Raw genomic sequence first — 72,089 nt, 5'->3', positions numbered from 1 at the left:
TTTCTTGTTCATCATATGTTTCTTTGTTGCGGTTGCACCCGAGTCGTTGATGGCAATGGATTCATTGGCATGTTTTTGGCAGTGATGAAAATAAAGATTAAGGACGCGTGGACCAAACACACACACACAAAACACAAAAATGTCCCATATAGCGTTCAACATATTGTTGGGGGCAAGTGTTGTTAGCGAGCACTGATTAGGGCCAGCATGGCATACGAAGGGGTGGGTTGCCAGCACCACGCGTGGTCGCCTTTGTCTCCCGAGTGGAGTCGGCCTAGAGGAGGCCCATAACCGGTCCAGATATTCCTCACCAATGTTGGCTGTGAGCAGGAATCGATCTAACTCGGGTGTCGCCGGGTTCACAGAGCGGTGCGCTAGCCACTGAGCACCTGCTCCCCACAAACATTCTGACCCACACACGCAGCAAAAACAGCCGCCAGTCGTCACGACGTGATGGTGACATCGCGACTGCGCTTGTGCCACGCGACATTCACTCTGAGGATAGCACGGAAAGTGTGCAAGGCTCTTACTGGCGGGAGGATATGGGACAGATGCACATCTTGCAGCTTGACTCTCTCAGATGGCCGATAGATTTGCCACTGGTTCTTCCCAGTTTGCACACCCGCCGCGTTTCAATTCGCCTGGCTTTCTACCCGTTGCTGTGAGCGTCGCTTCTTCGCTCTCCATTGTTTCTGGATGGCAACTGCCACCAACTGCCCAGTAGCGTCCTTCATCATAAGCCTCCTCCACCAAAGGCTGATCTCGACCACCGCTGGTACCAGTCGTCGACAACGCCAATCAGCTCCATCTCTTCCTGGACCACATTAGCCCATCCCTTCTCTAGCCTGTGCCGCGCGCATTTGGCCCCCATAAGTTGCTCGGGCATGTGGTGGCTAGGCATGTGGACTCCGTGGTGCAGCCAACGCAGCCTTGCCGACTGGAGTAGCTCCAGAGATCGTACTGTGCCCAGACCTTTTAAAGATCTGCGAGTTCTTCACACAATCCATCTCGTTGGCAGGCCAACCTGTTAAAGCTGGCTCGCATGGTAGAGGTGTGGTGGCCAGTTCCACACCCGGACGCCTCTGTCTCCCCAAGCGCAGATGTGTTTCACGCCACACCAGATACCTGATTTACGGCTGAGTGGACATAGGGGAGGCCCGTGATCGGTTCAGACACTCGTCACTCATGTTGGCCATCAGCGGGAAATCAAACTGGGGTCACCGGGTTCGCGGCGCACGAACCACCACCGGCTGCTCTATTAACGTGATGCGGGAACACACACGGAAGTAGACAGTCGAACTCACGCCAACCCATCACAAACAACAAAAAAAACATCCACGCACACTCACCCGACCCACCACCCACATGGCAGGGTCACGCGAGCACACACCCACACGCGCCGAGCCAATCGCGAGCGCGCACACCCCCTAACACCCCCCCCCCCCTCCTGTGACCTCAGTGTCCGGGCCCTCATGGTCGGTCGCGGTCGGCGAGATTGCACGAGACGAGATTTGCGTCTCCTTGAAGATTTTTAATTCCAAGCCTCAATGATGGTCGGTTGCCCCGGAAAGGCCAAATGCTGATAAGGCTCCTGTCAAGAGCAACCGATACCTGCACCATTGAGATCCACAGGTCGATGGCAGAGATTAGCGGCGGTGACGCACGTCTGCGACGAAGCACGTTAGGGCGTGGGGTTGGTGGATCGTGCATTTATCGTGAGAGAAGGTTGAATTATTGTGGACAATAGTTGAGCATTCCTCTATTTAAGACAGGGACGGGATGCCTTCTCCCACAATTCTGGCTATCGCCTGATGAAGCTGGTTGTTGTAATCACCAGAGAAACGTCGTACTAGAATTGTAATTTTTGCGGGTTTACTTTTAAACACACCGGTCTGCTGAAGTAGTAACTAATTGGGTGTGTTGGGTGGTGGAAGGTTTAACGACACATTTATATTTATGCGATCTAACCCCAAAAAACCCTTTATTACGGACAATATTGGTCGCGAAAGCCCGACTACTACGTCTGAAACTATTGTAGACATTTAGCAACGTGGGCGACTAAAACATGACGTGGGCAGACAATGCACAGTGCCGGATGAAGCTAGTGCGGGGCCTGTAGCATATGTTATAAAGGGGCCCTAAAAAAATAAAAACCCTGTAAATATTAAAACACTCATTTGTAACTTGCACAGTAAAGTAATTGTACTTTTTTCATTTGCTATACAGAAAGATAATACGAGAAATCGCCGACCTTAAACACCCAGTCGTTCATAAAAGTTGAAGGCAGTATAGTATTATAGTAATAGAGCAAGTGCAGAATCACTGAACCGGAATTGCTAGCTTGAAAGCATTTAGCAGGGAGCCATTGAAAGTGCGGTGCCCGTAGCATATGCTACTTTTGCTACTAGGATCACCCGGCACTGATAACGCATCTTGTGAATTACTGCTTAAACGCGCGAGAGATATCCAACGGCGGAGCGGCCCTCATCGCTGGTGGTGGAAATTCCCAGGTGGTCCACAGTTGGGGTTAAAAGGCCACAATCACACGACTGTGGCTGTGTCTTTAAATGTCCATTCGTGAAGGAGGTGCAGTGCCGGATTATCCGAGTAGCAAAAGTCGAATATGCTACGGACCTGTTGATGTTCTGATGCTGTTGATGGGCACACGAGAGGGTGCCTTCGAGGAGGAATGTCAAAGCCAGGAGGAGGGCGATGTTTGAGTCCCCAGTGAGGAGGTGTTTATTCTGAGCGTGCGTGTTGTTCCACTCTGTTTGCCGGCGAGTTTACGGATCTGGGTGGGGGGGGGGGATCTGGAATGGTGGTTACAGCAGCGGGATCCCAGAAGGGCGGATCGGGATTTGAGTCGGCGACGAGGGACATTGTTGAGGTCTTCGTTGATGGGTCGGTTTTCGATGTCACGAAAACGTGCAAACCCCCTCGCAGTTTGTACGTCTCTGTGGATAGTTGGTGGTCGAACACTGCCTGCAATTCTGTCCCCAGTCTCGTCCGTTGTCCATTGTCCCGTGGTAGCACGGCTACCACGGGACAATGGACGGCTACCACGGGACGCGGCTCTGTCGTCCAGCACTGTGGAGGCCGCGAGGGATGGTGAATCACATGCACATGATGTGAAACTCCCTTCCCGCGGGCGTCGAGGTGCTCACCGGGAGAAGGGTGTCTATAATTTTGACAAGATGTGGAATGATCTCCACCTGTTCCATCTGCAAGGGGAATCGAGTGTTGCTCCCTCGGAGCACCGGGAGGACACCGGTGCTCCGGTTTGCTCCTGTTTGTCTCGACGCTCATCATTCATTGGGTGAAAACGTTTTGCAATTAAAAGCCCAATGTAGCGGCAGGAGGAAACCTCCAGAAAAAGAGTCACGTGATTCGGTGTGGATCTCCTGGATAAATAAGTGCATGGACGTATAAGTAAATAAGCATACAAGGTAAATCATTACATGGATATATATAAGTGCATGGATAAGTACGTGCCCCCGTCCAATGTGGTGTGATTTGTCTTCGTTCTCTGATCCACGTCTCTCGGTGAAATTCACGAGCACGTGTCTTTCTACGCCTCTCGCGCTCATTTTCAGCTCTCAATTCCGTTTGGTTGGTCGGCAGACGTCCTTGACAGATGTTTCGCGAGACGACACGCCTTCGCGAGCAATGTGTTTACACAGCGCCGACCGGCGCGAGCGACTAAACCGAGGCATTTTGAGAATCCAGTTGCATTGCTCGAGACTCAGAATTTATTTTCCCAAGGACAAGGAAAGGTCACGATGGCCGATTGTGTCGATTGCATCACACCTCGCCCAATGAACACCCGGCATTCTTATCACAACCGTGTGATTTATAATTACCGTTACTTAAAATTACTGTTGCTATTACTATTATCATGACGCTTGTTTTTATTCTTTCAGGAAAGTCTCTCCGAGCCTCACGAATCTCGATCAGGAGGGTCCGCCCCACTTGCTGCAGTCGGGGGGGGAGGGGGCGGGGGGTCGATGATTGTGGACATTCCAATTTGAGTAATTTATATTTGTTCTCATTTTGAACGGCGATGCCAACACGCGGTGGCCTACTCTTGCTAAATTACGTCACTGGGTGGATATGTGACGTCACAGGGTAGATACGTGACGTCGCACCCCCCCCCCCCCCAGCTCTGACAGCGGGTGACCTGAAGTCTCAGGTCTGCGGTACCCAACGTAGTAAGCTCGCGCCACACTGCGGCTCTCCGACGTCTGTGGAACGTTGGTGTCGTTTAAGAGTCATTGAAATCACCGACACCAAGGACTCCGCCAGCAGGGCAATCGTCGCCCAGTACTGCAAACAATCAGCAAGACCCTCTTGAAAGAAAGTCTTACGACTTGGTGTGGCTTTATTATTTTACCAGGGCAAGGCCCGCTGAGCTGTGTAGCTCTTGTTCAGAAGCGACCTGGCCACAGATAATAGCTCAACGAAGTGGCTCATCACGTGGAAATGTATAGCAGCCAAATACTCTAATTCGCCTGGCGTTGCTAACTTTATGTATGGTCAGTGTTAATCAATAGCCTCACGGACAAATGCGCAACCTGTGGAGACATCGAATCGTATCGGGTGAAACTCCTCCCGTGGTGCCTCATCCCGGCTGCGCTGCTGCCAGCGACTCGGGAAGTGCAGATCGCCGCGTGGCGGCGACAAGCGGCGTGTGTCGGCGGCATGCTGACAACGACACACTTGGGATCAAAGGCGCGGCGCTGATGGCCCAGGTTGGGGCAGGCCCGGCCTGAGCCAGTTTTGGACGTTCAGCGCTCAACTCTTGCACCCATCCTCCTCACTCCTTCCACTTAGCTCAAAGGCAACGCCTCCACACACACCCCCACGACACCCACACCCACACATACACCTGGCAACCCCTTATCAGTGCTGCCTACCTTATTACAGACCTTATTAGTCACCCCGTGCCCTTAAACATCTCAACGTTCATCCTACAAAGTCCCGTCACAAGGGAGAAACGCAAACAAATGGACAATAAATAATTTTGCCCGGATTGAAACGGCTGTACGCCGCATGGACTTGCACACGCGATTTCCCTGTACAAGAATACGGGGGCTAAACCGTGTGGGTTGACAGGCATGCACACACCTCCACATTACAACACACATAAAGACCCCCCCCCCTCTCCCCCTTATAGCCTTCACAGACTGTTGGGGCAAGTGCCGTTAGCGAGTAGCGCCTATGAAAGGTGGCACGGCGCACGAGGGGGGTGGATAGCCAGCGCCACGCCCGGCCGCCTTTGTCTTCCCATTTCTGATGTTTACGCACTGCACCAGGCACTAATTTAAAGCCGAGTTGAACTACGAGAGGCCCAGGACCATTTAATCTACTGATGTTGGTCGTGAGTGGGAATCGAACTCGGGTCGCCGGGTTTGTAGCGCAGTGCGCTAACTACTGCGCCATCGCTCCCCAAAGACAAAGATCCCCCGTATATCCTTTACCAGACTGTTAGGGCAAGTGCGCTCTCTCTCTCTGCTCTCTCCGCTCGTTGTTGTGAGCGTCGCTTCTCTGCCTGCTGTTGTTGCTGGAGGGCGACTGCCTCCAGCAGCGTCCTTCACGAGCCTCATCCACAGAGGCCGAACTCACCACCACTGGTGCCGATAATCAAGAATTCCACTCAGCTCCACATCCTTCTGATCGGCCCATCTCCTCACCAGCCCATGCAGCGCCCGTTTAGCCTCCTCTATATGACCCAACATGAGCTGTTTGGGCATGCGGGCTACATGCCCCAGCCAACACAGCCTTGCCTGGTCGGAGGAGCTCACTAATGGCGCTTTGTCCAGAACATCCAAGGATCTGTGAGCTCCTGGAGCAATAGGCTAGGTAGGTAATTAGTCAATGCCGCATTTACTGATTCGGAGTGAGACCTCTGCTGCCGAACTGGAGTTGGCCATCAGCACACTGCCCAGGGACGGGGAGTTGAGGGGGTGGCATACAATGCCCAGGCAGGTGCTTTGTATTTGTGTCGTTGATAGTAAGGTTCTTTCTCTTATACCACAAAGACAAAGATCCCCCGTATAGACTGTTGGGGCAAGTGCTGTTAGCGAGCACCTATAAAGGCCTGCACGGCACACGAGAGGGTGGATGGCCAACACCATGCCCGGTCGCCTTTGTATCCCAGTGGCAACGTTTACACACGACACCATGTACTCATTTGAGGCTGAATCGACCTAGGGGAGGCCCATGACCGGTTAAAATAAATGTCACCGGTGTTGGCCGTGATTGGGAATGAAACTTGTGTCGCCGAGTTCGTTGTGCAGCACGTTAACCACTCCACTACTGCTCTCCACACTTATTACAAAAGCATTGGGTTACAATCATAAATGACCAGAACAGGCGCCAATAGTGATCCATTGTTGTTTTGTGTTTGCTGAGTAGGGGGCCGTCCATAAATGACGTCACGCGATTTTGGACGATTTTTGACCCCCCCCCCCCCCCATCGTCACACGGCGTCACAAAAAGTCAGACCCCCCTCCCTCAAATATGACGTCACAAAGCTCTGCCCCCCCCCCCCCCCAAAAAAAAAATAAAACATGCTTCAAATCGCTTTAGTGCGTATTTAATGTGGCGCTGCACTCTGATGTTGTAGGAGAAAACATCTATTAAAAAAGTATATTTAATAAAGTAGAACGTGTTGTCTATATTTATTTAAAGTTGCGCATTTTGATGTGACGTCACATTTTTCAAACTCCCCCCCCCTCGTCACACGTCACAAATCACACATGTCTGACCCCCCCCCCCCAGGTGCGTGACGTCATTTATGGACGGCCCCTAATCCCATTACCAAACTACTCGGCATGTACCAGTTGATATATTTTTACCATTCATTTCATGTTACGCAAGGTTAAAGATGAAGGCGAAGGGGAAAGTGATCAAATCAGGAGCCAACGCAAAAATATCCTGACACGCTCCAGCCACTGCAGTGTGGCTCCCCGGCCCAGTGACACACACAGCCCCCTTGGCTATCCACTGCTGGATGAGGGCCTCGACATATGATGCGGGTGATTTGACCATACTTCACCACGCTGGTCAGCGTAAGTTGGTGACGGCGTGGAGCAGAGAAGCTGCAACATGGTACACTACAACAGTGGAGTTTCACTCTGCTCACAACATCGCCCCAATGCAGCTACTGACACCTGTTTTATGCAACAAAACGTCGCACAATGCAATGTGCCAGCAACAATTCATAATTTTACTTTCAATATAAATGAGTTAATTTCGTGGAGATACCTTTGGATTATATTTATTGAAGGGTTTGTCTGGTACTCAGTAACGAATAGTATGCAACTATTCAAACGCCTATTTACGAACCGAGCATGGGATGTTATTCTCATCAGGCCCCGCGGTGCAAAGTGCAGTCCCCTCTGTCTCTCTGAACTCCCTATTCGTGTGCTCTGAAGAAGGGCCGTTGCCCAAAACGTCACCTGTCATATATTTTATGAGTTTAACACGTAGACTTTCGCGACTAATATTATCCATAATAGAGTTGTTTTGGGTTAGATCGCGTAAATATAAATGTGCTGTTAAAACCGCCACCACTCGACACGGCCAATTAGTAAGGTTTGTCACGTAAACAAAACGTGCCATTTCGTGACTAGTGTCGTGGCATAGAGTAGTGGCATAACGCTGGCTGCTGCATACGGCAGCCCTGACGTCAGCAGGCCACGTGATACACCAGAGGGAGGCCTCGGGGAAAGTCACAGAAGGGGCACACCAAGAGCCCGCTGGTAGGTTCCAGAAAGGAGGCGTGGCCGGGGGCGGAGCCAGGCCACGCTGACTGTGGGGGACCTCGGGGCTGTTGTTGGAGTGGGATCCCCGTCGTGGTGTTCAAGTCTTCGTCACCGTCCTTCTCGTCGTCTTCACCGTCCTTCTCGTCGTCTTCACCGTCCTTCTCGTCGTCTTCACCGTCCTTCTCGTCGTCTTCACCGTCCTTCTCATCATCTTCACCGTCCTTCTCGTCGTCTTCACCGTCCTTGTCGTCGTCTTCACCGTCCTTCTCGTCGTCTTCACCGTCCTTCTCGTCGTCTTCACCGTCCTTCTCGTCGTCTTCACCATCCTTATCGTCGTCGTCTCCGTCTTCACCATCTCGGGGCATCACCAATCAGGCAGCCTACCAACTGTCCTGGCTGAGTAGCGTCACTGACAATAGACGGATTAATTATGAAGAGTGTTAACCCCGATGGTGCTTGTTAATAAAGAAGTGCCTCCAAGTTTTATCGTCTCCGAGTTAGTCACTACACTAGTACAGCACACCGGTTGTCTGTTGGAGAGTAAACCCACTACAACATTTACAATTCAAGTACGACGTTTTGCCGGTAATTGCAACTAGCATCATCAGCCGGACAGCCAGAGTTGTGGAGAAATCCTCCTCCTGCTTTGGTCTTAAATATTATGTATATAAATTGTATCTATGTGTAGTGACATAGCGCTGACTGTTGGACAGCAGCTGCAACTGCAGGTGGGCACTTAGCGCACACGCCGCTGAGTATATACGCGGGTGTGCCGGCAGGGCGGAGGAACTGGGGCAAGGGTCATGATAGACCTCGTGTGGAAGCCCCTGGAACCCTCTGGTGGGTTCGAGAAGGGAGGCGCGGCTATGGCGGAGCCAAGCCGCACCGAGGGGAATATAAGCAGTTGAGAGCAAGAGCTCCAGGCTGCCGGTGCTGGGATTGGACTCGTCTCGTCATCGCTGTCGTTGTCGCCGCCCTCGTCGCTGCCGGCTTCGCCCAATCATTGCGCGGCCGGACAGTACTTGGCTGCCCCGGTCGACGCCATTGGTGCAACGTGGACAGGGTCGTGTCTGGGACGGGTCGTGCGGCAGCGGGGTCGTGTGTGAGAGAGAGAGGGGGGCTGAGTGGTGGCATAAGCTCGGAAACAATAATAAAAATGGAGCCTCCTGCGACCACCTTGTATCCGAATGACTGTGTGTGCAACGCATGCCACCCGCACGCACAGACGACACTACATATGTAATGATGACTTTACACACTTCTCTTGAGATGGCACTTTATTGAAGACACGTTCACTTGACATCAGGCGGAGACCCCACTGCAACAGCCCTGGGTCTCTCGTGCATCTTTCTTATATACCAAACGAGGCCACGCCCCCTCGATAATTCTCGCTGACTCTGGACGCTTACTCCACCGGCAAACTCTACCGCCCTCTTCCGTCACCTGACCACTCTCCCTTCTCGAATATTCCCGTAGCCACCAGTCCCTTCGTACTCACAACTGACTCCCCTTTCATTACCTCCTGTGGCTACTAGTCCATTCACACCGCATGCAGGCCCTATTGTCATTCCATATATATGACGAATGTGTTGATTGCTTTTTGTTTGATGCTTGGCTTGTTTGACGCAGTGCGCCGTGCTCACATTTAAGAGATTCTTAGATTTCCCAAGAAACGACCCCAGGCTTGAGTCGACGTCATGATGGTGAGGAGGGGAGGCGCAGTACGGGAGGGGGGGTGATTCGTGTGGAATCCTCGCGGGAGTCGCATGGCGGGCAGCAGGAAGCGGCATTCCTACGCCCGGCAGTGGGTCACGGGCGGTGGCTCCCCTTGGCTCGGAGCCAGCGGCCGGCAGCCGTGTGGCCCCGTGCAGACCCCAGCGCACGTGCTAAGCCCACGCAGGTGAGGCCAGGTAAACATTCCGGTGAACTGACGCAAGTCACACGGCCAACCGTGAGTTGGCGCTTGCTCAACGACGCCAGGGGGCAGGGGGGGTGTCCGATTTCCCTCTCCCATCAACAGCCAGAGAAGCCGGCGGAACAGGTCCGCACCTCCGATGAGCACGGTTGACTACGTACGGTGCAAATGAAGTTCAAACATACGTACATACAAAGCGAGGCAAGAGGAAGTTGCTCGTAGTTTCCATTTAAACCAGAAAGCATGCACCGTGTAGAAAGGAGACTGCTTCATGTAAGTCAGTGTTCTTCACTAATTTTTCAATGGAGCCGTTGGGGAATCCCCCCTCCCCTCCCCCCAGTGAGTATCTCGAATCTGGCTCCAATTCCAAATGGCTCACATGGCGAAGCCTACACAGACTGAGAGGGAGTGGGTTTCGGCAGTTGCTGCAACTCTCTCGTGAAATCATGGTGGCTTTTGCACAACCGAACAATGTGTGCTTGTCGGAAGAAGCAAACCATGGATCTCATCTCATAAGATGCCCTGCAGCACCCACAATGGCACTCCTCAAGGTGTTTGGCAATGCCAACACCAGAAGCGGTGGCCTGCGCAGAACATTGGGGAAAAAACTAAATAGGTTGGTCAGGAGACACGTCAGGGGCCGCATTGAAGGCCTCCAGGGGCAAGTGATGCAAGTGGAAGGAAAGAGATCAAGAGGAAGGCAGAAAAAGAGGTGGGGCGATGTGGTGCGATCGGACATGGTGGCCCTAGGAGCAGAAAAAAAGATGGCGCAGGACCGGGCAGTGTGGAGAAGGTTGGCAAGAACAGGGGACCCCGCACGAGTGAGACAAACGCGTTGAAGAAGAAGGGGCCGCAAGTGGCCTGCAGGGCCTTGCAGCTGTTGTATGTGTCGGGTTATGAAATTTTGATGAAAATAATAAAAATTAATAATTTTCCGAAAAATGCGCAAATCGCATTAATTATGTTAATGTGTGTATTAATATGCATAAATTATGATGGTATGAGTAATTGTATGCATAAATTATGATAATGTGTGTAATTATATGCATAAATTATGATAATCGCGGAGATAAGCATAGTAATTTATGCGGATGCTTGCGATTATGTTACTGTGAGCAGTTATGATAATTAGGCTTAGCTTCGTTTATCCATTGTTATATCAATCAGGATAATACGATTATCATCGATTAAACGTTTACCGATTATCTTAGTGTGTGTTATGATATTTTAGGTCTCCATTTTCATATCTCATCGCAGGATACAGTTATCAAGAATAAGATAGTTTTGCATGGACTTGGAAAGAAGCACTCGAACAGTTGGTGTTAAGCAATTTTATTTTAACAAGCATGTGACATTCTATCATGCAGGTCAAACATGCGTCAATAATTCATGAATAACCAAACTCTTATGCATTTGCGATACTATGCATTCGATTAATATGAATAACTAAAATCCTTATGCAATTACGAGGTTATGCAATTACCTAATATGAATGACTAAACATTTGTTTTTTATTCATTGGCGAAATTATGCAGTTAACGAAAATGAATGACTAAAACATTTCTTATTCATGTAACTCGACGGCAGCAACTGCTTTGCACGATCAGTTGATATTGAACGCACCACCTCGAAATGGCAACCCTTTCTGAAACGCAATGACAATTTTTCTTATTCGTGTGCGTGCTGTGTGTGCGTTGTCCCCTCGTAATATTAATTGTGTCGTTAGCTTGTTTGGTGTAGGAGGATACAACCAGCGGCCAGAAGTTCTCTGGGTTGGGCGTGGCCGCCGCGAGCGCCTGCTGCTCCCTCGCTCAGCGTGTCGCTCGGCTTGTGCGCTCTCTCTCTCTCTACCGCTGGATGACGAGTTGGCACGATGCTGTCCTTGAAGATGCTCGGTCGCTCTTGTCGCTCGGTGGCGCTGGGTGTCGCTCGTTGGCGCACAGTGGCGCACGGTGGCGCACGGTGGCGCACGGTGGCGCACGGTGGCGCACGGTGGCGCACGGTGGCGCACGGTGGCGCAGCTCTGCTGGCGCTGGGTGGTGCTCGGTGGCGCTCGCTTGGCGATCTCCGCCTTTCCTGCGGGTTGTTCGCTGGTCGTCACTCTGACGAGGAGCGATGCTTCGTTCGTGGCAGGGTGGACGTTGGCGTCTTTGTTGGCTTCACTCGCAGCTCGGCGACTCAGGGTAGCGATTCTTCTCAGTTGGTGCAGACCTCGGCTTGTAGCGGCACGTCGCTAACCCGCGAACCTCGTCATTCTGGATGACGAAAAACTTCTTGACGATCTGTGGTGGAGTCGAAGCCCTGGCGACGAGATGGGGCTCAGAGCCCTGGCGATCTGTGGTGGGGCCCGTGGCCCGGATGATCTGTTTTGGATGGATTTTCCTTCGGTTTATATTGAGACAATCCACTCAGTTTCCCGAATTGTTCAAAGTCTGTCATAAAACCTTCCTGTGGGTGGGACCATCTGCATCCGTGTGTGTGTGTGTCGTGTGCGTGTCCGTCCGTGTGTTTCGCGTGCGTGTTTGTCCGTGTGTTTATTAGCTTTGAAGACACAGCTGTGTGTCGTTCTGGAAGGGGGGGGGTGGGGGCCTCGTGACGGCGCCACCGAAGTTATCCATTAGCCAGACCGATGATTCGCGTCGAGTTATATATATATAAAATAAATATTCGAATCCATGTTTTTGTTACTGAATAATATTTGTCGCGAAAACCTACGCGTTAAGCGAGCTTAATTATTCCCTCCCTTGCTCGGGATCATATCTTTTGTCTCACACAGCTTAAGTTGTTTTGGTTTGGAAGTTGAAATGCGACTTATTTCCATTATGCCCCAGTTATGCCGAAACCGTGTTCCCGATGTTTCATCGTGACCCGATCTCTCATGGAAATGTTATTTCCTTGCGTGTGCAATTTTTGCTGTCCGTGTTGTGGGAAGACAAAGACGGTTGTTTCCACGGTGGAAGCACCCGGCGCATGCGCTTATTTATTTATTTCCGAGAGCGTGTTAATTTCCTTTGAGCCATTGCCCCCTTTATGGGTGTCATTTCCTCGCTTTTGTGCCTGCGTGTGGAGATCCTCTCGGAAAGACAAAGACGGTCGTGTTGCTCGCTTCCCATGGGTGTTGTGTTTGGTTAATTTTGAGAGCCTTATCCGCCCTTGATTCCTCTTCTTCTTTAATTCCGTACTTATTATTTGACTTCGTGATTATTTAATTTGGTATCCCGTCTAGGAATTTTGTTTTGGGGTGACTCAAGTCATAATTATTCTTTGGTGCTTCGGCCCGGCCGCGTAGAAATTATTTAAGGTAAGTAATGTTCGTATTTAATTAACAATTGATGAATCGCGACTCTGGTGTAGACTGTAGTCTGTTTTCCAATTGGAGTAAGGATGGATACTGTTTGCTTACTCTTCATGGCTAAGTTGGTAATTGTTTATCTAACATGGTTCAAAACCCGTCTGTGTTTTTTTTATCGTCAATGTTGTTTCCTTTGTTAAGAATATAATTATATATTCCTCCGTGGTGCCCGGCCCTGCAAGGCTTTTTTTCGAGAGGGTGTCATTCCAACCCCCCGCCTGCCATTCCCCCTCCCTTGTTCCTCCTGTGTGAAATTCGGGGAGTTTTATGACCTTGATTGCCCCCTTTAGTCTTTTGAAAGGCGAGGAATGTGCATCTGTGGAGGTGTGGGGGCGTGTTCGTTCCACGTTGCCCCGTGTCTATTAAAAACGATATTATATCTGTTGGCAGAATAATTCTTAAAAATAATAATATTAAAAAAATTAAAAAGGGGGTACATACACAACACAGCGAAGGACACTGGTGTAGTAAAATGGTCATAAATGGTAATTGGTTCTCAAAAGGTTCGTAAGTTTGTTAAACCACCTGTGGGTTAGACGAGGTTGGAGAGACATGGCTCGCTAAAGCTGAGCTGTGCGACGATGGGAGGAGGAGGAGCGGGGGGAGGAGGCATCTCCCCAGAATAATGAGCGCGCTGGCGGCGGCTGCACACGGAGTTTCTGAGAGCAGCGACCGTTATAGCGGCAGCAGCGGCAGCAGAGAGACGAGGAGGTGGAAGATCAATGATGCGACAGCGGCAGTACTCATGTCTCTCGATAATTACTGCTGTTGTTGTTATTGTCCCAGGTAAAGCCCACTGAGCTGTGTAGCTCTTTTTCAGGAGCGAGCTGGCCACGAATGATAGCTCAACGAAGTGGCTTACCACGTGGGAATTTATAGCAGCCAAATACCCTAAACGCGCGTAATAGTTCTGCATTTGTTAGCATAAGAGATTCAATAGTCGGACAAAACTCAAATAGCTGTAATCCCATCTCATCTTTGTTTATCGAACATTGCAACTTCCCGGTAAACATGCCAACGATGGGCCAATGTTGACAAGTGGTTGGAAACGTTGGGCTGACGTTGGGTCAACGATTACTGGATTGTTGCTAAAGCGTGTTCGGCAGGGCAGCGCCCACGTGATTGCAACAGATTTAATCAAGAGGACACTTTGTCACCCGTGTGACTATTACCTTGATTGTAAACATCGCAGCGTGTGATTTTCGTCAAGTTAGACGTTTGACGTCATCACTCTAAACCTTATCTCTCTGAACCAACAACTCTGCGTATCTATAAGACAGATACGGAACTTCCTATCAGACTATTACAGAATAACTTTTTGTTGTGTAGGAGAGTGCTCCTCAGGCCCAACGCTTTTGATGTGAAAGTGCAACCCGATGAAATACGATGTAAGTGTTTTAACACAATAGTTGCTAAGCTAAAGCTAAACTTTTATTTTGCCAGATAAGGCCCACTGAGTCACATAGTTATTTTTCAGGAGCGACCTGGCCACAAATAATCGTGCGGCAATTTAAAGCAGCCAAATCATCTAAATGCACGTGGAGGGAAAGCGATACAGCTCATGTTGGCTCAACCTTTTCCAGCTGTACGGGATGTTATTCTGAGTGCTCCGGTTTACTCCAACATGTAAACACGCATTCATTGGCCGATGCCACCCTAATAAACCGCTTGAGCGTGTGGGGTCAAATTGCCACCGTCTCACCACCGCCTGGTTGCCTGCTGCCTTTCCCGCTCGTCTGTGGTTCCACCTCGCGCCTATGAGTCCTTCTCTCTCTCTCGTTGACAGTGGGCGAACACCGCGCACGTTACAAGTTGAAATTATGAATACAAAATACGTATGCACATTTGCTGTGATTCGCATATCACGTTTGAGAAGAAGTGACGTGGTTTCTTCACAGGCAGTGAATAAAGTCACCTCGTCGAGAGTGAGCAAATAATTTGAAATCATTGTTACCACATTGCTATTCATAAGAACAAAACTACTTTGAAGTGACTGGTCAAGTCGCATCAGCTAAATTTGGTCACGTGTGCCGAGATGCGAGGCTGCCACAGAAGGTTCGATGACATTCCAGCAACGTCGCGCGCGTGTTTGTCCGTTTCAAGCGGCTTGTAACCGGATTGAAGGAAGAACCCCCCCCACCCCCCCCCCAAAAAAACGCAAACAGATCGTATCTTCTAAAAACATCGTACGGGGAGGGCCCTTGCCTGTAAGATCGGCAGTCCGCCTGCGATGATTCAAGCGGGCCCGACTCTGCTGATGAGGCAGTGAATCTCGAAACCGGCCCCGAGTTTGCTTGAAACAATGCTGCCGAAATGTTGCACTACCCACAAGGACGGCCATGCGGCTGCGATGAGTTACGTTAGGAACACTCTTGTGTGTGTGTTTGTGTTAATGTGGAGAGACAGATACGCGAAGGAGACTCGTGTACGCTTCTTTATTTTGATGTCTTGTAAATAGGTGTTATGATCTGTGTTAACACACACACGCGGATATTGAGAGGTGGGGGTTGTTATTAAGTAATGGGGAGAATCCTTGCTCGACCAGCACGCAGTCACGTGACGTGTGACAATATCATTTAGCAGCGGGGTAATGAGGAACACGCGGGGTTCCACTCGCGTAAGGCCACCTGGGATTTTAAGGCCACCTGTGACTGGTTAAGAGAACGTGAGATCTAGGAGTTTAAAGGGGTCCCTCTGACCAGGGTGGCGGCTTGTGGAGGGGTTGGTGTTGCGGGCCGCGCTCCGTGCTGCGGTTTTAGTTGCTTTCTGTGTGTCGCTTTTATTTTAAATAAAGCAATTTTTTATGAAGATGAACTCCGAATCTGCTGTTGTCGCTCTGGCGAGCTCAGCCGACCGACCTCGTAACGCAGACATATCCACACGAGCTCACAGCTGCGTGAATGAGAACAACCATAACCTCAAAGTGACTTTCAGGGACCCCTCCATGTGGACACGATGATGATGATGAAGACGACGACTCGTATGCAAATTTTATTTGGTGACGCTGCATTGGCAGTGGAGCTCAAACGCACTTGGCAAAAAAACGCAACACGATTGTGAATGATACTGTGTGGCCTTGAAAGGACAACAAATATATAACAGTTAACGTTTCAGGCAATGGCCGTCCTCAATAGCCTATGAATTATAAAATTATACATTTGTATCCAATGAGGAATGAAAATTGCTCGAAATGTCGCCTATTATGATTACTTTACTTTTTTATTACACTTGTTTATCCCACTGACATAGATCTTGGGCCCTATTTAAATAACTTATGACTTCAGGACAGCCCCTCCACCCCCCCCGTGAAGAAGGTTCTGGGTCCGGCTGCCCCTCCCCCCTCTGCATTCCCAGGTGCAACTAATTCTGGTCCTCTTTATCGTCAGGAGTTGTGTTACCCGGCATCGTCAGTTTAGACACCCAAACTCTGGAACCATGTTCACACACTGCTGCTGGTAAACAGAGGCTCACAGGCCGACAGACCAACAACATATGTCTTATAGGTTACGTGGAGATGTTAAATTGAATGCTCAGCTGCAGCAATGGGTAAGGGGTTTTTTTATAATTTTGGCGGTCTGGTGTATAATTATGGTGAGGGTTGGTAGATCACACAAATTATGCGAAACTCCCTAACCATGTGGGTGTCGAGCAGGTGCCTATGCCCTGCCTTTCTAGGAGAAGGCAGTACAACAATTGTGACTCAACTTGCATCGGTGCAGGACAGAGTGTTGCTCCACGCGACCCCGTAGACTTCCTCTGGTCACTCCAATTTCCAATGTCGCATAACTCGGTCCTCATTACAGCTATCCTTGGGAGCTATAAGTGCTCTGATACTCGCATTTTGGCGTTTTCTGGCCTGACACTGGTGACCCAAGGCCATAAAGAAGGCCGTCTCTGGTGTAGGCCAATCAAATACAATGCATTTCTAATTAGCAACGACACGTTTACATGTTTTGCCACGAGTACATGTGGTCAATGCAGACTTGAGGCCTTGCAAAAGGTATCTATTTGGTGTTTGAACATCTTAACACCTGTTTTATTGCCAGAAAGGGGAACCCCTATTCTAATTTTCCTCATGATAACTGTGAAGAGTTTAGACTCAGTTTTCTAATTCTACTGTTTTGTTTTAATACAATTAACTTCATCCTTGAATTGAACTCTGCCATCCGTGGCTTTCCCACCTTGTCAATAAGGAGGCTTCACTGGTCTAAATGTGTTTCTAAGTTGGATAATAACATCTTTACAACCCCGGGTGACTTCGTTGTAACACGAGATGTGATTTTAAATTCCGTGACAGTCCAGATGTGACAAATCTTTTTTTCACGTGCGTCACTCAGTCACGTGTGGAATATCATTGCATCATGTTTCAGTTTAGAGTCACTGTTTGGCAACTGTGAATGGATTTGCCTTGATAAATAAACATTGCAGGAACAAATGTTGCGTTTACAATTACATTGCATGTTTTAACCGTGTGATATTTAATGGCCGTGTATTTTTATGTAAACATTTTCAATTTTTTTATTGAAATATGTATTTGCTTAACTCAATCAGAATCAGAATTTGAATATGTGTATATACTGGAAGAATCCGATGAGCTATAAAGCGCTTTTCTCAGATGTCCAGTAGTTCGCAGAAACCTAGTCTCTCTTATAGTCATAAAGGTCCCCCTATTCAAAAGTATGGGTCTATAGGCACAAAGTCTGAGTCTCTGTGTAAGTCAATATGTCTCTATGAAAAACTATGGATCTCTATGTAAGGCTACATAAGTATATCTGTACGGTGCAGTAAAACCTCACGAAGCCAGACCCGAGTATAATCCGGAATTATTGGTAAGCGGGAAAGACGACCCTAAAAAAAAACATTTAAACGCACACCAATAAAAAACACTCAAACTGAAACACTACGTTTCAAACAACACGTAAATTATGCTTGACAAATCACACGGTCTTTGTGCATTATGCAAACAGACAGCTGCTGAAGAACTACACTGTGGTCCCCGCGTCTTAGGTCACCATCACAACTGTGAGCAAACGTGACTAACAGCATTAGTGATGCAATTATAGACAAATTGCGGACTAGTTTTGTTCTCAATAGGACTCATCAGCACAGTATGTTCCCTGCTTGCACGTAGAGTCTTGTAAAAAAAAACTCCATTATGGAAGATGCACCTGGTCTCAATTGGTTCTTGCCTAGTGATATCTATCTGTAGCATCGGGGGAGCAGTGGCGCGGCGATTACCAACCACACTGTGAACCTATTGACCTACATTTGATTCCCAGCCACAGCTAATACCAATGGCATGAATCCGCGCTGACCAATGAGGTGAAGTATGATTAATATTTACAAAAAATGGCTTATAATGGTGAGGACTTCAACCAGCCGTAGATTAACAAAGGGCTGTCAATTATTAGGTCGCGTCTAAAAATTGGTTGCACAGAATTCATGTACAAAGGTCAACGACTGAGGAATGTGGTGTTTTAATTATAGCGAACAGATCTTTGTTCATCCGAATTGACAGCCTGGTTTAATTTGGGATCCCAACCCAGGACTTCAGCAGATTCGGCTCGATGGCCTTTCACGAAGACAGTACAACAGAGGCCTCTCGTCATTGAATTCAGGTGCTTGTGAAATATGATAGAAATGTCATGGAATCATATGATTAGATCAGAACCTTTATCCTGGAGAAATCCGATGAGCTATGAGGCTCTGTTTCACATTTGTCCGGTATGGTGTATGTATGTTGAACTTGCTTCGCACTATACGTCGCCAACTTTGCTAACCAGGGGTGCGGGGAAAGGAAGTTCAGAGTAGGACGATACTTGGAAGTTTAGAGTAGAACGTGGCAGGAAAGCCACGTACAGAAGTCTGAACATTTGTCATCGTGAACTCTCATTTGTCCAGTCCATCGGCACGCTGATCACAAATATCAAGCTCATTGGAACGACGCTGTTTGAAGACTATTGCAAAAACTGGCTCAGACGAAAGGGCAGAATGTGGAGGTTTCGGTATGTGTGTGTAGGACAGCTGACATCAGTGCCAAATTAAATCTTAACCTGTTCTGGCTCCTTCCACATCCCTCCACCAACACACTGACCAGGGTGGTGAAATCTGACCAAACAAGCACGTGAATGGCATGGCGATGGGAGGGGCCTTCATTCAACCGTGGATATTGACAGTGGGGCGGACAATACCAACCACGAGCCGCGTCTCGCCGCTTCTACGAGGCTCTGCTGCCACCTCGTGGCTAAACGCGTGGTTTGGTCAATGGGACGAACAATGCAGTCGGCTTAACATAATTGAAATAACTCCGCAAACTCCGGATATGCGTGTCCATACATAATGCATGCATTATAATGATTTACAGTTGTCAGTCCACTACGAGATGGAGGCCTCCCCATTCCGTGTCGATCGTGGAGGGTTTTTTTTGTTGGGTCATGCCTCACTCTGCTGGTCATTGCAGCTTGATTGAGGGACCAAAGGAATGGTTCAGATCTCACTCGCCACGTCTTGATATTGCAGCGATCAATGTTGGTTACAAATAACATTTTTCATTCAAAAAACACGACATGTTGGTGGGAAACTGCCTTGAAAAATAATACAGGTTTTTTTGGGGGTTAGATCGAGTAAATATACACGTGTCGTAAAACCCGCAACCACCCAGCACAGCCAATTAGTAAGGTTTGTTACGTAAACATAACATGGCAATCCGTTACTAGTAGAGCACACCGGTGTGTTGGAGAGTAAATCCATAACAATCTCAGTACGACGTTTCGCCATTAATTACAACTAGCGTCATCAGGCGAGATAGCCAGGTCGCGAAAGCCTACGTGTTAAACTGCCGTAAAGACGTTTATCGCCATTGGATGTCAATATATTTGCGATTAACATGGTTGGATGTGTACGGTGCGAAAGAAGTTCAACATACATACATAGAAAGTCATATACGGGATCACGGCAGCTCTCGTCTCCATCCACAGGCACAGAACTTTGACCAACTTCGAATGCCCAATGCGGCACAGAAGGAAAGTCTCAGCGCATGTTGCTATTTCAGGGCACGCGTCTTCAACTCGTTACACGATGGCAATCATTGCCCACACCCAGGCCGTCAGGCGTTCCTCCCTCGGAGGGCCAAACAGGCGGAAAGTGCTGGGAGGGCTCCAGCTCTGGCCTGTACGGGTGATGTGGGGAAAACTTTCCGGGGCAGTGTTCAATTTGGCTGTGGCGAGAGCTGATGAGTTGGCCGTGCTGCGATTGGAATCGCTTCACCGGCTGCGCAACGCTTCGTGGCGGCGACCTGTTCCTATCGCTACACATGAAGCTGTGGGTCTTTTCAGACAGCTTTGGCCTCAATTTTGGCTTTCGTAACATGGAACGCCCACCCACGACCGATTTGCAGGAACACCTACGCCAGATTGAATCCGACTAGCACGTCTACGATAAATCCTGAATTTAACCACGATCCATTGATGTCAACCCATACGGTTTACCCGAATTTTTGTACAGGAAATTTTAGTTTTCAGGTCCATACGACGGCATACAGCCGTTTCAATAAGAGCAACATGTGTTGTCTGTGTTTCTCCCTTGTGATGGGACTTTGTACGATGAACGTTGAAATTTAAAAGCGCACGAAGTGGCCAATGTGGTCTGAATTGGTCTGTAATAAGGTCGGCACTGATAAAAGTGTGACGATCTCACTGATTTCTGTTCAAACTATACGGACAGAATCAGAATCCCATCATCGGTGAACTCATCCGGCTGGCGATGGCTGCGTTGGCCGGGTCACGTCGCGTGTGCCCAGCCGGATAGAGGGGGCTTCTGGGGCCGATGCGGTTCACGAGGGTGTGGAGCTGATTGGACTTGCCGAAGACTGGGACCAGCGGTGTCAAAATCGCCCTCTGGGAAGGACGCTGCTACTGGACAAGTTGGCGGCAGTCGCCCTCCAGGAACAGCGGGGGGCAGAGCGACGCTCACAACAACGAGCGGAGTGACGGGCGAGTAAAGCGTTGCAAGTTTGGTGCAGTTTAGGGGCCGTCCATAAATGACGTCACGCACCTAGAGGGAGGGGTCAGACATTTGTGACGATGTGTGACGAGGGAGGGGGAGTTTGAGAAATGTGACGTCACATCAAAATGCGCAGCTTTAAATAAATATGGACAACACGTTCTACTTAATTAAATATACTTTTTAATAAATGTTTTCTCCTACATCAGAGTGCAGCGGCACATTAAATACGCACTACAATGACAATAGTTTAAAGCGATTTGAAGCATGTTTTTTTTTCAAAATCGAAACATGGTTCGGGGGGGGGGCAGAGCTTTGTGACGTCATATTTGAGGGGGGGTCTGACTTTTTGTGACGCCGTGTGACGAGGGGGGGTCAAAAATCTCCAAAATCGCGTGACGTTATTTATGGACGGCCCCTTAGGCTGTATCGTACACTCATCGTCTCAGTCAACCCATGGCACCTGGGTCTGTGCCGTGACCTGCCAGAAGTGGGACGTGGCCTCAAAGTGCGTGCACCTAGCCTGGCACAAGCGCCACTTTAAGTGGCGAGTGGTGGCCCGCTGTAGTGTATAGAAGTCCTGTGTAGAGATTGAGGATAGTTGTTTGTAGAGAGTAGGGTGTGAAAGCCAGAGAAGTCCATGTAGATTACTTCAGCATCTATATTGTGTGGTGTGTAATGTACACCCTATGCGGTAGTTTGTAAATGAAATTGTGTACACAGACGCGTATGTAGCGAGTGTATATTGTCGTGTTGAAAACGAATTTCCTGCCTAAAATATAAAAAAAGTTCACTAACACATAGGATAGACTTTTATTTATTTTATTTTTACAATGTCTAATAGTGTATTGTGTTACATTTTGAGCATATTTGATTATTGTGTCCCCCCCCCAATATATTGCTATAAAATAGATTTTTGTTTATATGATTGTAGTCATGGTTGTACTTGAATAATCCCTAATCTCTGCCGTTACAAACAATGAAACAAAAAAGTAGTGTAGTGTGTGTACTATGTAACATGTTGTAGTAATGTAGTAGTAGTATAGTAGTGTATGTAGTGTAGTGTGTACTATGTAACATGTAGTAGTAGTGTGTGTACTATGTAACATGTAGTGTAGTATAGTAGTATTGTAGTAGTAGTAGTGTATGTAGCGTGTAGTAGTAGTATAGTAGTGTAAGTAGTGTAGTGTGTACTATGTAACATGTAGTAGTAGTGTGTGTACTATGTAACATGTAGTGTAGTATAGTAGTATTGTAGTAGTAGTAGTGTATGTAGCGTGTAGTAGTAGTATAGTAGTGTAAGTAGTGTAGTGTGTACTATGTAACATGTAGTAGTAGTGTGTGTACTATGTAACATGTAGTGTAGTATAGTAGTAGTGTATGCAGCGTGTAGTAGTAGTATAGTAGTGTATGTAGTGTAGTGTATACTATGTAACATGTAGTAGTAGTGTGTGTACTATGTAACATGTAGTGTAGTATTGTAGTATTGTAGTAGTAGTGTATGTAGCGTGTAGTAGAAGTATAGTAGTGTAAGTAGTGTAGTGTGTACTATGCAACATGTTGTAGTAGTAGTGGAGTAGTAGTGTGTGTACTATGTAACATGTAGTAGTAGTGTAGTATAGTAGTAGTAGTGTATGTAACGTGTAGTAGTATAGTAGTGTATGTAGTGTGTGTGTACTATGTAACATGTTGTAGTAGTGTAGTAGTAGTGTATGTAACGTGTAGTAGTATAGTAGTGTATGTAGTGTAGTGTGTATATCGTGTAGTAGTAGTATAGTAGTGTATGTAGTGTGTGTGTATATCGTGTAGTAGTAGTATAGTAGTGTATGTAGTGTGTGTGTATATCGTGTAGTAGTAGTATAGTAGTGTATGTAGTGTGTGTGTATATCGTGTAGTAGTCTAGTAGTGTATGTAGTGTGTGTGTATATCGCCAGCGAGGGGTGCGGGGCCCGCGAGCGCCGTGCAGAGTCGGAGCCGCCCTCACGCCGCCCGCGGAAGATGCCCAACAGGGGCCAGAAGAAGAAGAAAGTAGGTGGCGAGTCGCGCCGACAACGCGGCCCGCCCGCCACGGCCGCTCTGTCGCCGTTTCTCGAGGGGAGGGGAGGGGGGTCCTCTCACCGCCAATCCCGCGGGATTGGCGGTGGTGTTGGGGCGGGGGGAGCGACCGCGGCTGCTCCCCGGGGCCCCTGGGGCTTGTCTCATGCGGGGCCAGGCCAGGCCGCGGGGCCTGCCCGGCCAGGCCGCAGCCGCCGCTGCATTCCCCAGCGCGCACGGGCGGCCGCGCGCTCCCCATTGGCTCAGCGCGCGCGCTCCGCCAATGGGATCGCTTCCCGCGCGGGGCGCGTGCGCGGCTCGGGCCAATGGGAGCGCGGCGCTGGCGACGCTCGGCCTCGTGCGCTCTGCGAATTGTGGAGCGGTGCCCCCCCCACCACCACACCCCCCCCACTACACCCCCCCACTACCCCCCCCACTACACCACCCAGCCCCCACTACCCCCCCACTATCCCCCTACACCCCCCCACTACCCACCCCCCTTCCCACTACCCCCCCCACTACCCACCCCCCCCACTACCCCCTCCCCCACCCCCCCACCACCCACCCCCACTACCCCCCCACTACCCACCCCCCCACTACCCCACTACCCCCTCCCCCACCCCCCCCCACCACCCACCCCCACTACCCCCCCACTACCCCCACCCCCCACCACCACTCAGTCACTGCCCTCTTCCCATTGCCGTCGCTGCTGCTGCCGCCGCCGCCGCTTTGTAAACACATGGCGAGGTCCGGGCTCTGACCGCCGCGGATAAAGAGCCCGGCGGTCGCGGGGGAGGAGGGACGGGGGTGGCTCCTTGGAGGCCGCGGCGGCCCCTGCGGTGGGGAGCGAGGAGCAGGAGGAGGGGAGCGAGGAGGCGTCCACGCCATGGTGCGGGCGAGTGGCTGCCGTGGCCATGGCCATTGTTGCGGCCTTTGTGTTGCTGCAGTCTGCGCCTCGAGTGCGCCCCTCTCACATCGCCGCCGCTGCCGCTGCTGTTGTCGTCGTGGTTGTCGTCGTCGTCCGCTAATCTCGCTAATTGTGACACGAAGGCTCGAGATGGCTCACAGGCCGCGCCGTTGTCAGAGCGCGCTATTGTCCTGCACTGTACACCGCGGGGCTCGCTCTGGAGCCCGGGACGTGTTCGTCTTACACTGGCGCCCTCGCGGATACATTGTGTGGCTTACTTGCTAATTGCGCGCGATCTTATTAATTCCGTGGAATGTGTCGTGATAGAAATGTGTTCTAATGTGTCACGATGCACCGCGTTCAGTACTGTGTGCTGTGTACAGTACCGAGCTGTATTTTCTTTATGTTGTGCGTTGAAAAACAACAACTTTACCTCGGGGATCTTTACACGCCTACTAATCATAGCTGAATACTGGGGGGAGGAGGGTTAATTGCACGGTTTTTATAAACATTTGTTATTGCACATCAACAACACGAAGCAGTGTGCGTGTCTCGTACATTGTAATTAATGTCGCTATTGTGCACCATATATGGTTGCTTGGCACTAATGAAATCAACATTGTTTAAGTGTGTGTGTTCATACACGAGAAGGAAAGTGTGAAGGTATTACAGGATGTATATACATCATTAAATTATGGTTTTATACATCCACATTAACACACAATACTGTGTTAATGTGGATGGCACTACACAGTAAAATTGTGTTAATGTTCGTTTAGTACACAGTACTGCGTTAATGTGGATGGCACTACACAGTGAAAGTGTGTTAATTAATGTATGTGTAGTACACTACTGCGTTGATGTGTCCGACTGAATGTGTGTTAATGCACGTGTAGTGCGCACGGTATTGTTGTGTGAATGTGCTGTGTGCACACGTGGACCGGTGGCTGTGCTGCAGCTCACACCGTGTCTGTCTCTGCGGCTGGGTTGGCAGACCGAGCGATGTTGTTATCAATTATTTTTGTTAGCTGTTGTGAAACATTTAATTCTGAGAGAGAGAGGGAAAAAAACTGCTATTCAGCAAAGTTGTGCCTCTGTTCAACACCATTTCTGGTCGCTAATTACAGCCCCCTAAAACACAGCTGATGGCTTCAGTCAGGTCATCGTGGTGATCGCTTTACGAGAATCGTCGGTGTTGTGTGTGTGATCGAGTCTGGCTCACGGCGTTACATTACATTGCGAGTGATGGCAGCAGTGTGTTTCGTTCGATTAAAAACAAAATGCCATAGCCGAGGTCTGTTATCCCACGACGAGATGGCTTCGGTAGTTTTATCGTGGGCGCCAGTGATTGACTACTTAGACGGTCCTTAGTAAAGCACTGTAGTGAGTGCTCGTGTCCCTTGTGTATGCGTGGAATGTTTTACAGAACAATGATGTGACCCTTGACGTCAGAGCTTGGCGAAACTTAATACCAGTTATCTACTCGTGGACGCCTCATGAATGTTATATAGACAATTACTCTAAGCGCTTGTGTGTGTTTTGAATGCGGTGTATGGGGGTGCTAGTAAAAGCTGAGTTAAAAGTACACCGCTTTGAGTTCAGTTCCTGGCCACGGCTAACATCAGTGGGCGAACGATATGTGAATCGGCCGTGGGTTCACCCACCCCTTTCACCAACCCGCTACCACCCAGCGTGGAGTATATTGGTCAAACAACCCCAGTGACCGTCACGAAGTGGAGAGGCCTTCAGCGGCAGATTGACAAAGGACAGTGAATTGTTGGGTTATTAAATCACAGGATCGTGAAAGGTGGTTGTTGGGTTAGGGAGGCCTCCATTCAGCTAGAGAGTGATTCATGGCTGATGGGCCAGGGCTGTGGGAACGAGAGACCGTGGGATACATCCGGTCTGCAGGTTAATTTCTTGTTTTAAATAATTGGTGTCACAATTAGAATTAGAAAGAGGGCCCCTCTGCGAATTTAAGATGAAGCGAATCACTTAACACGCACGTCTTAATTACATCTTCGTGTTGAGCATATTCCCTTTACAGGCAATTGAAGTGCAATGGCTGGGGGTGAGGTCAGGTGGGGGTAGAATGGGAGTGGTGAACTTTCAGCATGGCTTCAGTGAGTCCTGCAGTATACATACACACACGTACATCTATCTACCGTGTATCTTATTTCTTTTTCACCCCATGTATATAATAAATACATATTTCACATATATAACCAGCTCTAATTTAATCTCCATTCTGAATGCTTGTCTCTTATCTCATACCTGTGCCTTTTGTGAATATATCTGCTATTATGACTGATCTCCCCTATTAGCTAACCTAGCTATTATGCATTCATCTGTCATAATATGTATATCAAGTGACAGTACGTAATGTGGGTTCTCTTTACAGCCTGTAGCTTTAGGCATGGATGTCAAACTGGCCCTCGGTGGAAAAGATGTTGGGACCTCTGATTGCAACTCTTGTGTTATGCAATTTAACACTGTTCAGCAGCATAAAAAAAGTGAAAATGCATTTTAATCAGGCTCCCTGGTGCAGTCTCCAACTCTGATTAACCCTTTCCCCGGCCTCTGTGTGAGTGTTGTGCAGAAGGGCCGTTGCCCATAACATCATCGAGCACACCGTCTTCCTTTTCAGACCACAGTGTTATTGACGAATGTGAGTTTCGGATTTTTGGTGTGTTAAATTGATACCTGCCAAACTCTGACCGTCGCCTGATTGTTGGTTTACTCTGCAACACTCAACCGGTTAGTGCTGAACTAGTTACGAATTGGCACGTTTTGTTTACGTGACAAACCTTTCTAATTGGCTGTGTCGAGTGGTGGCGGGTTTAACGACACATTTATATTCACGCGATGTAACCCAAAAACCTCTTATGGCCCTGCCAAGTGTTAACTGCACTACAATTGCAGTGCCTAGTGTTTACTGCACAGTGTAAAAGTGAACGGTTTCTAAGCAGTACGTGTGATGAGGCAAATGGGACTGATTCTTCAAATCGTTTTTGTCTTTTGCTTTTTTAATAGAATGATTCCAGAGGGTGCCGTTCCACAATTGAGGCGTTTGGTTTCTGTGCAAAACCCTGGGAGAATGGGACTACCCCTTGTACGCTGGTACCTCTCCTTTGGTGATGTTCCATCTGGCAGCTTTCCGTGTTGTCATCCTGTGAAGGACATTTGTTACCTCTGCAGGTGGGACAATCTGGAATATCAACAGAAAGCGCGTTTGCTTCCTGGTGTACTGTATATGCATTGTTTTTGTTGTAAATATCTCTGCATACATTTCCTGCATGAGGTTTATGACCGTTTCCATAACGTGCTATGGGTTCTTTTAGCTCTCCAAGGGGAGAGTACTTATGATTTATCAATCATCGACTTCCGTTTTGCTGCTCACGCACCCATTGCGTGTTGTTTAGTCTTTCCTCGTTGGTAATCGTTTTACAGAGTTGTGTGTGTTCTGTTTTTGACATTTTTATCCCGTTTTCAACTCACATTTTCTCACCTTCACTTGAACCATCTATTACAATGTTCGTTCTCGTGGTCATGTATCTGCTATAAAGACGGGCCATTGCCTGAATGTCACCTAATGAGATATATACACATCCATTTAAGGTAGCAGTGTTTATGATAAATTATTTTTTTTGTCCATTTATTCAAAGTGGTGACATCCACTTAACCATTTAACTTTTCTAGGTATTTGAATCCATTGCTTAGAACCAGTGTAAATCACATTGCTGTACATCCTCAACCGTAACTTTGATGTTGCCTTGTTCTTATCTGGCAATATTAATCTCTCGCATCTCACCAGCCATCTCACCAGCCTTCTTGTATTGAACTTGCTGTGGATCGAGACATCTCCGACAGTCTGTGAGAATCGAGTTTTCCATTTCTGAAGTCTTTGGGCACCTTTATGTCCATCTTTATTAGAAATATTAATTACCTTAATGTCCCCCTGCTTGTTGTGAACTCTAGTAGATGTTGGCTTTCCACATTTCTTGATCAAGTATACCAAGCATCCTCTCATATCTGTACCTTTTACCTAGCTATGCATTGAGTTTATGCTCATTTGATTGTTATACGGATGGTCCCATTTAGGCAGCAGCCCAGATGTTTTACAAGCGAAGTCTGTGGTGCCGTGTGCACGTCAACAATACAAACTAACGTATCAATATCACAGAGTATGAGAACAGGGTCCTTAATGAATATTGCACAACTAACAAACGAGGAGAGATGCGGGTCGTGCTCGCTCCTGGAAAATCCGAGTTGAAGCTAATCTTATTTCCTCATGAGAAACAAATGTAAATAGGGGAGGTTAGGTTCCTGGGACGTTTTCCGTCGTGCTTAAGAATACTGGGCGACGACCCCGGTGCTGGCCTAGGACACAGTTTGGTTAACGCTCACTGGTGACGGTTGTGGAGCTCGCTTGAGGTGGAGTGAGGTGTTGAAGTGTCTGTGCTCGCCGCCTCGCCCATCGTTAAAATGTTGTGCAGGTTGCTGCGGTGCTTAAACCTCTCAAACCACCCTCGAATGGCTGTGAACGTCACCTCTTGGTTTGATTCACCACCCCTCAGCCTTGTAAGTCCTCAAAAATATGTTGTGCCTTTGCCTGGATCACCTGTAAATTGAAAGGAATGTGGCACTGATTTTGATCTTCAATCCACACTGATAACAGGCGCTCCATATTTCTGCATGCTTCTTGAGCAGTTCACTCTTGAGCGGTTCACTCCAGCAGCACTTAAAGGTGTTCCGGACTGTGCATTGCTTCTGGTAATCCTGACACTCGTGGCAGACCAAGCACAGTGGCAATGTCCACAGCTCTATCTCCTGCTGAAAAACGCCAGAACTATTCTTATTTGATTTGTAGTGTGATCACCTTCCTACATTTATTGACGCTTGAAGAAAAGAATCACTTCTTGGTCTTTTAGCACTTATGTTGGTATTGTATTATATCGCTCAGCCGCGCAGCTCAAGAAAGTAATTTGGCGTTAAGCGAGGGCTTGCTGTACTGTATGCCTGCATAGAGATACACTGTGCAGGGAGGGAGCATTGCCTTGCAACGTCTGTGCCGATCAGCCGCTGACAGTTAGAGGGATAACACACGACGTTAAACGTTTACGTGGTTAGTAATTAACCGTAAACTTTGTAGCAAAACAACATTGAACGGACCGACATTAAGCGAGGATCGCCTGTGTTTGACAGTCGTAAAGAGAACACACGTGAATCAAAACAAAAACCGTGCAAATATAATGAGAGCAAGAGGCACCAGCAAAAGTTAGAAACAGGTGGAAACAAGCTTTATACTTTAGGCTAATGCTGAAAAAAACTCGTGAATCCACAGAGACGGTGCGAGCATGTGGGAGCAAGATGCGCCAGATAAACTTGAGGCAGAGGTAAAAGTGAGCCCTCTGTTTTGGCCTAATAGGAACATAAAGAGGGGGAGTTAAAGGAGGGGGAACCAAGCTGTAGATGAGCGGCAAGGATATTCCAGAAACGCGGAGCAGCAATGCTGATTTTTCTAACCAAACAAAGTTTTAGCAAATGGAAGGCACCTCTTTTAAAAGTGGCCCTTAAGGTAATTGGTGGGTTTATTTAAGAGTTTCAGAGGAACTTTAGGATGCGGACAGCCCAGTGATGGTCTCTCCAGATATCCGGGGGTGGGGGGGCGGTGGATTTGAGTTGATGTACAGGTTGCAATGATGAGTTTTATAGGGGACATCAATGGCAACATTGAGAGAAAAGTGGTATCATGGAATGATACCTTTTAAGGTAAATAGTGTCACAATAATCAAATATGGGCATTAACTATGTTCAGACGGAGTCGAGGTGGAGTACAGCGTTTGTTTCTGTGTAGGATTCCAATTTTGTTTTTGCTCTGATTGGCCATGTGGGCAATATGGGTCTTGAAAGACAGCTTCGAGTCCAGAGTCACGACGATATCCACAGGTGGTGAGGCAAATGTGGGGCAGCCAGAGAATATCATAACTTTGGTCTGTTTAACATTGTGGACCAATTTTTTTAGGACATTGAGTTGAAGTTAAAGATTATCAAAGTCAAGTATGACATGCTATTGTAACTCATCCATGGAGTTTCCAGAGGCCATTGGGGTGGTGTCATCTGCAAAACGGTTAATGGCAAAGTGCGGATTAGAGGTGCCTTAGGTGGTTGACGTATTTGTGGCGTTGCAGTGCGCTTCGACCTCGTGCGGGAATCGAATGCATGATTTGATGATGCTGCTGTGTTCGCAGTGGGGCACAAATAGTGAGGTATGAAACATTCGTCAATAACACTGTCTTAAAATGAAAAATATACAGCATAAAATACGACGTTTCATAGCACATCAAGAGAGAAGGGTCATTACCTGAAACGTCGCCTATTATATTTTTACGGCAGCGTTATTGATTAATGTGAGTTTTTAGAAGATGGTGTATCTAATGATACATTTGGTCTACTTTCTGCTTTTACTTCATTCTGTACTATACCATATACCGCATGTGCACAGGTGTATATGAATATGCGTACAAACAATGCATGAAGTTCATGTGCATAGGTTTTGAAAGCAACGTGGTTTTTAATATGTGACATGGATCAGAAATGTGGATAAGAACAAAGAACATAGAACAGAGGCTGAAAGTGCATAGTAGTGGAGCAGAGATGCATAATAGGGATTATCCCGAGAGACGTGAAGGTGAACACGTGAATCGGAGGGCAAACATTCTAAATATCGTATAGGCAGCCCTCGCTTAGCACTCCTGGAGAAGTGAATGCTAATCGAATCGGCACTAAAAGGGGTCCTTATACCGTTGCATATATGGGGATGCGTTCCCGACAGCGTTAATTCTTTTGTATGAGCAATATACGAGGGCTTTTGGGTTTTTGTAATAGTGCTAAAATGCAGATGGTAAACATGTAATTAATAAAAAAGTAATATTATGTACTGTACTCAGGAGTACATTCTACTGTAGTCTTCATACAAGGCAGCGGTAGGAGATGAGGTTGTGGGAGCAGCTGCTGCTGCTGCGCTCCCAACCCGCATCAATCTCAGAGAAGAGCTCCAGGACCTCCCTGATGGTCTGAGTGATGGCCTTCAGCTACATTTTTGTGGCGAGGTTTCTTTCAGGTAGAGCCTGAGACTATCCTGGTCTCTTGAATTCTCACCTGTCAAATTGCGCTGTAGTAACACTGAAAATAAAAATCTATTTTTTAGTTTGTAATCGTGACCATGAATTGTGGTGATTGAATCGCGGGGTGGGTGGTCGGTTGCTGATTGGCTCCGTGTACGGCGTTCTCATTGGCTGAGCGAATGTAAACAAAGTTGGTCACCGGTGCATTTCCTCGCCCGCTGCCGATGTTCGTTCTTGCTCCTAACACTTTTGAGTGTAAGAATTCCATAGAATTGCAGTGACGACATCAGCTGATGTGCATCAGCAAGATGGGTTGTTGTGAGGAACGACAAGCAATGTGGCAGCCTCGGGAGCCCTTCATGGAACTCGCTAGACAATGACTGGTGATGATATATACCACACAATGCAAATGTGCATCAATGTGTTATTTCGAGTGTACTATGTGAACTACAAACGTGTATCCGTGTTTACGTGTGTGCGAATCCCCAAGCGTAATTATTTGGCGCCGCGGTGGCGAAATGTTAACTCCCTCACCTTGTACGCAGGAGGTCGTGGGTTCAATCTCAACCCTGACGCTTGTATATTTGGAGTTTGCATGTTCTCCCCGTGGTCGCAGTGAATTTTTCTCCATGCCCTTCAGTTTTTCCCTCCACATTTGTAAACATGAGTTTAGAGTATTGGCTGCCATAAATGTGTGGCCAAGTCACTTCTGAAAAAAAGCTCCATAGCTCAGTGGGCCTTACCTGGGGAGTCCATGGAGCCCCTCATCCAGAATTGCTCATATTACCGCTTAGTGGCAAGTCAAACGTTGTCATCTCCCACGACAGGAATGTAGAATTTCCACCACTGGCTTAAAGCTGCCGACAGAGATGAACATTTCCGCGTGCGCTTGTGAGCATCAAGACACGTTGGGTTTTTGAACGCACAGAACAGCTCCCCAGTTGTGCATTCGTGGCAGGCGTGGTGTGAGGTGAAGAAGCATGCCTTATGTAACTCGTTGGTCAGCAGAGCCTCACATGGTCACGCCAGGGAAAGACATCACGGAACTTCTGCAAGAGTCGATTAGTTCGGCCTCCTCACCCGCAACTAACACTTGCCTCCTTTATTCTCTGTAAAGAGTGGGTGGTCACATGTCATCCAATAAAGTGTTGGTGAAGTGAAAAATGTAATTTTAAATGTTTTAATGCATAGGACGAGTTAGTAATGTCGTTGGAGTGCTCGACTCTTCACAATGAGCCAGATGGTCGTGACGCTCGCCTCTACATCAGCACTGTGGAGGCCAGGGTTGGTGGCTCACTCTGCTTGTGGAACTCCTTCCCGCGGGCGTCAGTACCTTACCCTTTCTCGCCAGGAGAAGGCGGTACACAAAACATGGACCCCACCTTTTTCATCTGCATGGGATAGAGTGTTGCCCCCTCGCACGCTTGGGTTTTCTCAAGCTGCTCTAGTTTCCTCCCACATGTAAACACTCATTAACCTTTTCCCGTTCCGAGACAACCTCAAATTACGGGGCAGGTCCTGGTCACCGCTCAATCTCGGACAGCACAAGCAGTTCGGCATTAATTTTATTTACCGAGGAATAGCGCCGTTGTTAAACATACTGCACTCACTGCAGAGAACCGTATCAACACGACTGCACTCTACGATAGTTGGCGCCAAACTGTGCCTCATCCTCCTGCATGGCCTTGTGGGAGCCTCCGTGCCGATAAACTTATTTTATCTTACAGTTCTGTTCCGATTGCATCCTGATGTCGTACACGTACATCATCGGAACAGAATCGAAAGAGATACTGATGAGATACATGTACGTCATCGGAATGGGAAAGGGTTAATTGGCTGCTAATAGCAACACCTTGATATATAGAGGGTCACAGAGATTCGGGGGGGGGGGGGGGGATATCGTGCCGGCTCACTTCCTGGTTGTCGTTCCCGCTCGTTTGTGGTTCCTTGCACCTTCATAGTTCTCGCTCTTCGAGAGTTAGCAAACACTGTGTTCGTGTTACAGGAATGCATTATTATACGTCTCGTAATCAGCAACATTTGAGTTCAAATCCCACCCAGGGGTTTACTAAACCCATCATCCTCTAGGTTTTATATGGTTTGCACTTGTTATCCGATATATGATATTGAAAACCAAAATATGGATTTGTCTGAATTTAATTGAAGCCAGATTTGCACGTAATGCTTCTTGTGTGGTCACAAATGGCTGTGTGGCTACGACTGCCGATGTAGCGATTCTTCTGTTAAAATTGATTCTTACGCTCGTGATACATCCATCCAATAGTGCACTTAGAATTAATTATTGACGTCACATTGCACTTGTGACTGGTGGTTGGACTGTACGTGTCACTCTAAAAACACATTCACATTCTTAGTGGAGGTATTACTTGGATTTAGCACCTTTCAAAACCTCCAGAGACAATCTTCTATATGCATAGGTTCAGAAACAAAAGTTAAAACATGTCGTCGTCGTCCCCCCCCCCAAATATGGGGAGGGGAAATTGGATATTGTTAGTTATTCAGCGACTGAGGTGGAAATTCCGAAAAGTTTTCCCTTTGACCCGCGAATGATGTTTCCGTTCTACCAATTTCAATAGCTAGGTAGTAAGACACATGCCCCATTTATAAATCATACAACAGGCAGACATGTTTTGTGTACAGTTATACCCCGATCTACGTCTCCCCCTTTGGCATCGCTTTGTAAACATGTCACTTTATTATTTACGCCGCTCCTCGATTTGCGTCTCCTCAACCCACACTTTGTTGAGAAGTATCATCATCTGTCCCATCTCGTATCTGTCGCCTCTCAGCCTTGGCCTCTACCTACCCTGTAGACGAACTACTTTGCATTCCACATTAACAAATGTACTGTAGAGTGCAATATATTATTGAAGTACGGTATTTTGGTATTTTTTATAGGATACTGAATCTTATCGTACCCTGTATCATTTGTGTTAAAGTTTACTGCTGTACACTGGTGTGTAATTGTTTGTAATTCAATGTAACGTGAGCACGTCTATGATGAACACATGGCATGGCTTCACCGTACCCGCCGCTGTCTTTGTTTAGCTCTCGGGAGCGTGCAGACGACGATTGCTTTGATTGACGTCGTTTCGATATTCGTCGCCGCAACTTTCAGGAACACATCCCCGACATAAACCGGGGTATTACTGTATCTCGTTTTTCGCAGCTCTTGCATTGCCGAACAATATTGTGTGTTTTTCTCATTATCTTAGCATAACAGTGATTGTTTTATTGTAAATTAAATCCCCTGCCATGCTATCACGGCTAGCAGACCTCAATGTGTTTATCTCCTGAGCATATTACCACATGCAAGGATCACTATGGGGTGAATGAACACTCTCAATGTAATGCATTACCACACATTTCAATAGTCTTGCCTCAATTTAATGAACTCTTAATACATCATTACTACACCTCTCTACCCAGGAATTCCTAAATTAACAGCCCCCGCGAGATGGTAACTACCTCGCCTGGTATGCAGGAGGCAATGGATTAAATCCCGACCCTGATGCCTGTATATTTGGAGTTTGCATGCGTCTCTCCCCATGGTCCCGTGGATTTTTCTCTGGGTGCTCAAGTTTTCCCTCCACATTTAGAAACAACATACATTCAGAGTATGTGGCTGCTATAAATTTTCACATAAGCCACTTAATTGGGCTATCATTTGTGGCCAGGTCGCTTCTGAAAAGAGCTATATAGCTCAGTGGGCTTCACCTGGTAAAATAAAAAATACTTTAGATAGTTTTGTGTCCTGCCAAGTCTTTTCACAGCTGGGAGCAACATTGCTCTGTGTAATCCCAATTGAGTAATTTGCAGGTAGTGTTTTGGCATTGGAATGTTTTGGCCAATACCAATTTTTTGCGATGGGAGGAAACTGGAGCACTGGGAAGAAACCCATGCAGAACAGGGGGAGAACACACTCACACACACTCACACACTCACTCACACACTCACTCACACACTCACTCACACACACTCACACACACTCACACACACTCACTCACACACTCACACACTCTCACACAGACTCACACACACTCACACACTCACTCACACACACTCACACACAACAACAACAACAACCGCCATTCGCCACTAAATGGCGGTGACGTCACCACGACGCTTGTACCAGGCCATGTGCACCTTGAGGCCACGTGAAGTGTCGAACGCCCGCTGGCAGGAGGTCACGGTGCAGACCCAGGTGCCATAGGTCGACTGACCGAGATGACTGGCTGATGCACCACCTGTGCCCCCTACTGTACCAACTTGCTGTGCTTTAGCCACCCGGCACTCCGCTCGTTGTTGTGAGCGTCGCTCCTCCGCCCTCCGTTGTTGTTGGAGGGCGACTGCCTCCAACTACCCAGTAGCGTCCTTCACGAGCCTCCTCCACAGAGGCCTATCTTGACACCGCTGGTACCAGTCATCGGCAAGTCCACTCAGCTCCACGTCCTCCTGTACCACATCACTTCATCTCTTCTCTAGCCCGTGCCATGCCCGTTTAGCCCCCTCGATCCAGCCGAACAAAAGCTGTTTAGGCATGTGGTGGCTGGGCATGCGGGCTACATGACCCAGCCAACGCAGCCTTGCCTGCCGGAGGAGCTCACCGATGGGACTTTGCCCAGATCTTTCAAGGATTTGTGAGCTCCTCACACAATCCAGCCTGGTTAAACACAGGATGGATCGTAGGCAGGCCAGCCTAAATGTTTCCAACCGGCGAAGACGCGCACACACACTCACACACTCCACTCAGAAAGGCACCTGAGCTGGGCATTCAACCCAGTCTCTTCTTGCTGTGAGGCAGGAGTGTTACCACTGCACTACCCTGAATCCTATCCATATTATAAAAATTTGCATACTATTCTTTTCATACATCTTTCACAACGGTGATTTCTCTCTAATACCATCTCTATTATCTGTTTCCTCTCTCTCTGTCTGTGGCAGGAGCCTGCGAAAGCCTCTAAGGATGGGAAAAAGTCGGCGAAAGAAGCTCCCGAGAACACAGATGAGGTGGGTCCCGCCGAGCCCGAGACCCGGTCACCGGCATTCCGCCCAGTCTCGCAAGCTAAGCAAGGGTTTGAGCCTGGATAAGTGCTTGGATGGGTGATCGCAATGCACAACCGGGCGCTGTCACCTGTGGGCCTAGCGTGGTTACGTTGTGGGGGCAGCAGATAGCGGCGGCACAGTGAAATACACCGTTGTGCTGTACTTCTATTCCCCCGTCGTGTGCTTCCAGTCTTCACCGACACATAATTACCGACTGGCGTGGCCAAGTGCGGGCAAATAAGCTGCACGACCAACATGTCGTGGCGAGGCCTCATCCAGCAGTGGATTGACACGGGGGCGTTGTACCTCGTTACACACCCCTCATATTAATGAATGCCGAGTTTAATTTGAACGATCGCTTCAAGTGGCCGGCGATCTGCGAGACAAGACTGAGGCACTGTGATGAGACAACGGTTCTTTATTGGGTTAGAGGCGAGGGGGTTCGCCATCGCGTGAGAAGATGGTTGCATTGGGTCAAAACAAATTATCCCTTCCATGTGACTTGAGGATTCTGTGTCGTATGAGATGAGGGCCGCTTAATGGACGAGGACTCGACATGTTGACAGCGTTTTTGACAAATGTGAGTTTATTATTAAGTGTGCTTGTGTACCAATGCCAAAGCAGCATCACAAAATAATGTTTCGTAAAAAAATTAGAGCAGCATTTGGTAATGGGGATGAGGTAGCTTCTGTATTAGTTTGGTCAAATGTTCTGTTGTGAGACAAGGGACCTGTATTGGATGAGTCAAGGTTTCACTGTTCAATGTCAACAAGGCTTTCCATTGTATGAGATTAAGGTTCTTTATGGATAACAAATATAAATTAAAAACAATTAACACATTTATAGTAAGCTGATGGTATAAACTTTTTCCCTTTTTCAGAGTAGAGGGGAGAGGCATTGACTCTGTTAGGGTTGGAGATCACACTGGTGCCTTGAAAAAATAGTACTTGGTTCATGAGCAGTCATGAGTTTCTTTTGCTGATGTGAGGCTTCTATATGAAATGACACGAGGTAGATCGGCTCTATTGGATGAGACGAGGTTTCTGTATGGGATGAGATGAGGGTTCTGTATGGGATGAGAGAGGGTTCTGTATGGGATGAGATGAGGATTCTGTATGGGATGAGAGAGGGTTCTGTATGGGATGAGATGAGGGTTCTGTATGGGATGAGAGGGTTCTGTATGGGATGAGATGAGGGTTCTGTATGGGATGAGAGGAGGGTTCTGTATGGGATGAGAGAGGGTTCTGTATGGGATGAGATGAGGGTTCTGTATGGGATGAGAGGAGGGTTCTGTATAGGATGAGATGACGGTTCTGTATGGGATGAGAGAGGGTTCTGTATGGGATGAGATGAGGGTTCTGTATGGGATGAGAGGAGGGTTCTGTATGGGATGAGAGAGGGTTCTGTATGGGATGAGATGAGGGTTTTGTATGGGATGAGAGAGGGTTCTGTATGGGATGGGAATAGGGTTCTGTATGGGATGAGAGGAGGGTTCTGTATAGGATGAGATGACGGTTCTGTATGGGATGAGAGAGGGTTCTGTATGGGATGAGAGAGGGTTCTGTATGGGATGAGATGAGGGTTCTGTATGGGATGAGAGGAGGGTTCTGTATGGGATGAGAGAGGGTTCTGTATGGGATGAGAGAGGGTTCTGTATGGGATGAGAGAGGGTTCTTTATGGGATGAGATGAGGGTTCTGTATTGGATGAGGGTTCTGTATGGGATGAGAGAGGGTTCTGTATGGGATGAGGGTTCTGTATGGGATGAGAGGAGGGTTCTGTATGAGATGAGAGAGGGTTCTGTATGGGATGAGGGTTCTGTATGGGATGAGAGGAGGGTTCTGTATGGGATGAGAGGAGGGTTCTGTATGGGATGAGAGAGGGTTCTGTATGGGATGGGAATAGGGTTCTGTATGGGATGAGAGGAGGGTTCTGTATAGGATGAGATGACGGTTCTGTATGGGATGAGAGAGGGTTCTGTATTGGATGAGAGAGGGTTCTGTATGGGATGAGGGTTCTGTATGGGATGAGAGGAGAGTTCTGTATGGGATGAGAGGAGGGTTCTGTATGGGATGAGAGAGGGTTCTGTATGGGATGGGAATAGGGTTCTGTATGGGATGAGAGGAGGGTTCTGTATAGGATGAGATGACGGTTCTGTATGGGATGAGAGAGGGTTCTGTATGGGATGAGAGATGGTTCTGTATGGGATGAGATGAGGGTTCTGTATGGGATGAGAGGAGGGTTCTGTATGGGATGAGAGAGGGTTATGTTTGGGATGAGATGAGGGTTCTGTATGGGATGAGAGGAGGGTTCTGTATGGGATAAGATGAGGGTTCTGTATGGGATGAGAGAGGGTTCTGTATGGAATGAGAGAGGCTTCTGTATGGGATGAGATGAGGGTTCTGTATGAGATGAGAGAGGGTTCTGTATGGGATGAGATGAGGGTTCTGTATGGGATGAGAGGAGGGTTCTGTATGGAATGAGAGAGGGTTCTGTATGGGATGAGAGAGGGTTCTGTATGGGATGAGAGAGGGTTCTTTATGGGATGAGATGAGGGTTCTGTATTGGATGAGGGTTCTGTATGGGATGAGAGAGGGTTCTGTATGGGATGAGGGTTCTGTATGGGATGAGAGGAGGGTTCTGTATGGGATGAGAGGAGGGTTCTGTATGAGATGAGAGAGGGTTCTGTATGGGATGAGAGAGGGTTCTGTATTGGATGAGAGAGAGTTCTGTATGGGATGAGGGTTCTGTATGGGATGAGAGGAGGGTTCTGTATGGGATGAGAGGAGGGTTCTGTATGGGATGAGAGAGGGTTTTGTTTGGGATGAGATGAGGGTTCTGTATGGGATGAGAGGAGGGTTCTGTATGGGATAAGATGAGGGTTCTGTATGGGATGAGAGAGGGTTCTGTATGGGATGAGATGAGGTTTCTGTATGGGATGAGAGAGGGTTCTGTATGGGATGAGAGAGGGTTCTTTATGGGATGAGATGAGGGTTCTGTATTGGATGAGGGTTCTGTATGGGATGAGAGAGGGTTCTGTATGGGATGAGGGTTCTGTATGGGATGAGGGTTCTGTATGGGATGAGAGGAGGGTTCTGTATGGGATGAGAGAGGGTTCTGTATTGGATGAGAGAGGGTTCTGTATGGGATGAGGGTTCTGTATGGGATGAGAGGAGGGTTCTGTATGGGATGAGAGAGGGTTCTGTATTGGATGAGAGGGTTCTGTATGGGATGAGGGTTCTGTATGGGATGAGAGGAGGGTTCTGTATGGGATGAGAGAGGGTTCTGTATTGGATGAGAGAGGGTTCTGTATGGGATGAGAGGAAGGTTCTGTATTGGATGAGAGAGGGTTCTGTATTGAATGAGAGAGGGTTCTGTATGGGATGAGGGTTCTGTATGGGATGAGAGGAGGGTTCTGTATGGGATGAGATGAGGGTTCTGTATGGGATGAGAGAGGGTTCTGTATTGGATGAGAGAGGGTTCTGTATGGGATGAGAGAGGGTTCTGTATGGGATGAGAGAGGGTTCTGTATGGGATGAGAGAGGGTTCTGTATGGGATGAGAGAGGGTTCTGTATGGGATGAGAGAGGGTTCTGTATGGGATGAGAGAGGGTTCTGTATTGGATGAGAGAGGGTTCTGTATGGGACGAGGGTTCTGTATGGGATGAGAGGAGGGTTCTGTATGGGATGAGAGAGGGTTCTGTATTGGATGAGAGAGGGTTCTGTATGGGATGAGAGGAAGGTTCTGTATTGGATGAGAGAGGGTTCTGTATTGAATGAGAGAGGGTTCTGTATGGGATGAGAGGAGGGTTCTGTATGGGATGAGAGGAGGGTTCTGTATGGGATGAGATGAGGGTTCTGTATGGGATGAGAGAGGGTTCTGTATTGGATGAGAGATGGTTCTGTATGGGATGAGAGAGGGTTCTGTATGGGATGAGAGAGGGTTCTGTATGGGATGAGAGAGGGTTTTGTATGGGATGAGACCAACCAGGGTTCTGTTTGGGATGAGACAACCTGCAAACTTCAAAGTAAGCACATTAGTTGGTGATGCTGCTGCTTTGACACAATTAACAAACTCCAAACATTCGTCATTGACACTGGCCTTGAAAGGAAGAATATAATCCGCAATATTTCCGGCAGTGGCCCTTCTCATCGCACATAACTGAAGCAAATGTTTAGGTGCTACGAAGAAGGACCATTGCCCAAAACATCACCTCGTATATATTTATTTTTAAGCGACAATGTGACTTTGTGTTTGGGTTGTGATCAAACAGTCGCTTCAGCGGCTTCAAACGCAACGCGTGATCCAGCAAGGCAGCGAGTGAAGTCTTCGCCCTGTGCCAGGGGCTCGGGGTGGCTGCCTTTGGAAATTCTTGGCCTTGTTTTTAGTTTACACCTCGCCAGCCTCCATATAACCACCAGAAGGACCCGCGCTGTACACACGCACGCACGGCCGGTGATGGCGGTATCGTTGCAAGCACGTGCCGTTCACCGTGCGGTTAGCGACGCCTATCAAACTTTCTGACCGTTGTGACAGACGAGAGAACGTTGCGATTATAAAGCAGAGCGGCCAACGGAGAGGACCTTCCTGAGAGTGACCACCGAATAGACGGGGCCAGGTGGATGTGACATCACTGGATTGTTACACATGGTTGGCGTTGTGAGGCCTTCATTTACAGCAACGGATAGACAATGATGGTGATGATGATGGCTCCGGGTTGCCATCAGAGATGAGTGGCTCTTGTATGTATATACGTATGTTGAACGTCTTTCACACCGTACGTAGCCCGCCATGGAAGTGCAGGGATAGGACAACAAACTAAACTAAAAAAAACTGTTCTTAAAGAAATGAAATTTAAATTCCTATTTAAAAGTGCAGATTTCCAGTAGCTTCCTAATATTGGAAGGAAGAGCATTCCAGACAGCTGCAGAAGCGCATCTGAAAGCGCGCTATGCTGTGACCATTTTTGTTCGATGATTAGCCAAAAGCCGTTGCGAGGATGACCGGAGTTCGCATGATGGTTTCTGCTCCTTGACGAGATCAGCAAGGTATTGTTGTTCATTTGTGGCAAGCACTTTGTGTAATCAGCACAACACTTGAGTTTGACTTGGATCATGAACAGTAAGAATGAATAGTAACAGGAGGCCAATGGATGTGTATGTGTTTGTCGGAAGCAGTAGTGTAGCGTTTGGTGCACTGCGCAAGAGAACCTGGTGACCCGAGTTCGATTCCCGCTCACGGCCAACACCAGTGACGATTAATTATCTGAACCAGTTATTGGCCTCTCCGAGGTCGACTCCGCCTCAAATGCATACCTCGTGCAGTGTGTAAACATCGCCACTAGGGAGACAAAGGTGGCCAGGTGTGGTGTTGGCCACCCACCCCTTCGTGTGACGTGTGCTTGCTAACAAAAATGTTTGTATGATGTGGAGCAACTAATTTCTTTAGAACTGGTTTGTGTTAGTTTGTGGTCCTTCCCCCGCACCTGATTAGCACGGTTTTCTACGTATGGTGCGAAAGGAGTTCAACATACGGTCTGTTAAGGCTATACGGGGGGGTGGGAATCTTTGTCTTTGCGCGTGTCGCCACTCAGGCAACGGCAGCATCAGCGGCTGCCGCTGCAGCTGGAGGGAGCGGCAAGAAGCCCAACAGCAGCCAGACAGCGGCGCCACCTCCTCCGCCGCCGCAGACGCCGCTGAACAAGGTGAAGTATGCGGGGCCCCCGCACATCGTCAAGAAGGAGAAGCGGCAGAGCTCGTCGCACTTCAACGTCAGCAAGGACCGCGAGCTGCAGAAGCTGCCGGCGCTCAAAGGTGAACGCGCGGCCGTCGGCCTGGCCGCTGCCTGGCCGCTGCCTGGCCGCTGCCGATTCGATTGCGTTTTGAGAGTGTTTTCCTCCTGCTATACATTTCCACGTGATGTAGGCCGCTTTCGTCGAGCTATTGTTTGTGATGGCCGGGTCACTTCTGAAAACCAAGCTACACAGCTCGGTCGGCCTTAACCTGGTAAAAGAAGAAAAAATGGTTTTTAGTTTAGATTGAAATCTAAAATAAAAACGAATTGTTTCTTTACTCATTGTTTATTTTCTTTACTACTCTCCTTTACTGTTCGTTGTGCATGGTTGCACTTTATTTTGCGCGCGGTTCCAATTTTTGTTGCTCAATTGGTGTTAGCCGCAGAGGTCATGACATTTCAAACTAATTTTTTTTATTTTACTATGTTAAGCCCACTAAGCTATATAGATATTTTTCAGAAGCGACCTGGCCACAAATGATAGCTCAACGAAGTGGCTTATTTGTAAATGTATAGCAGCCAAATACTCTAAAACGCGTTTGATTCTAAATGGGCAAGAACAAGCCGAAAGATCCGGAGAGAGACACGCAAACTCCAAGTATACAGCAGCAGCAGGCCTCAGGGTCGAGATCGAACCCACGACCTCCTGTATACCAGGCGAGGTAGTTAACATCTCTTCACCACTGTCCCGTTCTGCTGTTCTGTGCACTGATGCCTACTATATTGAGGGCAATAGATATTGGCATGTAAAATAGATATATTGATTGATTCCGCCCGCCAATGTCACCGTTGAGTCACAGCTGTAGGCCCACGTCCCATCAACATAATTTCTTACGCGGTTCATGCAGGGAATCACTTTATTCATGCTATTGTCAAAAAAAAAACTTGAACATTCAATTTGGAGGCTGCACAGAGCGGAGACGGTGATTTTGCTTGTGGTCTCTATGGACGGACCTACACGTCCAAGATTGTTCTCCCACTCGCATACCCATCTGCTAACTAACCCTCTTACTGATTGGCTCTTCGCTAACGTGAGACTCTTTTGTTAAGTTCTAGCTCTGACCCGCACAGTAGCACTGGCTTCACTTTTCTGTTAAACACCAGTCACATGAGACTAAATTCACATTTTTTATCTTCCATGTTGTCTATAGATTATCTCACGGTACAGTGCGTTTATAATGAATAAATCAGTGTCGTGTAATTTGAACCCTGTCCCTTGTGTTGGTATCGTATTGCTTAAATAGGGGATTCGAAACATACCCATCTAACCATGTTGCATAAACCTTAACACATCTACACACACATGTATGCACATATGTTCAGTGCATGTGACCTAATGGCCATTGAGCCAGTTTGCAAGGCCTCAAAAGTCTGATTCACTGCCGCCTTAATCCCAACATTCAGGGCTCTATTCTGATTCTCTTCACGCCAAGTGGGCTTCAGTCAGGCTTGGTGAGGTGTAGAGGAAGACCCAACCCAGAAGACGGAGCTTATCCTGTGTTTGTGCACTCGGGGTGACATTCTATTTTATGCCACTCCCCTGCACTGTAATGCAGAGCCAATGCAGTGATGTCGCTGGAGCGATGCAGCTGTGCATGTGACCATGATTTGAGTCCCTTTTCTCATGATCAAAGCTTAATATGTGTGTTGGAGACCCTGGAGCACACAGTCTCGGTAAATATCTGTGAGATTAATCCGGTTTGTATTGGGAATGCGTCTTTGAGGGTGCCCTGGGTCCCATTTCTACAATACAAGTGGGCCAGATGCCGGTCTTGCTGGGATGCAAGATATCGTCCCTCTTTCCCCCATTACATTGTCCAGTGAGCTCACTTTTAGCAGATTTACACAATTGCAGTCCTACTCCCCTTAACCACTACACCACAAACCACTACACCACAAACCACTACACCACAAACCACTACACCACAAACCACTACACCACAAACCACTACACCACAAACCACTACACCACAAACCACTACACCACAAACCACTACACCACAAACCACTACACCACAAACCACTACACCACAAACCACTACACCACAAACCACTACACCACAAACCACTACACCACAAACCACTACACCACAAACCACTACACCACAAACCACTACACCACAAACCACTACACCACAAACCACTACACCACAAACCACTACACCACAAACCACTACACCACAAACCACTACACCACAAGCCACTACACCACAAGCCACTACACCACAAGCCACTGCACCACAAGCCACTGCACCACAAGCCACTGCACCACAAGCCACTACACCACAAGCCACTACACCACAAGCCACTACACCACAAGCCACTACACCACAAGCCACTACACCACAAGCCACTACACCACAAGCCACTACACCACAAGCCACTACACCACAAGCCACTACACCACAAGCCACTACACCACAAGCCACTACACCACAAACCACTACACCACAAACCACTACACCACAAACCACTACACCACAAACCACTACACCACAAACCACTACACCACAAACCACTACACCACAAACCACTACACCACAAACCACCGCATGCGACCACTGAACCTCGCTAGTGTACGAGCTTTACAGTAAATAATCACTTCTCATGGCCGGGTGACATTTAAATTGCCACAAAACAACAACCGCAATAGCCATTTATGCGCCCAAAATGTAAGGATGTCGTGACAAGCAAAACCCAGCCTTGATAGATACTCGTTGACAGCACTTGCCCATACAGTGTCTGTCTGAAGGGTAGCTGCTCGCTAACAGCACTTGCACCTACTATTTTCAATTAAAAACTATGAAACTAAACTCTTTTATTTTACCAGGTGAAGCCCACTTGGCTATATAGCTCTTTTTTCAGAAGCAACCTGGCCACAAATGATAGCTCGGCAAAGTGGCTTATCACATGCACATTTATAGCAACTAAATATTCTTAAAGACATTTCTAAATGTGGAGGGGGAAACCAGAGGGCCCGGAGAAAAAATCCACGCGACCACAGGGAGAGAGACACGCAAACACCAAATATAGAGCAGGCATCAGGTTCGGGATCGAACCCCCGACCTCCTGCGTATCAAGCGAGGGAGTTAACATCTCACCATCGCGGCACTCCTCCAGTCTGTCTGGCTGAAGGGTAGGTGCTCGCTCACAGTACTTGTCCGTTGGCTGAACCGGTGGGGGCCGCTGCTGCCCGCTCGTGTGTTTCGTGCCCTGGTTAGATGCGTCGGCGGCCGAGCGGGAGGAGCTGTTTGTGCAGAAGCTGCAGCAGTGCTGCGTGCTGTTCGACTTCGTGTCGGACCCGCTCAGCGACCTCAAGTGGAAGGAGGTGAAGAGGGCGGCGCTGAATGAGATGGTGGAGTACATCACACACAGCCGCGGCGTCATCACCGAGCCCATCTACCCGGAGGTGGTGCACGTGGTACGTGGCTCGCTCACTCGCTCGCTCATTCATTGATTATCATGCTTTTTGTATGGTGCAAGAAAGAGCCACTGGCTAGTTTTAGCCAATGATGTTCGAAAGCAGTTGTATGGCTTCAAAGGAATGTCAGGTGAATTTCCTTCGGAGACCTGCAGTGGGCAGTTGTTCATAACGTGGGTGACAGTCTGGATTTCACTAAAGTCGTAAATTTGTGAATCCATTATTCGCAAATGTAGGAGGTAACTGAATCTGCCGTGTGCAGTTGTGTGGCTGATTATCGGCCAAAGTCTCTGTGGGAGAGAGAGGCCAGATAGCTGCTTTGTCATGTTAAGGATAAGGATCTTGCTGGGGAATGGTTCAACAGACCAGGCTTTGAATCACCTACAGAAGGGGTCCTTGTCCAATGATAGAAGTTTAGAGATGTTGGTGTGTGAAGATAGTATAGTAGTGCAGGCTCGGTTTTGAGAGGCATGAGCAGCTCTGGGTCAGCAAATATATATTTTTTGCACTACGTGTCTCCGGACGATTGAATGTGCAACGTCAGAAAGAATAAATTTTAGAATTGTCCACCTCGCTACGAGAAGCCTCTCTGTCAGCCTATGGCATGTGCAGAGGAGTGATATTTGATCGTAGCATCTTGGGTCAGGGTTGAGATGTTAACTACCTTGACTGGTATGTAGGATGTCGTGGGTTGGATCCCGACCCTGACGCCTGTATATTTGGAGTTTGCATGGTCTCCCCGTGGTCGCTTGGATTTTTCTCCAGGTCCTCCGGTTTTTCCCTCCACATTTATAAACATGCATTTAGATGATTTGTCTGCCATACATTTCCACATGATAAGCCACTTCGTTGAGCTATCATTGCGGCCAGGTCACTTCTGAGAAAGAGCTATACAGCTCATTGGGCCTTACCTGGATATAAAAAGTTTAGTTGAATTCTGCGCTGATCACATTAAGGTTCTTCTTGAATGAATGATGTTTGTATAGTCTGTGTTGATGGTGTCGCGGTTCGTGCATCGGTGTGCCTGTGATCTCTGCACCCCCAGTTCTCGGTGAACATGTTCCGCACGCTGCCACCATCCTCCAACCCGACGGGGGCTGAGTTTGACCCCGAGGAGGATGAGCCCACGCTGGAGGCCGCCTGGCCGCACCTCCAGGTGACGCGAGACGCATCACGGCCACCGGACTCCGCATCCCTTTCCTCGCCGCTCTCGCGTTGCAGCGCCGTCATCTTCCTTTCTCATCTGTTTGGTCTCCTGCCCATTAAAGAACGCTATAACTGCTCTGGCAGTCGTTACCAGCAAATGCTTTTTACACAGGGTTTCCTATTTGTCAAAATCTAATTTGCTTAAAATCTGAATAAATCTGGTCGAAGACTGAAGGGACATGACGGACTGATATCACGCTCTCTTCGTTTGAAAAAAATGGAGGTTAATCTTGAGTTGGATTTGGATGTGATAGTGTTTTTGCGGCATTGCGGTGTGGTCTGGTGGGAAAGATGGGGGACCCCCTTAGCAGATTATTTCATTAACGGATTAATTAAAAGTCTGTGGACCCAGAACCGTCATTGCTAAGCAAACACGCGTCTATTATTGGCTCGAAGTCTGTCACAGCATCACGCTGGCTGCCAAGTTGCCAGTCGCTCATGTTTCATGTGTTGCTGGTGACAGTTTCCATAAACAATTCAAAAATTTCGATTTAAAGCTTTCGTGACTGCAGGGATTAATCTTCTTGGTTCTTTTGGTAAAGTCACGTAGAATGGAAATAATAAAATAATAAAAATAAAACATTATACAATAATTCTCACGACGTTTCGGCCACAACACAAGCAGCCGTCCTCAGGTGGAGAGCAGGTCTGTCGAGTAGACAGTCTACTCATTCAGACTCTGTCTACTCGACAGACCTGCTCTCCACCTGAGGACGGCTGCTTGCGTTGTGGCCGAAACGTCGTGAGAATTATTTTATTACGTTTATTTTTTTTATTTTATTATTTCCATTCTACGTGACTTTACCGAAAGAACCAACAAGATGAATTCAAAAATTATTTTGGTGGATCCACGGCCTTTACTGAGCTATGGAAATGAGCAATGCCCCCACCCCCTTTTTCAGCTCGCATCATGAGACAATGGTCACAGTTACGTACGTTCATGTGTTGAGGAGAAATGTCGCTCTCCTGAACAATTATTCGTGAGATATTTTAGAGGTCATCTATCAAACTATCAGCCACCACTCTGTCATCAATCCACGGTTCTCCGCCAAATCCGCTTTATTTTTTTATCATAGGTTTAAAACCCTGCTGCTTAAACCCCCAGTGTCATCGGTTCCATCAGCATCTGCATCTTCAATTAAAAACTGTAGGTAAATAGGACTGTGATGGTGAGTAAAGTGAAACCTAGCTGCAACCACCTAACTCAGCTGACACGGTGTCACAGCTGTCCACAATCAAACTAAAAACTATGAACTATTTTTTATTTGACCAGGTAAGGCCCACTGAACTATATAGCAGAGGTGGGACAAAGTCATTGTTATGCAAGTCCAAGTCGAGTCGCAAGTCATCAAATTCATGACTCGAGTCTGACTCGAGTCCAAGTCACATGACTCGAGTCCACATCTCATAGGTGGAACAAAGTCATTGTTATGCAAGTCCAAGTCGAGTCGCAAGTCATCAAATTCATGACTCGAGTCTGACTCGAGTCCAAGTCACATGACTCGAGTCCACACCTCTGCTATATAGCTCTTTTTCAGAAGTCACCTGGTCACGAATGATAGCCCAACTAAGTGGCTGATGACGTGAAAATGTATAGCAGCTAAATACTCCAAATTTATGTTTCTAAATGTGGAGGAAAAACCGGAGGACCCGGAGAAACATCTACGCATCTACGGGGAGAACATGCAAACTCAAATATGCCGGCGTTAGGGTCGGGATCGGAATCAAACCCACGATCTCCTGTATATCAGGCAAGGTAGTTAACATCTTGCCACTGTGGTACCAGTCAATGAGTTGGGGGAAAAGTAAAAACTGCAATGTCTGCCCAACATCACTGACTCATGGATAAGAACACATTTTGTTGGGAGTGTCATTTCTCCATAATGACATTTTCCCAACCACAACCTTTCAACTTTGCATGTAATAAGAATGTTTAATATTTTTTTTTATAAATCATTGCAATTCGTGCAAATTGCATCTCACAAGGGCAGAGGAACCACAGACGAAGGCAGCAGCCATGCGGTTGAACCGCAGCTGCTAACAATGGCCCGAGTCCTGTGGTCCCCGATTAGACATTTCCAGCTCTTAACTGTGTGATAGTCTCGTGTAAAAAGCATTTGCTAAATGCATGTTTCCAGCCGATTAATCAGCGCCTATACATCTCTCGCCAATTAAACAAGAGTCGAGGGAGGGGTTTTTGTGGCCGACAGATGACCGTACTGGATTTAACTTGTATGCATGTTTGGGGATATGCACTGATTGCAACGAACACACTTGAGACTGGGACTCGAACTACGTGAATACAAAGCAGTATTGTGATGGTTCCCAGAGACGGACTTGTTTCAGCGGTGAGCGTTGGTGACTATATCTACTGATGATTCCTAATTATTACAAAACAGTCCATTTTGTGAGGTATCCAAACTCGCTCGTAACTGCAAGCGAATAAACACAGTCAACGGACGCTCTGCATGCACAACGTAATTTAGTCCCGCTCGCTGGGTACTCTGGGAAATCACATCGTTTAAGATCAGTGAGTTTAGAAAGGTCTTTTACATTGTTCTAGATTACAATATGGATTAAATGCCCTAGTAGTAATTTTATCTTGGCAGATTCATACATTATTATTCATCAATGACTTATGATGTGATTTCACACGTTTATAATGCACCTCACGTTACCACTCGGACATTGCCACGTGTACCCCCAGGGGTCCGCATAACCCCGGTTGAGAACCACTGGTGTAAGGGGACTAGGGTAAAACAAACGTCAAGTCTCTGGTGTTTTGGAAAAAGTATTGCGCCGGCTGATGAGGATGCTGAACCAGGAGAGAGTTTGATAGATTACAAAGTGTCTCCGTGGGTAAACGGTGAGGGGGCGTGGGTTGTTTATTTTTTGTGGCGGCCCTGAACCAGCAGCCGTAATCTGGTTCACGACCCGCACAGTATTTGATTCCAAACTTTTCCGATGATGTGGAGTCTTTTGTGCTCTGTCACGGCACCTCCCATCTGGGTTAGTATTCTGAAAACAGGGATGGAGATGGTTTTGTGTCGCAGTCGGTTTCGTGAGCTGGTCTCCAACCTATGTGTGTGACTGCACTGGCTCTGCCCTCCTCACCGCACTGCGCTACGAATCCCGCTGGACCTAGTTTGTTTCCCGCTCACGGCCAACACCGGTGACGAATATCTGAACCGGTTGTGGGCCTCCCCTAGGTCGACTCGGCCTCAAATGAGTACCTGGTGCTATTAGGGGAACAAAGGTGGTCGGTTGTGGTCCTGGCCACTCACCCCCTTGTGTGCCGTGCCGGCCTTCATAGGTGCTTGCTAACAGCACTTGCCTAAACAGTCTGTTAAGGCTTTATGAAGGATCTTTGTCTTTGTCTGCCCTCCCAACCCCACTATCCCCCACCACCCCCCACAGTTGGTTTACGAGTTCTTCCTGAGGTTTTTGGAGTCGCCAGACTTCCAGCCAAACGTCGCGAAAAAGTACATCGATCAGAAGTTTGTCATGCAGGTGAGCCACCATCACAACAGTGCGTGCAGGGTGTGTAGGTGTGCATTACGAGTGATGATGTGCATCGTGTACTTTAAATCCATTCCCTTCTCACAAACAAGATTGCCCTCAAAGTCTGCAAGATCGACTGTGGTCTCATCCCCGCCTACCTTGTGTTATAACTCTTAGAAATTAAACACATATTCAACTCATTTCGGGAGTACAAATGTTAAATATAAGGTTGTGACTGAGAGGCAGGCTGCCTTGAGTATTTGGTTTTGGCTCTGGTTGTGGTCAAGGTATGAGGGGTAGGGGTTGAGTGTGAGTGGCGATGGCTAACAGCGCGTGCCTGGGCGCAGCTGCTGGACCTCTTTGACAGCGAGGACCCACGCGAGAGGGACTTCCTGAAGACCACGCTGCACCGCATCTACGGGAAGTTTCTGGGGCTGCGGGCGTACATCCGCAAGCAGATCAACAACATCTTCTACAGGTGGGCGTCGGCACCGCACCCACACTATTAAACTAAAACTAAACAATTTTATTTTTATTTTACCAGGCCCACTGAGCTATATAGCTCTTTTTCAGAAGCGACCTAGCGATCACAAACCATAGCTAAACAAAGTGGCGTATCACGGGGAAATGTGTAGCAGCCAAATTCTATAAACAGCATGATCCTTAATGTGGAGGGAAAAACCGAAGGACCTGGAGAAAAATCCACGCGAACACAGGGAGAGAGACATGCAAACTGCAAATATACAGGTGTCAGGGTCCGGATTGAACCCACAACCTGCTCCATACCAGGCAAGGTAGTTAACATCTTGCCACCATGGCGCCCACACACCAGGAACTCCACCATGCCATCGCCTTGACCAGACCCTGTCTAAACAAACATGCTCCAGCGTACTTTACCATCGCCATCATTCGTGGTAGGCATTGCCTTACAACCAAAGAGGTAGGTTGAAGGGAAATTTTCACCACCGAATTTTAGCAATTGGATACAAATGTAGTAGGTTCAACTGAGTCGCACTCTTCGACTTGGAGGCAGTGCATTTATTTAGTTCCAACACAACAGGGTGACTTCACCCTTAACACAACGACCTAGTGTGGTGAACACCCTGGCTAACCACACTGGTTACTTGAATAACTATTTACTACGGACCAACAACATACTGCCTGGGTCCACGTGCTGGAAGACTCGTAGAACGGAGATCGTAGACGAAAGATTTCTTCCCCGGGACGGAGAACCCCGATCCCTCTCGGGACTCAGCTTATATTCTCTGCGGCGTGGCCGCCTCCACCCTTGGCCATGCCCCCCTTCCAGAACCATCGGGAAAAACCTGGGTTCCAATCACGTGACCCTCCTAGCCCCCTCTTGAGCCCCCCCTGTCATTCAAACCGGTCACGTGCCTTCCCAGGTCAACCAGAGTACCATGGCCTTACCCGACCTCTCTCTTCGGACGGACACACACTCGCCGTGTCCTCTAGGGCCGGTACTGCACCCACAGCATGGTGACATCCAGCGATGTCACTCCACACACACCGTGCCCCTCTATGGCCGGTACTGCACCCACAGCATGGTGACATCCAGCGATGTCACTCCACACACACCGTGCCCCTCTATGGCCGGTACTGCACCCACAGCATGGTGACATCCAGCGATGTCACTCCACACACACCGTGTCCCTCTAGGGCCGGTACGGCACCCACAGCATGGTGACATCCAGCGATGTCACTCCACACACACCGTGTCCCTCTAGGGCCGGTACGGCACCCACAGCATGGTGCCATCCAGTGATGTCACTCCACACACACCGTGTCCCTCTATGGCCGGTACTGCACCCACAGCATGGTGACATCCAGCGATGTCACTCCACACACACCGTGTCCCTCTAGGGCCGGTACGGCACCCACAGCATGGTGCCATCCAGTGATGTCACTCCACACACACCGTGCCCCTCTATGGTCGGTACTGCACCCACAGCATGGTGACATCCAGCGATGTCACTCCACACACACCGTGCCCCTCTATGGCCGGTACTGCACCCACAGCATGGTGACATCCAGCGATGTCACTCCACACACACCGTGTCCCTCTATGGCCGGTACTGCACCCACAACATGGTGACATCCAGCGATGTCTCTACAAACAGATTGGCTATGACGATTGTTCGTTAACTCACCGGTGAGTGAGTAAAACAATAACTGAGCTTGCACGTGTCACAATTTCATTTGTTTGCTATGTCGGGCGATGGAGCATCTTGCTGTCTTCTCATTACAAAGCCAACCAAGGGGACCACGGTGGTGAGATGTTAACTACCTCGCCTGGTATACAGGAGGTTGTCGGTTCGATCCTGACCCTGATGCGAAAGCCTACATTGTTAATATTTAGTTTTTTCTTCACCGAACGTCATGAAACTGACACTAAAAACTGTACAAAAGTGCTAACTTGGTTTGGTACCCGTCCAGACGACAGCACGACTGAGGCCAAACATATTCTAACAGGAGGTGCACATTGAGTTGCATTATCCTATGGAGAATTGGTTTCTTATTCTTCCTCTGTCCTCCCTCTTCCTTGCCAATGTGTTGCTGCTGCTGCGGTGGTGGTCGCCACTTAGGTTCATCTATGAGACGGAGCATCACAACGGCATCGCAGAGCTTCTGGAAATCCTGGGCAGGTAAAGCCAAAGCCAGCCACTTCTCCTTCACAGATGCACACTTTGCCCAACTCCACGGAGGCAATACGCGCAATTGACGATGCTCGGTAAATCGGTGTTTATTTAGAAGGAAGCAAATTAATTGTATTACCACAGCACAGGTCACTTAATTTTGTTAATACAATACAATTTGGATTAAATTATACAGGCAAGCCATGCTTAGCGCAATGCCGTAGAGTACAGAATGCGCTTATTAATAGTGATCATATTTTTTTAGTTTTTTCCGCCTGAGGACGACTGCTTGTGTTGCGATCGAAACGTCGTGATTTTTTATTTATTTTAGTTTTCTACCTACGTGACTTTACTGAAAGAACCAAAGAGTATGGATTCCTGCAGTCACGAAAGCTTCAAATAAAGATTTTTTTTTTATGAAATAATATTTAGCATCTCTTAGTATTTGCTCTGTTCCCGATACCCCAATGAAGCCCTTATATGTTGCTTATATGAAAGAATTAACGGTGTCGGGAATGCATCCCCATGTATATGCAATGGTATAATGACCTCTTTTAGCGCCGACTCGTTTAGCGTTCACTTCCCCAGGAGCGCATCTTATCGTGCTAGGTGAGGTCTGCCTGTATTTATGTGACTGCATTTTAAGACGCTGTACAAACAGTGTGACGTGCACCATGTGGGTAGTAATATAAACAGTACACACGTAATTTGTAATTGAAGACTGTAACCTCAAAGCATGCGAGATAAGACACTCAAACGTGAGCACTTGTTGCACTGGGGACAGACCCGGGTGGAAAGACCGGTGCCGTGACGCTGTGGAAAAAGCACGGCGTAGGGCTGGTGCTTTAAGCCCTCCCTCCGGCAGCTGCACTCGCAAAATCTGTAACCGCATTTGTAAGTGTGGCATTGGAGTCCTCGTCTCCGGCGCGAGTAGCCAACAAACAATACAAAAACAGAATTCAAGCCAACAAGACCTGAACAGTTAGCCGTCGAAGCAACGGGGGAATCCAGAGGCATGTAAATAACGCTGATAATTCCCGTGTATGTACTGTATGCATGTTGACTTCTTTCGCACCGTACGTAGCCAACTGTGCTAATGGGAGGTGCGGGGAAGGACAACAGACTAAACACACAAAACAATTATAAAAAAAAATCGTTTTAAATCTGGATTTAAGAGTGCATAGCTCCATTGGCTTTCTACTATTGGAAGGAAGAGTGTTCCAGACGACCGCAGAAGTGCATCTGAAAGCGTGCGATGCGGTGACCGTCTTTGTTGGATGGCCAGCCAAAACCTGCTGCGGGGATGACTGGGATTCACGTGATTGTTTATGCTCCTTGGCGAGATCGGCAAGTGTTGTGGTTAATTTGTGGCAAGCACTTTGTGTGTAATGAGTGCGACATTCAAATGTATTTATTCGGCAATCGGTAGCCAATGCAGCTCGGCGAGCACTGAGCGGACGCGGTCGTAACTTGCAGTACCCGTCACAACACGTGCCAGAGAATGTTGTAGACGCTGCAGCTTGGTAATGTTTTTGCCAGACGTCCCGTACAGACCCCGCAAAGCAAGAACACTTAATGTGTTTAAATTATAATAATTATAATAATAATAACGCATTTATATATCCAAGTGAGGAGGCAACACTGGAAGCTCCACACAGACTCAATCAATCCCTTGGCTGTATCCTGGCCACCACTCAGCCCAACCCTACAACACCTGGTATTTCCAGACAGTGTCCTATCCAAGTACTAGCCACGCTCAAACCCCATGTGGTTTCTGTGGTCTGATGACATTGAGCGCACTCAGCCCAGTGGCAAGATATTAAATGCCTTGCCTGGTATACAGGAGGTCATGGGTTCATCCTCGACCATGACGCTTGTATATTTGGAGTTTGCGTGTCTCTCTCCCCGTGGTGACGTCAATCTTTCTCCAGGTCCTCCAGTTTTTCCCTCCGCATTTCGAATCAACATCACCACGCGTTTAGAGGCTTTGGCTGCTATACATTTCCACACGATATGCAACTTTGTTGAGCTATCATTTGTGGCCAGGTCGCTTCTGTAAATGAGCTCTATAGCTCAATGGGCCTTACCAGCCCCCCCACCCTACACCCAATATCATACATTTGCCACTTTCTTTCACAATCGTAAATTACATTATTTTCATTCAATATATCCGACAGTACGTGAGGCTTGAACCAAAGTTTATTCAGTTGACAAAGGTAACAAGTGGCGCTCGTCACCCGTTATGTCTTGTGTGTGAGCAGCATCATCAACGGCTTTGCACTGCCGCTCAAGGAGGAGCACAAGGTGTTCCTGCTCAAGGTGCTGCTGCCCCTGCACAAGGTGAAGTCCCTGAGCGTCTATCACCCCCAGGTGAGCGACGACTGTCTCCTCCGTGTGTGTGCGTGGTAGTGCAGCGGTAGTGCAGCGGTTAACGCGCTGCACTACGTACCCGGCAACCCGAGTTCGATTCCCACTCGTGGCCAACACCAGTGACGAATATCTGAACCGGTCCTGGGCCTCTCCGAGGTCGACTCAGCCTCAAATGAGTACTTTGTGCAATATGGAAGCATCGTCACTAGGGGGACAAAGTGGGTGGGCGTGGTCCTGGCCACCCACCTCCTCGTGTGCCGTGCCAGCCTTCATAACAGCACTTACCCCAACAGGATGTTAAGGCTATACGGGGGATCATTGTTTTGTCACCCCCGAGGTGAATATTTCTCAGCTGCAGTCTCTCCCGGGTGAGCGAGCATCGCCTCCAGCTCTGCATTCGTCACCCTCTGATTATCTTCACCCCCCCTTCACCAACAATCTGTGTGATCCAAGAACCCCAATGCTTTCCACAGAGGCAAACGGATGTTTTAACACACACAACAACAACGCAGTTACGAGCCTTAACACGTGCAGGCATGGGAATACAGCTGCAGCTGCGGCATACACAGCGACTCTATTCTAATATAAACTATAAGACTAAACTATATTTTACTAGGTAAGGCCCACTTGGCTATGTAGCTCTTGTTGAGAAACGACCTGGCCATACAAACAGTAGCTCAACGAAGTGGCTTATCATGTGGAAATGTATCGCAGCCAAATACTCGAAGCGCATGCTTCTAGATGTGGAGGGGAAAAACGGAGGACCCAGAGAAAAATCCATGCCACCATGGAGAGAACATGCAAACTCCAAATATACAGCAGGCGTCAGGGTCGGGATCGAACCCACATCCTCCTGTATCCCAGGCAAGGCAGTTAACATCTCACCACTGTGGCGCCTCTTCACATGCACTGCATATACTGGGGGTCATATGTGAAAGCGTGAGGTCACCATGGCAAGGGGAAGTTGCTTTGGTGGGTGTAATAAAGGGGCTGGAGAAGTCACGATCTGGGACATCGCTGTAACATGCATGGGCAAGGTGGAACGTTTGTCTCAAGCTGTTTGCGTTAAATGGGAGTGCGGATTAAAGCTGCGTGGCTTAACGACCCGGCTTCTTTGTGCTGTTCCTCCAGCTGGCGTACTGTGTCGTGCAGTTCCTGGAGAAAGACAGTACCCTCACAGAACCAGTGAGTACATCATCATCACCATCACAATTAAGGTGACATCTTAATTTTCAACATCATTTTTTTTATCATCATCACGTGGAGGGACCATTCTAGAAACCAGATCGTACTGCTTCAGGGAGACCAATGGAGTGCTGACATAGGAATGCGCCTCTCTCTCCCCATCTCTCCACGTGGGAGTAGCAGCAGCGGCAGCAGGCTTGAGGGCCTGGGGAACGTTGCTGAAGTCGAGGGAGACATAGACGACTCCTGGTGATGTGCGGGTTAGACGTGGGTGCTCTGCGAGGGATGAGCTTGACGAGCGGAGCGTCAAGGGAAAACGAATTGTATATGAGAGAGACGGTGGGTGTGATGTTATTCGTGGCGACTGGCTGGGAGATATCGAGGGTAGGTGGAGGGGGTGAATGGTGGAACAATGAGCAGCATTCCTACATGTTTCCACTTTTCGTCGGGATAGGAGAGGATTTGACGGGAGCCCTGCTGGGATCTTTGGACACAGGAGGGAACTTAGCAGTGCTGGACAGAGATTTGAGGTTTACAGCAGCATCAGCAATTAGGGCAGCAATATCAATTTTCACAAAGCCATGCTGATGAGCCTGAGCCTTCCACACTAGGTAGTTAATTTCCATACCAGATTTCTTCCATTACTTCTCGACTTCAACCAGTGATGTCCCGCTCGTGGAGGGGGGAGGGCAGGTGGGAGGAAGTCTTCAGGGAGACGAGAGCGTTCAGAGTCGTGGCAACGGTAGGGTCACTGTTCACCGTAAGGTTGTTATGGTCCGTAAATCTCAGGTTTCTCAGTCTCTCCTCCGCCCCTTATTTCTCTCTGTCCTCCCATCTCTGGGTCTGTCATTTTCTGGGTCTGTCATTCTCTATCTGCATCTCTCTGATTTTTCTGCCTCCCCACCCCTTTCTGTCTCTCTGCTCCTGCCTCTCCCTCTCTTCATTTTTGTCTACCTCTCCAGAATTCTACCCTCTCTGTTTCTCTCCACCTCTGACTTCCGAACTCTCCACTCACCCATTTGTAATATCCCTTCTCCTTTCCCGTATCTCCCCTTCTCTCTCCGTCACTCTCTCCCGTCCTCTCGCTAGTCGTGTGTGCTCGTCGTGTGCGTGACCGCGCGATTGCGTGTGCGTGTGCGCGCGTGCGTCTGCGAGGTGGTGATGGCGCTCATGAAGTTCTGGCCCAAGACCCACAGCCCCAAGGAGGTGATGTTTCTCAACGAGCTCGAGGAGATTCTTGACGTCATCGAGCCGGCCGAGTTCGTCAAGGTCATGGAGCCACTCTTCAGGCAGCTCGCCAAGTGCGTGTCCAGCCCCCACTTCCAGGTGAGCGGGCTATGGGCGTGTGTGGGTGTGCGTGCATGCATGGGCGTGTGTGCGTGTGCATGCGTGGGTGTGCGTGTGCAAGCGTGGGTGTGCGTGGGTGTGTGGACTTGCTGATCGATGACTGGTACCAGCCATGTTAATATCGGCCTCTGTGGAGGAGGCTCGTGAAGAACTTTACTGGGCCGTTGGAGGCAGTCTCCCTCCAACATCAGCGGAGGGCTGAAGAGCGACGCTCACAACGAGTGGAGCGTCAGGTTTCTAAAACACAGCAGGTTGGCACAGTAGGGGGCACCGGTGGTGCATCTGCCAGTCATCTCAGTCATTCAACCCATGGCACCTCGGTTTGTCCCGTGACCTTCTGCCAGCGGGCCTTCGACACCTCACGTGGCCTTAAAGTATGCACAGACCTGGTACAAGCGCCATGGTGATGTGACCACCACTTAGTAGCGAATGGCGATTTTTGTGAGTGTCTGTGTATGCATGGGTGTGTGCGGGTGGACGCGTGTGTAATCTGTATGTCTGTGTGTGAGTATTTGTAAGTGGCACAGTGGTTAGCGCACTACTCTACGAATCTAGCGACCCAAATTCGATGTCCGTTCATGGACAACATCGACTCGCCCTTTAAATTAATACCCGGTGTGGTGTGTCAACTTCACTTGGGAGACGAAGGTTGCCGGACGTGGTGTTGGCCACCAACCTCCTCGTGTGCTGTGCCAGCCTTTTATAGGTGGTCACGAACATCACTTGCCTCAACAGTCTAAAAAAGAAGCTGTATATGGTGGGGGATCTTTGCTTCATTTGTGTGCATGTGAATCTTCCAGTCATCTCGGTCAACCCATTCCACCTGGGTCTGTTTTGTCACCCGCCAGCGAGCCTTGTTACACTCCACGTGATGGCCGCAAAAGTATACTCGGCTTGGCACAGGCGCTGTGGTGACGTCACCACCGTTTAGTGGAGTGAGGCGACTGTTGTTGGCGGTACGGGGGGTGCGTGGGTAGGTCTCTGTCTTCGTGCCTGGTAGCGTGGCACAGGGACACGTGCAGGCGATGCGGGTGTGAAATATTTTTCGTTGGGGCACCATGGTGGCCTGGTATGTAGGAGGTTGTAGTTTCGATCCTGACCCTACCGCCTGTATATTTGGAGTTTGCGTGTTCTCCCCATGGTGGTGTGGATTTTTCCCTCTACATTTAGAAAAATATGTTGAGAGTATTTGGCTGCTATACATTTCCACGTGATAAGCCACTTCGTTGGGCTTTCATTTGTGATAGCCAGGTCGCTTCTGAAATAGAGCTATATAGCTCAGTGGGCCTTACCTGGTAAAATGAAAAAAATAGTTTATAGTTTAATCTAAAATATTGGGAAGTGTTCTTCGTGGAGAAACTGAATGAGCCGCCGAGTGTGATGCTGGGCTGTCGCAGGTGGCGGAGCGCGCTCTCTACTACTGGAACAACGAGTACATCATGAGCCTCGTGAGCGACAACGCCGCCAAGATCCTGCCCGTCATGTTCCCGTCGCTCTACCGCAACTCCAAGAGCCACTGGAACAAGTGAGGCAGAGTCCGCTGCCGTCACCGTCACCACCCATGCGGGGGGGGGGAGGGGAGGAGAGGGGGGGTGTCCACGCGCTCGTATGCTCGGAGCCCCCGACTCACAAGTTCCAATCTGGCTTGGGGGGGGTTGACTTAACCCAGGGGATCAGCAACCAAAATAACAAGAAGAGCAATTTTTTTTCAAATTCGGTAAAAAAAGCGCAAGAGCCACACTGGGTTCTTAATAAGTAATGGTCACGAAGCGGCGCTTGAGAGGCCGCATGTGGCTCCGGAGCCACAGGTTGCCGCCCCTGACTTCGCCTATCGTTCCCATCGGGTCAATAACATGGGCTCACCTCTGTTGAAAGTCCTGAGTGGTTGTTGTAAGAATATGGACCTGTTATAGGAACGTGGAAATTCCAGAGGTGGGACAAAGTCATTGTTATGCAAGTCCAAGTCGAGTCGCAAGTCATCAAATTCATGACTCGAGTCTGACTCGAGTCCAAGTCACATGACTCGAGTCCACATCTCATAGGTGGGACAAAGTCATTGTTATGCAAGTCCAAGTCGAGTCGCAAGTCATCAAATTCATGACTCGAGTCTGACTCGAGTCCAAGTCACATGACTCGAGTCCACACCTCTGGGAAATTCCACCACTGGCTTAAGACCGTAAATCAGATGAGCGCATCCTGGCCTTCGTTTCACTTTTAAGGTAATTTATCTGTTTGCCCTCATCGCTTATTATTTTGTTAACAACAACCCCTACTCTGATAAACGCTACTTTTTGGTGGCCCCCCATGGTTCAAGGCTGTCAGCAACAGCTTAAGCTGCCCTATAGCATTGGTTCAAGGGACTGCACTGCGCTGATGAGATCCTGTCTCGTTGAGACCACTCTAAGGGAGTATAAATGGTATTAAATGCTAATTTATATACGGGTGTTAATGAGATGCCTTGCTCAGTAAGTTATTAATTTAATTTCTACAACTTACACCTTTAAAATGAAAGTAATCCTCGGTGAATTGTAGGTAATGCAAATGAACAAATGCTGTGAATGGAACACACTCCTAGCGTCTCTACCTCCCAACGAATCAATTGGCAGTATGAATCATGCACTCATACTGATTACAGCACTCGTCCACCTCCCAGCAACCCGCTTGCTCACTCATCCAACAACACACTCACCTACTTATTCACTCACCCATTCACTCACTCCCTTACCCAACCATGCACGCATTTTCCCGCTGACTCTGCAACTCGCTTGCCCACCTACTGCACGCACACCCACCACCCACTCGCTCGTACACTCGGCCACTAACCTCGTTGACACTCGCCCATTTACCCCTCCACCCACTCGGTCTTCCACCCAGTCACTCGCTCACCCACTTTACCCGCACACGCACCGTTACCCTCCCACACACTGAAATTGTTGTGTGACCTATGCTCCCTGCGCTGCAGGACCATTCACGGGCTCATCTATAACGCACTGAAGCTCTTCATGGAGATGAACCAGAAGCTCTTTGACGACTGTACACAGCAATACAAGGCAGAGAGGCAGCAGTAAGCAACTCCTGTGTGTGTGTGTGCGTCCACTCGTGTGTGCAAGTCGCGACGACTCGGTGCTACGCATGCTGCATCAACAAACAACTCAACAACACATTCGCCAATAAAACACCGTGGCCTGATAAGGAAAAATTTCTAATCAGTGACTATATAGGGTAGTGGCCCTTCACAGCACAACATGTGCTATGAAGTGGGACCGTTGCCCAAATTGTCATCAATTTATTTATCTTTGTCATTTTAAGGCCACAGTGTTATTGACAAATGTTCAGATTTTTTTTTTATTTGTGCTTGTGCACCGCTACCACCGTAGCAGCAGCATAATCTAAATAATTCCATAATCGGAAGGTTGCGAGGTCAAATCCTCGTCAAGGGACTGACACTCGGCACATCGTTTCGGGATCGATGAAACGAGCACAACCAAGTGGGGAAATCGCCAGGGATCGTCCTTCACGGAGACTGTGCCCCACCATGATAATGTGAAATTTGCAGCCCTACCTCGGGGCCTCCTTCAGAGATGAGTGCCACCGCGATGACGAATCTCATGTTGCTGCCGTCACCTGGTTGAGTAATGTCCGTGGCGCCAGGTGGGGTTTGCGTGCAGCCTCGCGTGTGTGTGTGTGTGAGATGTGTGGTTTCAGCCGTCGTCTTTTCACAGGGAAAAACTAAAGTTAAAAGACCGCGATGAGGCGTGGACAAAGATTGAGTCTCTGGCAAAGACAAACCCACAGGTGAGGTCGAACACACTCGCCGGGCAGTGGTGGTCGGCGCTGAAGGCGGTCCAGCAATATGTGGGCTCTATGCCTGTTCCGTCTGTATGGGACGGTGTCTCCCCCACACACGAGCCTATTTTTTCAGGGTACCCCGATTTCCTTCCACATTCCCGGGGGAAAAACATCTTAATATCTAGAGGACTGCAGAGCTTGAGCAGTTGTTTGTACTGGCTCACTGGCTGGCTGCCCTTCCCATTTGTCCAGTTCTTCCCCGTTCCTCTGAGTCGTTCTGTCTTTAAGAGTGAGCAAATACTCTGCGACCTGTTACAAATTGTAATAAGTATTTGTATTAGTGGCATGTGTAACATGCTAGCCTAGCTACGTTTATGACACAAGCTGTACTACCCGGCTTGGCCCGGGACTTGGATCCACCACGCCCGTCCGCCTTTGTGTCCCCAGTGGCGATGTTCACACACCACAAAAGTTACTCGTTTGAGGCTGAGTCGACCTAGGGGAGGCCCAGGACCGGTTGAAATAATCGTCACCGGTTGTGGCCGTGAGCGGGAATCGAACTCGGGTCGCCGTGTTTGTAGCGCGGCGCGCTAACCACGACACTACAATGCGTTACGCTTCCACATGCGCGGGTCACGTGACAGATGTGACGTCACAGCTCACTTGCCGTGCAAAAAATATATGCATTATTGAGCTCCCCCACCCCCCCCAAAAAAAACTGAAGTGTATTTTAATAATTTTTGCATGGTGTACAGCAGGGGTCCTCAAACTTTTTAAACAGGGGGCCAGTTCACTGTCCCTCAGACCGTTGGAGGGCCGGACTATAGTTAAAAAAAACTATGAACAAATTCCTATGCACACTGCATATATCTTATTTTGAAGTGAAGAAACAAAACGGGAACAAATACAATATTTAAAATGAAGAAGAGTAAAGTTAAATCAACAAACTTGCCAGTATTTTAATGGGAACTATGGGCCTGCTTTTGGCTAATGAGATGGTCAATGTCCGGTTCCATATTTGTCACTGCTAGTCGTAACAAGTGATGCAAGTGTGCATCCGTTAGTCTAGATCTGGTTGGAGATTTCAAATGTTTCATTCTGGAAAAAGTTTGTTCACAGACATAAGCGCTGCCAAAGATGGTTGCCATTTTCAGTGCATGGTTCCTGAGATGAGGATATGTCTCAGAGGGGAGAAATGCATAGAAATTATGAAGGCTGCTTGACTTGAATGCGTCTTTCAGAGTCACAATTCTGTAGTTCAGCCAGTTCCATTTGGTAAATTGTATCCACATTTTCAATGTCAATAGAAAATGGGTTACGGAAAAGCTGTATGTCCTGTTCATGGAGATGAAGCTCTTTAAATCTAAATTGGAACTCCTTTTGCAATTTTTCCAGTGAATCCACACATGTTTTGTTTGGGAATGCAACCAATGGTTTTTCTGCTAACAGATTTTGAGTTGTGGGGAGATGGCAGAAGTTTTCCTCCTTCACTTGTTTGATGAGGAGGCCTAATTTTACTTCAAATGCTTTGACATGTGATTGCATATCACAGATGAGCGTCCCCTTTCCTTGAAGTTGCACATTGAAACTGTTGAGTAGCTATGTTACATCTGTCAGAAAGGCAAGGTGCCATTTCCATTCTGCATCATTGAGCTCTGGTACTTCTTTGTTTTTTGAAAACAGAAAAGCTGTAATCTGTGGAAGTAAGTCATAGAAACGTTTCAAAACTCTCCCTCGACTCAGCCAACGGACTTCTGTGTGGTACAGAACATCTTCATAGTCAACATTTAGCTCAGACAGAAATTCCTGAAATTGTCTGTGGTTTAGTGCATGAGCTCTAATGAAGTTAACAGAGTCCCACTTCAGTGATTTACTACACAGCGCTTGTTGGTGGATGAGGCAGTGTATGGCTATTGGATGAGAATGGTTATGTTTGTCCATCTCTTGGTTAATGCGAGCAATTACTCCTTTCTTAGACCCCACCATGCTAGGAGCACTATCAGTTGTCACACTGGCTAGTTTAGCCCAGTTCAGCTCCAAACCATTCACAGTTTGGCAAACCTTTTCATAGATATCCTCTCCTGTAGTTGTTCCTTTGATGCTTTGCAGTGCAGCAAGCTCTTCTGTGACTTCGAAATAGTCATTCGTCCCACGAATAAAAAATAGAAGTTGTGCAGAATCACGAACATCATTGCTTTCGTCGAGTGCCAAGGAAAAATAGGAACGTTTATTTGTGGAGTTTTGCAAATGCTGATGGAAATTGTCTCCCATTTCTTCAATCCTCCGTGTAATTGTAGGTCCTGAAAGACTCACTGTACTAAATAAATCGGCCTTCTCTGGACACATCTCTTTGGCAACAGAAAGAAGGCATTCTTTAACAAATCCTCCCTCAACGAATGGTCTGCCAGTGCACACTATTAGCTTGGCAACTTGAAAACGTGCTCGCAGTGATGAAATATTTAGCTGCTTCTGCTTCACAAAAGTATTTTGCTGAGTTGTTAATGTATTTTTCAGTTTTAATATTTTATCTTTTCTCACTTCTCCGACCAAACAATCATATTTATCTTTATGTTGAGTTTCATAGTGTCTACGTAAATTGTATTCTTTGAACACAGACACTATATTCTGGCATATCAGACACACAGCTCTTTCCTTGTATTGCATGAAAAAGTAATCATAATTCCACTGTTTTTTGAATATCCTACACTCCGAGTCAATTTTTCTCTTTCTTGACATCATTGTTTCCTAGGGAGTCAAAATTACTATTAGTAAAATACCAATATATATACAGCGCTACAAAAACAATATACCAGCAATAACTTTGCCCACACAGAGACATACAGACTGCACTGCCCATCAATGCAGTCTGATTGGGGGAACTCCGCTTTTACCCCAGGCTCACACTGGTGCGGGTGCCATTAAAAAGTTAATTACACCTGCAGTTTTGTTCACAGATCGCAGTGCGATCTGCGAACTCGCATAGGAATCTGATCGCATGGGGGAGAAGACCCATGCGATCCGATTCCACTGCAGGAACAAGTAAACCCGTAAAAACAAAGTTTTTCACTATAAATCCTTTATATGCGTGGCGGCTAGAGTTTTCTCGTCCTCTGGCTTGAGATGGCTGCCACCTATGGGTCAGATGATTGTCTGCCAGTATTAAGCAATTGTTAATTAAATATTTAATTTGTTTTCCCTAAACAGTGTAAAATTTTGGGAATTTTTTTTCACGAACATTAATTGTCTCGCACAACGAGTCTGTGTGGAAAATGTCAGCTCGATTGGATCACGGGAAGTGGGTTAAAAAACGACCGAAAAATTTGCACGGTCGTAAGCAAGCACGCAAGCAAGCAAGCGAACTTAATATAAAGGATTTAAAAAAGAAGGCACATGTGCCTTTTTTCTTCCGAATCTAATGCAAGTTCAGCCATACAAGCATATGGCTGAACTCGCACTGCTCAGAGATCACAACATTATGAACCGGGGCTTACACAACATACAACATATAACCTCATATAATTGAATAGCAATCAGAATATAAATCCACTTACTGTCATTTAAATTGGGTTTCCTACTCCTCGGCTGTCTGTCACTGACCAGCACGGGAAAACAGCAGGCAGCTCCTCCAGAGATGAGAGATCACTCTGTTATTACCCCTCTATCATTTACTCAGCACACGGGAATATCACTGGGAGTGGAGCCGAGGGGCAAGTGAGGGAGCTGAGGGAGGGAGAGCCAGTCAAGCGCAGCCAGGGGAGGGCTGGCAGCCTTAGGCCTGGGGGGCAAGTCCAGTCAATTGGCCCATTGAACCATTCACCAGCGCAGCCCAATGAGTGCCCACCGCCGCAGCTCAATTATTGCTCACCAGCGCAGCCAAATCAGTGCTCGCCACGGCAGCCCAATCAGTGCCCACCACCGCAGCCCAATGAGTGCTCACCAGCGCAGCCCAATGAGTGCTCACCAGCGCAGCCCAATTAGTGCTCACCAGCGCAGCCCAATTAGTGCTCACAAGCGCAGCCCAATTAGTGACCATGGGCCGGATAAATGCCCTCGGTGGGCCGCATGTGGCCCGCGGGCCGTAGTTTGAGGACCCCTGGTGTACAGTCTGGAAAGTACCCACATGGCAAATGTCAAGTTTGTTGCATGTCAGGAAGTACGCTAAACATTTTGAACAGACACACATATTCACAACTTTGCCTTTTACATATATATGGAGATCAGGCACGGGAGGGAGGATTAAAGCAAGGCTTACACAAGCAACACATTAACTAGGCAGGTGGCATGCTCGATGCAAAGGTCCCACTCCAGCTACAAAGGTAACCCGCCAACTTTGTTCCAACATTCCATTCGTGCCCTTGGCATCGCGTCGCAAGACGAAGGCATTTCCACGTTAAACTCTCGTAGCCAGCGGCGTGATCTCACACCGTGTCGGGGACAGCCCCCAGCAAACGACATCGCAGAACTGCGACTGACGTCACTTCAGTTGACTTCTCATTCACCCCGGTTGGTGCCTCACTTTTGCGTGCCCCCCACAAAGATATCCGACTGCAAGAAGATCAAACGAAACAACATTTTAAAGACCAAGTGGAATGCGGTGGTTAATTGGTGACCGGGCTGAGACCACCAACTCCTCTGGACCTGAGAACGCGATATAGCTGCGGGCGCCTTCCCCGGGTGGAACCCAGCATCTGCTCGGATGCAGCGTTAGCCGCTTGAGCCGCCCGACCACCTCTAATCTTGCTACGATTAAAACTCTCTTCGCTCGCTGACGAACTCTCCCGCCCTGTTCCTCTCGTTGCCTGCGGCGACCGCTCGTTCAGTACCAGACGCGCCTGCAGCAGGACCTGAACGGCGCCGTGGTCTCCATGGAGACGGACACGCCCTCCGCCGAGGACATCATCCAGCTCAAGAAGTCGATGGAGACGGAGGCCATGCAGGTGCGCACAGACTCGCATGCACTAACTCGCACGCACGCACAAGTTCGACAGATCCCCCATTTAGCCCTCAGTCTGTTGGGACCAGGGACGGTGCACAAGGGAATGGGGTGGCTGGCACCACACAGTGCCGAAGTTTACAACCTGCACTAGGTACTCGTTTGATTACGAGTCATCTTCGGGGAGGCCCAGAACCGATTTAAATATTCATCATTGATGTTGCCTGTGAGCATTCATCTTAAGTAGTTGGGTCCGTAGCACAGTGTGGTACAACCACTACACTACTGCCTCCCAGAAGATTGTACATGCACACAACAACAACCACCAATCTTCACCACTGAGCAATGGTAAAGTCACTGGAGCACTTGTGGCAGGCGAGGTGCACTGTGAGGCCACGTGAAAGCGTTGTTATTGGAAAATAACAGCTGCCTGGGCATGCGGTGGTCGGGCATGTAGGCTATGTGTCACAATCAAGGCAACTTGCCTGCCACAGGATCTGTGAGCTGCTTACACAATGCAGGATTGAGCACAGGCAGGCCAGCCTGAATGTTCAGATTGCAAGTCGACAGATGAAATGCTTAACGATGATGGCGGTGTGAGTTCTTGCTCCGTGGATGTTAAGAATTTGGCCACGATGAGAGCCTTTGAAGTGGATTTACAAACTCGCTGAAGCAGTTGTCCTCATCTGCTGTCCGTGTGCCGAGTGCTTGCAGACCATTAGCTCAAAGGCTCCACTTGTACGCATGTGTAGCGGTGATGTTTATACACGTGAACCCACACGTGCGCATGCCGACAATCGAAGCACTGTTGGAAAGTAAATTGATGCTTATGGCGGCGTTGGCTATGGCATTTCTGGTAACAGTGGCTGGCTGATACTGTAGTAAGGTAACGCACATGAAAATCATGCTGCTGCTGATGATGATTGTGTTGATGACTCTATGTATGACGTGGTTGGTTGATGGTGACACCAACGATGCTGGCAATACCGCAGAAACATAACGACGCACGTAACGCTGATGGCCGCGCTCGTCACGGCGATGACGACGTTGGTGATGATTTTATTTCTGGCGTCGCTGACGACTGAGAGCACCTCGAAGCAGCGTCGCGACAATTCACACGTTGCTCCTCCCGTGCGTGCCTCCTCCCTTCTCCCGCCGCCACCGCCACCACAGTGCGTGCAGCAGCCCAAGCCCGAGGTGAAGAAGGTTCTCCTGCGCCGCAAGTCGGAGCTGCCCCAGGACGTGTACACGATGAAGGCGCTGGAGGCGCACCGGCGGGCTGAGGAGTACCTCTCCACCTCGCCCGAGACCATGTGAGGGGGGCACGGCGGGGGGGGGGGGTACGCTAGAGTAGGGGGAGGGGTTGGCGGAGGGAGGGTGGGGAGTTTGGGGGTCGACGGGGGGGGGGGAGGAAGTAGGTTCGGATGCAAGGAATTCAGAATGAGGATATTTATCCTGGAGGAATCCGATGAGCTATAAAATTATTTATTTTTACAGATGTCAAATAGGGGCGGGTAAGAACGTGACAACAACAAGCAGTACAAAAACACGGTAGTGTCGTGGGGGCAGGGAAGGGAGCATTAAAACAAGGGGTGGCCAGTTTTAGTTATGCGCGCAATTAACGGCCACAGTAGTCCCTCGTTACGTGCGATGGATACGTTCTGGAGATGCTCGTGAATGAGTTACCTGAAATAAATAAACTATGAAATAGATCAAAATTATTATCACACAAAAAAGTTTGTTATAAATATGAAGTAAATAAAATAAATATTAAAGTATTGAATCATAATTTATTAATTAACTTACCCCATCATCACTTAATCTGATTACTTTCTCACATCACATTCTCTCTCATCACTTTCTTTGAATGCAGTCGAAGCGATTTGCTGATAGGCACAATCGTGGATGGCATGTTTGCGACTAACGAGGGAATTCTGTACAAATAACGGTGACGAGTGTGGCATGGGCGATCAAGGTGGGGATCATTTGATCCGTTGTCTGTAGAGGAAGATGCAGCCCGACTCAGGGCGGCTGTTGTTTTGAACGTGCGCGTGTCAAGGCTGCGCTTGTGGCCAAGCCACCTGGCATGCTCCCAGTCCCATCGGATGCCGGAAGCCATGCGAGGTTGAGCATCAATAGTTCTTGGCAGGGACAGTCTCAACACGCACGAAGCGGGTTGTCTGGGCTCGTCGTGCAACATGCCGGGCAGCAGAGGGCGGCAGTGCAGCAAAGTCGGTCTTCGTTTTGTAACCCCCCCCCCCCCCTTGCTTACCAGCAAGACTACGGTCAAGTATCCGCCACGATCCACACAGCACGTGGAGGTCCTCGCCCAGCAGTGCATTGACCAAGGGCTGTACGTGTTACCAAGGGCCTGCGCCCTGGGCTGTCCGACACGATTCTGAAATTTTGCAAATGAGAATATTGAACTGAAATTGGCACAGCCGCGCGTCGGGGCTCACCACTGCCTGTCTGCTGCTGTCGTTGTGCTCTGCTGTGGTTCCTCTTAGCGCCAGGCACTGTAGAGAGCCAAGTGGCTCGGCCAATGAGTGAATGGCTCGCAATTGGAAGGTTTGCGAGTTCATATCCTGGTCTGGCATCGACTCGGTGCATCATCTCTACGAGGGCTGATAAAATAGTACCACTTTCGTGGGAAGTCAATCGTGGTTTTCTGACAAATGGATTTGGCCCCGCCTTAAGACTGTGGAATGCCCACCACTGCCACAGGGCTGTAAATAGATCCGTACCACCTCCATCGTCATTTCAGCAGAAAATCGCTTTGCGTTGAGTCTTGCCCACCATTAATTTCAGTTAATTTCATTGCTAATTATATTTTCTGGGTGACAGCTCCTTGATAGATCTATATCAATGGTCTCATTTGCAAGGAAACTCTGTGCAACAGGATGCCACGGTGGTGAGATGTTGACTACCTCGCCTGGTATACAGGAGGTCGTGGTTTCGATCCCGACCCTGACACCTGCTGTGTGTTTGGAGTTTGCGTGTCTCTCTCCCCGTCGTCGCGTGGATTTTTCTCCGAGTCCTCAGATTTTTCCCTCCACATTCAGAATCAACATCATACGTTTAGAGGTTTTTGGCTGCTCTACATTTCCATGCAATGCTCCACTTCATTGAACTATCAATTGTGGCCAGGTCGCTTCTGAGAAGCTACATAGCTCAGTGGGCCTTACCTGCTAAAATAAAATTAGTTTAGTTTCTAAGTTTTTTACAGTACCGTACAGGGAAACGTATCGTCCCTTCCACGTACACCTAACTCGGCTTTGCGTCAGAGGTCATCCGACACACATGTGAAGCTTCTTGAATGAGAAGGCCAGGCTGGTGAGGCGACCAAACACTTGCGTCGCTGCCTTGATCCCGCTTTGTTGAAAGAGTGCCGACTAACCGTGCAATTCTCTTCTTGTGTCATCGACAGAGCCTCAGCCCTTGGACACACTGCCTAGGCACGCGCACACCTGCAAGATAAGAGCTGGCCGCTGGTGCGTTGCGTCTGCCCCAAATGGTTACTTTGGTTTCTGCAGCCGGTTTTTAGTTTTCCTCCCAAATGATTTGCGTGATTCGGCTTTTGACACCGCACACGGCGGCAGGGGCGACGATGCCGGTCTCTTCCGCGCCCCGCTTTCACAGTGGGACCTGGCTTCCGAGCTGCGATATTTTTCCCGTGAAAAATTCACTTAGACTCGACCGTGAGAAGTCCACGACGGCCGGCGGGAACGCGCTCTAGCGCACGCCGTCCCTCCGCGGTGTCATCGTCGCGTCGCGAAATCGCTGCCTCGGACCCCCCCCCCCCCACCACCCTTTGTGCAGAGATGGTGAATCTCTCGACATGGTCTCACCCTGGTTGATATAGAACGTCTCCTTCATTTGTTCACTGCGATTTTGATCAACTCTGTTTTTGGTGGACTGTGACTTAATGTGCGATCGTCGACAAAGCCTGGACTTGAAATTTTACACGATGAATGCCTCTTGCTGTCACCGTGCAACTCTCTCACGAATTCGCTCTAAAATCGGAGAAATCTCCAATCTCCGTATCACCAGAGAGGAAATGAAGGTGATGCATAACTCTAACCCGGCAACAGCAGCCGCTCGGAGGGGGGGTTGGTGGATCACGCAGGGATTGGAGCCCTCGCGACAATGGTCGTGATGAGACGCTGCATGCGGGGCAGCAAAAGGCGTTACCTGTTTGGTAGGCAGTACAGCAAGTAGGCGTGCAGCAGGCTGTCTGTGCTGCTGCAGTGAGAGGTTTTCTCCCCTCGTGGGCGGCGTTCCTCAGGCTACACGCACACAAAGTGAAATCCACGACACGAATTGGCCACACGACCCAAGCGGTGGGGCATTGCCCTGCAAATATTTCAAAGTGCTGAATGGAATTTTCCAATGTTCATATGCAAACTGATGCGGCTTGCAAACTGAAAAAACCAAACGCATCGGGACTGCATAAATACGTTGATTTAAAAGTGCAGCGGGGGCCACTTGTGTGACGTGTTCTGCACGTCTGCGTCACCTGTTGCGATCCGACGGAGCTCTCCCTGTGGTTCCGGGTTACGGTTTCACATCGACCAATGGGGTCCGGCCGTGTTTTCTGTCGGAGACAAAACGGGGCGAGAGTGGCGGCGCACACGAGGCTTCGGCTGCGAACGCTGCGTTCAATTTTAACGTCGCAAAACTCGGAGAGTCTCTGGCTCCCTAATTACCGTCGGGCTTGGTGTTGATTCCCGGCACTCGTGGAGCAAGTCCGGGGCGCCTGCAGGATGCTCGTCTAACGTACGAGGCCTACAAAGCCAGATGAAGGCAGCCTCAAGATGCATCTGGGCTCGGTGCTGGTGCCTGTTGGCCTGCCTTCTCCCCCTGCCTCACTCGCCAAGTGCCACTCTTGTTTTGTCTCCGACAAAAGTGACGGTGGATTGGATCGCGCTCGGCCTGCGAGTTGAAGTGCGCCGACGTTTGCTCTTCGCCGACGTTTGCTCTTCGCAGCCGGGCCACGGTTGTGACGAGGTCGTGTGTCATCCGGTAAACTTCACCCCCCACTCCCCCCCCCCCCCGTGTTCCCGTGTTAATACAGCGCAGTTGCACTCGACAAGGTGAAGTATAAAGGAAAGGTATATGGTAACAATAATGTATTATAAACAATGTTATAAACAATGTTAGCCGTGTAAGATAGGCTCTTGGAAGACGCTGCGGGCTAGGGCGTGTCGTGGACTGTGTTGTTCTGCATCGAGACGTTCGGCCGCTGTCCGTATGGGAATCTTAAAAATGGATTAAAAACACAAACAAACAAAATAATGTTTTGCCATGTGCCTCCGACACCAAAAGCACAATTGGTATATAATCGATGAAACAATGTTTTGTGGGACAATGAAACAAATATAGTAATAACTTAATAAACGTGGAACTAAATTCTCTACTTGACTGTAACCACTGCATCCGAGCCGGCCCGCACACCTGTCCCCTCCTAGGTGAGCCATTCCCTGGGCCCCACGCTGCCTCCACCACCCACGAGGTGGTCCCCCCCCCCACCCCTGGAACGTCGCGTGGGAAGTGTTTCGTCTCCATGGCTCCCACACGAGCAACGCAGGTGTGGACCGTGCTCTCTCTGAGCGAACCTGAGCCAGCGGTGGGAATTCCGCGTTGCCACGGCGGAGGCCGAGTCTCTCCACACGATGACCACTCGCGTCTTCCCGCAGAGTGGGGCTCGCCCAATTGTTGACGT

At 48.5% G+C, this 72,089-nt stretch overlaps 1 protein-coding gene across 1 annotated transcript; it reads left to right on the top strand.

Annotated features, from left to right (window-relative positions):
* Positions 1-23,746: 23,746 nt before the first annotated feature.
* LOC144723686 (serine/threonine-protein phosphatase 2A 56 kDa regulatory subunit gamma isoform-like) lies at positions 23,747-71,659 on the top strand. Its single transcript, XM_078602606.1, has 17 exons — positions 23,747-23,957; positions 36,068-36,133; positions 41,762-41,981; positions 45,183-45,382; positions 46,428-46,538; positions 50,006-50,098; positions 50,437-50,567; positions 52,693-52,752; positions 55,005-55,113; positions 56,245-56,298; positions 57,454-57,624; positions 59,043-59,170; positions 60,608-60,709; positions 61,368-61,440; positions 66,255-66,371; positions 67,541-67,680; positions 69,795-71,659. The coding sequence occupies exons 1-17, from the start codon at positions 23,955-23,957 to the stop codon at positions 69,820-69,822; spliced, it is 1,806 nt and encodes a 601-aa protein (XP_078458732.1). The 5' UTR covers positions 23,747-23,954; the 3' UTR covers positions 69,823-71,659.
* Positions 71,660-72,089: the final 430 nt, after the last annotated feature.

This window comes from Lampetra planeri, chromosome 18, assembly GCF_965212315.1.
Source record: "Lampetra planeri chromosome 18, kcLamPlan1.2.h2, whole genome shotgun sequence".
Lineage (NCBI taxonomy): Eukaryota > Metazoa > Chordata > Hyperoartia > Petromyzontiformes > Petromyzontidae > Lampetra > Lampetra planeri.
Note: the sequence above shows the minus strand (reverse complement) of the source record. Positions and strands in the feature narration are given on the sequence as shown.

What these genes read in the sequence shown, in the direction of transcription:
- LOC144723686 (XM_078602606.1), top strand. An exon ending in GAAGCTGCCGGCGCTCAAAG is followed by an intron (nt 41,982 to 45,182) that starts GTGAACGCGCGG and finishes TGCCCTGGTTAG; the next exon opens with ATGCGTCGGCGGCCGAGCGG. An exon ending in CCGCCTGGCCGCACCTCCAG is followed by an intron (nt 46,539 to 50,005) that starts GTGACGCGAGAC and finishes CACCCCCCACAG; the next exon opens with TTGGTTTACGAGTTCTTCCT.